The sequence below is a fragment of the Mytilus californianus genome, unplaced genomic scaffold (genome assembly GCF_021869535.1).
Source record: "Mytilus californianus isolate M0D057914Y unplaced genomic scaffold, xbMytCali1.0.p SCAF_3, whole genome shotgun sequence".
Lineage (NCBI taxonomy): Eukaryota > Metazoa > Mollusca > Bivalvia > Mytilida > Mytilidae > Mytilus > Mytilus californianus.
In genome coordinates this window covers 93,159,562-93,231,650 of record NW_026262679.1, presented here as the reverse complement: position 1 = coordinate 93,231,650, position 72,089 = coordinate 93,159,562, and the positions used below count along the sequence as shown (strand labels likewise).

The window sequence follows — 72,089 nt, the reverse complement described above, 5'->3', positions numbered from 1 at the left end:
GACTTTTTAGTGGCCATTAGAAATTAATCCACGCTCAGGAATTGGATGTGCCAATCTTCTGTGACCATTATATGATTTTTTTAGGACATCAGAATTATTCCGCGCTCAGGATGTTGGATGAGACAGTCTGCTATGACCATTTTATGACTTTTTAGTGGACATCAGAATTAATCCACGCTCCGGACGTTTGATGTGCCCATCTGCTATGACCATTATATGACCTTTTTAGTGGCCATCAGAATTAATCCACGCTCAGGACGTTGGATGTGCCAATCTGCTATGACCATTATATGACTTTTTAATGGCCATCAGAATTAATCCACGCCCAGGACGTTGGATGAGACAGTCTGCTATGACCATTTTATGACTTTTTAGTGGACATCAGAATTAATCCATGCTCCGGACGTTTGATGTGCCCATCTGCTATGACCATTATATGACCTTTTTAGTGGCCATCAGAATTAATCCACGCTCAGGACGTTGGATGTGCCAATCTTCTATGATCATTATATGACTTTTTAGTGGCCATCAGAATTAATCCACGCTCAGGACGTTGGATGTGCCAATCTTCTATGACCATTATATGACTTTTTAGAGGTCATCAGAATTCATCCACGCTCAGGACGTTGGATGTGCTAATCTGCTATGACCATTTTAAGACTTTTTAGTGGACATCAGAATTAATCCACGCTCCGGACGTTGGATGTGCCAATCTGCTATGACCATTATACGACTTTTTAGTAGCCATCAGAATTAATCCACGCTCAGGACGTTGGATGTGCTAATCTTTTATGACCATTATAGGACTTTTTAGTGGCCATCAGAATTAATCCACGCTCAGGACTTGGATGTGCCAATCTTCTGTGACCATTATATGACTTTTTTGTGGACATCAGAATTAATCCACTCTCAGGACGTTGGATGTGCCAATCTTCTATGACCATTATATGACTTTTTAGTGGCCATCAGAATTAATCCACGCTCAGCACGTTGGATGTGCCAATCTGTTATGACTATTTTATGACTTTTTAGTGGACATCAGAATTAATCGGTGCTCAGGACGTTGGATGTGCCAATCTTCTATGATCATGATATGACTTTTTAGTGGCCATCAGAATTAATCCACGCTCAGGAAGTTGGATGTGCTAATCTTCTATAACCATTATAGGACTTTTTAGTGGCCATTAGAATTAATCCACGCTCAGGACTTGGATGTGCCAATCTTCTGTGACCATTATATGACTTTTTAAGGACATCAGAATTAATCCAGGCTCAGGACGTTGGATGTGCCAATCTTCTATGACCATTATATGACTTTTTAATGGCCATCAGAATTAATCCACGCTCAGGACGTTGGATGAGACAGTCTGCTATGACCATTTTATGCCTTTTTAGTAGACATCAAAATTAATCCACGCTCCGGACGTTTGATGTGCCCATCTTCTATGACCATTATATGACCTTTTTAGTGGCCATCAGAATTAATCCACGCTCAGGACGTTGGATGTGCCAATCTTCTATGATCATTATATGACTTTTTAGTGGCCATCAGAATTAATCCACGCTCAGGACGTTGGATGTGCCAATCTTCTATGACCATTATATGACTTTTTAGAGGCCATCAGAATTAATCAACGCTCAGGACGTTGGATGTGCTAATCTGCTATGACCATTTTAAGACTTTTTAGTGGGCATCAGAATTAATCCATGCTCCGGACGTTGGATGTGCCAATCTGTTATGACCATTATATGACCTTTTTAGTGGCCATCATAATTAATCCACGCTCAGGACGTTGGATGTGCCAATCTTCTATGATCATTATATGACTTTTTAGTGGCCATCAGAATTAATCCACGCTCAGGAAGTTGGATGTGCTAATCTTCTATGACCATTATATGACTTTTTAGTGGACATCAGAATTAATCCACGCTCAGAACGTTGGATGTGCCAATCTGCTATGACCATTTTATGACTTTTTAGTGGACATCAGAATTAATCCACGCTCAGGACGTTTGATGTGCCATTCTACTATGACCATTATATGGATTGTTTGTGGCCATCATAATTAATCCACGCTCAGGACGTTGGATGTGCCAATCTTCTATAACCATTATATGACTTTTTAGTGGCCATCAGAATTAATCTACGCTGAGGACGTTGGAGTTGCCAATCTTTTATGACCATTATATGACTTTTTAGACGACATTAGAATTATTCCGCGCTCAAGACGATAGATGTGCCAAGTTTCTATGACCATTATATGACTTTTTTTGAAGACATCAGAATTAATCCACGCTCTGGACGTTGGATGTGCCAATCTTCTATGACCATTATATGACTTTTTAGTGGACATCAGAATTAATCCACGCTCAGAACGTTGGATGTGCCAATCTGCTATGACCATTTGATGACTTTTTAATGGCCATCAGAATTAATCCACGCCCAGGACGTTGGATGAGACAGTCTGCTATGACCATTTTATGACTTTTTAGTGGACATCAGAATTAATCCATGCTCCGGACGTTTGATGTGCCCATCTGCTATGACCATTATATGACCTTTTTAGTGGCCATCAGAATTAATCCACGCTCAGGACGTTGGATGTGCCAATCTTCTATGACCATTATATGACTTTTTAGAGGTCATCAGAATTCATCCACGCTCAGGACGTTGGATGTGCTAATCTGCTATGACCATTTTAAGACTTTTTAGTGGACATCAGAATTAATCCACGCTCCGGACGTTGGATGTGCCAATCTGCTATGACCATTATACGACTTTTTAGTAGCCATCAGAATTAATCTACGCTCAGGACGTTGGATGTGCTAATCTTCTATGACCATTATAGGACTTTTTAGTGGCCATCAGAATTAATCCACGCTCAGGACTTGGATGTGCCAATCTTCTGTGACCATTATATGACTTTTTTGTTGACATCAGAATTAATCCACTCTCAGGACGTTGGATGTGCCAATCTTCTATGACCATTATATGACTTTTTAGTGGCCATCAGAATTAATCCACGCTCAGCACGTTGGATGTGCCAATCTGCTATGACTATTTTTTGACTTTTTAGTGGACATCAGAATTAATCGGTGCTCAGGACGTTGGATGTGCCAATCTTCTATGATCATGATATGACTTTTTAGTAGCCATCAGAATTAATCCACGCTCAGGAAGTTGGATGTGCTAATCTTCTATAACCATTATATGACTTTTTAGTGGCCATTAGAATTAATCCACGCTCAGGACTTGGATGTGCCAATCTTCTGTGACCATTATATGACTTTTTTAGGACATCAGAATTAATCCAGGCTCAGGACGTTGGATGTGCCAATCTTCTATGACCATTATATGACTTTTTAATGGCCATCAGAATTAATCCACGCTCAGGACGTTGGATATACATACCTTTTATGAGCATATTAATACGACTTTTCGATAACAAAATAAATCAACGCTCAGGACATTGGATGTGTATACTTTCTATGACCATATCATGACCTACCAGTTGATAGCAGAATATTTTTGTACATTAATTAGGCCGTTAGTTTTCTCGTTTGAATTGTTTTACATTTGTGATTTCGGGGCCTTTTATAGCTGACTATGTGGTATGGGCTTTTTCTCGTTGTTTAAGGCTTTACGATGACCTATAGCTGTTAATTTCTATGTCATTTGGTGGAGAGTTGTTTCATTGGCAATCATATCACATCTTCCCTTTTATATTCACAGTATATGACTTGATAATCAATTTTTAAAGTACATCAGAATAAATCAACGCTCAGGACGTTGGAAAGGCGCACCTTTTATGGCCATAACAGGACTTTTCAGTGGACATAAGGAAATCAAAACTCAGGATGTTGAATATGCATCCCTGCTATGAACATTCTATTACTTAAAATTATAACAAAAAACAGTAGTCCTCTCAATAAATCCACGCTCAGGACGTTTGGATAGCATATATCTGATGAACATTTATGGAGTGTTTAGTGAAAATCACAATAAATCCATGCTGAAGACGTTGGGTGCTTACCTTCTATTAGCGGTATTGACCTTTCAGTCGAAATTATAAAAACAAATCAAGCTCAGGAATGTTTCAAATACTTGTAGAAAAAAAGTCATAATTCTGTCTACCCTGATTGATTTTTTGGGGATGAAAAATAGATCATCGAGCAGGTAGTTGTTTGTACATTGTATATGGTATATGAGGACATACTATAAGATTGTTCAGATATTTTTGCCAAAGGACGATTTCAAAATATACATTCAAAAATTATATTGAGATTTATAATTGTTTTAGAAGAAGAAGAAGATTTACAAAAGCTTGCATATTTATGCTGAAATCGCTGTCAAGTGTAAATACAGTATATGTTTGTTTTCTTTCTTTGTAATTTTGAATATAACATAACATCTTTTTCGATTACATTTTGGTTGCTGTCTCATGGAAACTTTATTTAGAGAGTTATTTTAAAATGTTATAAAACCTCATGTTACTTCAAACATGTTAAAATCTCTTGTTATAAACCGTCAACCTAAAGCTTATCTAAAGCGATATAACTATGACACATCTCAAATATATTATACAGACACAGTTATCTCTCCTTAGCGTCCTCTCCGTGGACTAACGTGCTCAGCGATGACGTCCCCAGCGATGATTAGCTGTTGACCCCTTATCGAATTTACCCCTACACATGTTCTACGGCTAATTTAGGGAGCTACCATGTGATTTTTATGGGGGGTGAGGGGTGGGGAGGGTTTCGGGGTGGGGTGGGGGGCTAGGATGAAATTTTTTTCCTGCATTTTTGTTTAGTTGTAATCTCTGTCCTGCCTTTTTGTTTTTCACTCAATTCGGTCCTGCCTTTTTTTTTTATTAGTTTATCCTGACTTTTTTTACATAAATTGTCAGTCTTCTTTTTTTTTTTGCAAAATTGCTCATCCTGCCTTTTTTTTTACTCAAAACTCCTGTCCTGCCTTTTTTTTTATTTAAATTTCATCCTAGCCCCCCTTCCATCTGATTGAAGTGATCATACACTACAAAGCCATTTATTATACACAAATTAGTGAGAAAGTTGAACAGAAATTTCCACCACTTTTTTGAGCTCCTTCCAACAGGATATTTTGACCGTAGTTGGTCGCAAATATCAACACCACGAAAGTTTGCCTGGTAATTGGTGATGATCCGTGGTCTTGTGATCTGTTTCACAGTACCATCTTTTTGTCTCCTTTCAGTAATGTCACTCTAAAACGATAAGTATACATCAATTAATACATCATGTGAGTACATGTTTTATGTGCTATAGGTATCTCATTTATACATGTATTTTATAAATTTGGATTTCAGTTGGCAGTTTAAACTTGTTTGCTATTAACCTTAAATTTAATTTTGTTTGAAGCTTGCAGCATCAAAAATGAGTATAACCTTTAACCTTTAAACTTTTGATACATTGCCCGGCCCACCTCCCCCTGGATCCGCATATATACTATGGAAGGTGAATGTACCTGTTCTATAGACTGATTTGTTGACAACAGGGAAACATGTTTTTATCCATCCACACAACTGCCACTAAGTTCCGACACTGTCGCCCAACATACTGTCCTTGCTCCAATCTGTTAGGAAGGTTCTTCAGCTTTTCTGGAAACTGCCTAGGATTCTTTCGTATGGTACCACACATGTAAATCCCTTTCTCTAAAAGGTTGACAGCAAGTGGAATGGATGTAAAAAAAACTATCATTGTAAACATGATGGAATTTTCCTTTCAGTTCTTCACTCAACTTTGTTATAACATGGTATGACAAACTTTTACCATTATTTGGATTAGAGCATTTTCCCAGGTAAACATCAAATTCATGGCAGTATCCTGAAAATTAAAAAAGTTGTAACATTACATTTGATGAAATTGCATAATATACATTTGTACATGTTCAAATGTATTATAAAAACAATCCAGCTGAACGTAAGTTTCAAGTAAATGTTTTGATTTATAAAGGATCAAGGATAAAACATTTTTAATTTAAACTGAATGAACCGTATTAAAACATAGTTGATTGATTGTTTGCTGCGTAATGTCCAGTCACCCATACAAATTCATGACATGAATAATCAGAGGAGTTAACATGATTTGAAAAGGTTTTATATCTAACATGTCTTATATATAACATGGTTGAGTGTAAATTGCATGTAAAAACCAAAACCTTTTATATATAATATAATATTTCAAATTATGTACATGTAAGTACCCGAGGTTATGTCACATCTCATCCACACCTTGATACCCCACTTCACTGGCTTTGATGGAACATACTGCTTTGCAGCAAATCTACCCTTGTATGGAATCATTGCCTCGTCAATGCTTTGGTTCTTCCGAGGTTTATTTGTTACACGACATCTTTCCAGAACAGATTATAATATAGGCCGAATTCTGGCAAGTTTGTCAGGTGAATTTGCTTGTGGTTCATTCACATGTAAATATTGTGTCAGCTTTTCATATCTTTTACACCTCCGTAAGCAAGGAATTTATTTGTCGACCATAAAAACTTGTAGTCAGGAACTTGTATAATCCCCATTAGAATTAGGATTCCCAGTAAAGATAAAACATACGCTTTTTACTTTTTGTAATAAAAATATTACTTTTAATATCACTTTTAAATATACATCATGTACATGTTGATAAAGTCTGTGCATACATATCTTGACATGTAAAAGTTCCCTGTCAAGTTTTATTATGTACCCTGCATGATTAGAGTACTAAACCTACTTCTACTTTTGAGAATCATAAAATACATGTAACAAACAAATACAATTTTAAAATGACAGACATGTATAAAGGCATGCACAAACAAATAAATATTGTAAATAAGAACATGTGGTATGAGTGCTAATGAGACAACTCTCAATCCAAGTCACAATGTATAAAAAAAGTTAATAATTATAGGTCAACGTACGGCCTTCAACACACAGTCTTGGCTCATACCAAACAGCAAGCTATAAAGGACCCCAAAATGACTATTGTGAAACTGTTCAAACAGGAAAAACAATGGTCTAATCTATATGCAACACGAGAAAGGAAAAACACCTATGAACCACATCAACAAACGACAACCACTGAACAACAGGCTTGTGACTTAGAACAGTGCATAAAAATGCATACTTGTACATGTATATATACCAGTTACCAGGGAGTTTACTATGCATTTCGATTTTAACTTTCTTAATCAACCAACCTTACAATCGTACACATATATAAACCATTAACAATATGAACAATGTAAAAAAAATAATAGTTACTCTCATTAGAAAATTGACTATTAGAACACACATGTCAATGAAACATAAATGGAAGAGGGACGAAAGATACCAGAGGGACAGTCAAACTCATAGATCGAAAACAAACTGACAACGCCATGGCCAAAAATAAAAAGATAAACAGACAAATAATAGAACAGATGACACAACATAGAAAACCAAAAACTAAGCAACACGAACCCCACCAAAAACTGGGGGGTGATCTCAGGTGCTCCGGAAGGGTAAGCAGATCCTGCTCCACATGTGGCACCCGCCGTGTTGCTTATGTTGTTACAAATCCGGTAAATAGTCTAATTCGGTAAGTCACATTCGTGAAAAGGGAAGGGTATTGTAGTTACGACATAAGGAACATATCCGATATCATCTGTGAAACGGTTATTCCATAACGGTCAACCAACTCGTGATGGCGTCCATAAAATTTACGAAGGGATGACTTCAACTTCACCATTTGGAACTCTTGGTTTAATAGCTTCCTTGTGAGCAGTAATCCTCTATCAAGGAAATCATGATAGGAAACACAAGCCCGGGAATATCGTATCAATTGGGAGATATATACTCCGTATGCAGGCGCTGCTGGAATGTTGCTACATAGAAATGGAAAGTTCACAATTGGGAAGCTAAAATCATCTCTTTTGTCGTAAAGTTTTGTTTTCAACCAACCCTCATTGTCAATTTCTAGATGTAAATCAAGATATGAGGCAGACTTAACTGTATCTGTTGTATCCTTTATCTCTAGTTCGATGGGATAGATTCGTTCAACATAGTCACCAAATTTTGTTATATTTAGTGAGAGAACATCATCTATATAGCGGAACGTAGAGTTAAAGGATATTGCTAACTTCTTATATTTCTTCCTAAGAAGTTCCTGTATGAAGTCAGCCTCATAATAATAAAGAAACAAGTCGGCAAGAAGAGGGGCACAATTGGTTCCTATTGGAATTCCGACAGTCTGTTGAAAAACACGTCCTCCAAACGTAACAAATATGTTGTCAATCAAGAAATCAAGCATCTTGATAATGTCAGTTTCAGAGAATTTTTTGTTTGAATCAGAGTGATTCTTTACAAAGTAGGATTTATCCCTCCCCAAGAATACTTGTGTACAGTGTAGAAAAGTCAAATGTTTTAATACTATTGCAAGATGAGATAGTCTTAGATTGTATGTACTCTAAAATATCTTTGGAATTTTTTAGTATCCACATCTGATTCACGCCACCTCTAGAATAGGCAGTTTCATAATAACTTTGGAGCCCGGCTTTGATTGCTGATAAAATAGATGTTAATAATTTAGAAAGAGGTTTCGTGGAGCACTTGGAAGACCCAGCAATATACTATACTGTTGTTTGTAAGGACACTTATGTAGTTTAGGTATCCAATACAGTGATGGAAGATCCATTTCTTCATCTTTGGTTGAAATTCCAAAGGAACATAGAACAGACCTATTATTATCCAGGATTTCCTCTTTGGTCAGTGTCGTGAGGGTATATGTTGAGTTTCCAAGTAAATTGTCAATACCTAATTCATTTATCAAGCAGTCTATGTAATGATATTTACACACAAAAACGATGTTGTTTGGGGCTTTATCTGCGGGGACAACAACATATTTGTCATGGAGGTAGGACAAGTGTTTTGCAACATTTGGGTGCAATCAGGAGGTTTAGACTTGAAGTCGTCAATGTTGAGATCCTGCAAAACGTGTTTGTAATTGAAAATTTTAGTTGCAATTGGTTTGGTATAGGTATAAGAAATTATTGGTACAGACTGATCTTTAAAATAAGGTGGTATTTTCGACTGAACTAATTTATGATGAAGGATATTGCCTAAGTTGACGCCATCGATCTTTGTTGGCAAAGGAAAGTTTAAGAAACGATCTTTTCTCTTTTTCATCTTTTCCAATGCGAACTGGTTTGAAAAGTCTGTGACTTGCAATATCCGAAATGATAGCTGTAAATTTGTATTGGTTTGAATGAGGGTTTGTAACAGTGGTTTCCAAACATAAATTAAACAGAGAATGAAGTTTTGAAAGGGGTAATGAATACAGTTTCGTGCGAATGTGATGAATGCCTAATGGCTTTTGTATAAATGGCAGCAAGTCATTAATAGAGACATCATGCAAAGTAGGTGATGTATATTGACGATGACCATGACAGCGTCTACGTCGAGGAGTAGAGTTGAAAATATTCATTACATTCACCGAGGTACAGGAAGGACTAGATAGAATACCTTTACCATCAATTTTGTCATTGCAACCATATGGTGTCGCAGTTCCCAATTGTCGAATCCAGTAGTCCTCTTTTTGTCTACGGAGAGGCGTTGCAAGTTGAGGATTGTTAGCCTTGTGGTATATTTTTTCGATTATACGAACTGTCATAGAAACGATGGAATGATCAGGCTGATTAAAATGCTGGTACAGAATGTCGTTTGCATTCAGGTTGATATCTGATCTATGGCCGCACATACGTTTGTTAAGCCTTCCTTTCGTTTCACCGACGTAAACCAATCCACAAAGGTTAAACTCTAATCCGTAGACGACATTTTTAGATATACAATTCAGATCATCGTAACTTCCAGTAAAGTAAGACTTTTTAGTTAAATTGCTAGTGAATTGAGCGTCTGTTATTAAAATTTCACAAGTTTTGCAGCCATTAGTTCCACATTTCGAAATGAGACAGTGTTGTTCAGAGTCATCAAAATCCAAAATGTCTATAAGGAGAACTGAACATGGCTGTGTATGTGATATTTGTCATGTCTGGAGATGAGGGGACACCTGCATTATCAGACGACACCGTGTCCATGGTGACGTCTATGAACCAACACAAAATAATACATGCATATTCTAATGAGAAGACTGACACACTGAATCAGATTTTAAACGTTTGCACCTGTCCTAAGTCAGGAACCTGTTGTTCAGTTGTTGTCGTTTGTTGATGTGGTTCATAAATGTTTCTCGTTTCTCGGTTTTTAATATATATTATATAATTAGACCGTTGGTTTTTCTGTTTGAATGGTTTTACAATAGTAATTTTTGGGGCCCTTTATAGCTTACTGTTCGTTGTGAGCCAAGGCTACGTGTTGAAGGCCGTACTTTGACCTATAATGGTTTACTTTTACAAATTGTGACTTGGATGGAGAATTGCACTCATTGGCACTCATACCACATCTTCTTATATCTATTGTCTACACATTAATAGTTTACGAGAGGTTATGAAGAAATAAAACATTTCACAAAGTATATTAATAACTGTAGTTTTACAGGCCTGAGTGACCAACACAATTATACGGATGTAATCATATGCTGCAAGCTTGTTAAAATGGCATATATATAATTAAAGTACTTTTATAGGCAAGTTATTTTAATAACTTATTTATGCAAACGACGAAAACCAAACATGTTTACTCTGAATAAGTAAAAATTTTGCAATTCACTTCATGTATGCATTGCCCCAATGGCGCAATAGAATGTAAAATACATAAGCTACTTGCTGATTTGTTCAAGTAAATGTTAAACTTCGGGTTGTTTGTTTTGGTTGAAGAAGGAAAGCATAAAGGCAAGTTATTTTAATAACTGATTTTATGCAAACGACGAAAACCATTTATTTGTTTTTAAATTTAGATTATTTCCTAACCTTTGAGGAACCCCTACATTACAATCTTTTGGCTAGATGACCATTAGTAGGTTTCTACACTATGTATCTTATTACATCTTCTTGCTGATCTCCAGATCGACAGCTTTGTTAACAAGTTTTTTTCTGGATGTTATAAATTTTCCCATCTTCCATCCCCTTTCAACACCTTAAACTTTTTATTATGATGTTTGTTAGACTTTTTAGTGGACATCAGAATTAATCGGTGCTCAGGACGTTGGATGTGCCAATCTTCTATGATCATGATATGACTTTTTAGTGGCCATCAGAATTAATCCACGCTCAGGACGTTGGATGTGCTAATCTTCTATAACCATTATAGGACTTTTTAGTGGCCATTAGAATTAATCCACGCTCAGGACGTTGGATGTGCCAATCTTCTGTGACCATTATATGACTTTTTTAGGACATCAGAATTAATACAGGCTCAGGACGTTGGATGTGCCAATCTTCTATGACCTTTATATGACTTTTTAATGGCCATCAGAATTAATCCACGCTCAGGACGTTGGATGAGACAGTCTGCTATGACCATTTTATGCCTTTTTAGTGGACATCAGAATTAATCCACGCTCCGGACGTTTGATGTGCCCATCTCCTATGACCATTATATGACCTTTTTAGTGGCCATCAGAATTAATCCACGCTCAGGACGTTGGATGTGCCAATCTTCTATGATCATTATATGACTTTTTAGTGGCCATCAGAATTAATCCACGCTCAGGACGTTGGATGTGCCAATCTTCTATGACCATTATATGACTTTTTAGAGGCCATCAGAATTAATCCACGCTCAGGACGTTGGATGTGCTAATCTGCTATGACCATTTTAAGACTTTTTAGTGGGCATCAGAATTAATCCATGCTCCTGACGTTGGATGTGCCAATCTGTTATGACCATTATATGACCTTTTTAGTGGCCATCATAATTAATCCACGCTCAGGACGTTGGATGTGCCAATCTTCTATGATCATTATATGACTTTTTAGCGGCCATCAGAATTAATCCACGCTCAGGACGTTGGATGTGCTAATCTTCTATGACCATTATAGGATTTTTTAGTGGCCATCATAACTAATCCACGCTCAGGACTTGGATGTGCCAATCTTCTGTGACCATTATATGACTTTTTTGTGGACATCAGAATTTATCCACGCTCAGGACGTTGGATGTGCCAATCTTCTATGACCATTATATGACTTTTTAGTGGCCATCAGAATTAATCCACGCTCAGAACGTTGGATGTGCCAATCTGGTATGACCATTATATGACTTTTTAATGGCAATCAGAATTAATCCACGCTCAGGACGTTGGATGTGCTAATCTGCTATGACCATTTTAAGACTTTTTAGTGGCCATCAGAATTAATCCATGCTCAGGACGTTGAATGTGCCCATCTGCTATGACCATTATATGACCTTTTTAGTGGCCATCATAATTAATCCACGCTCAGGACGTTGGATGTGCCAATCTTCTATGATCATTATATGACTTTTTAGTAGCCATCAGAATTAATCCACGCTCAGGACGTTGGATGTGCTAATCTTCTATCACCATTATAGGACTTTTTAGTGGCCATCAGAATTAATCCACGCTCAGGACTTGGATGTGCCAATCTTCTGTGACCATTATATGACTTTTTTGTGGACATCAGAATTTATCCACGCTCAGGACGTTGGATGTGCCAATCTTCTATGACCATTATATGACTTTTTAGTGGCCATCAGAATTAATCCACGCTCAGAACGTTGGATGTGCCAATCTGCTATGACCATTTTATGACTTTTTAGTGGACATCAGAATTAATCCACGCTCAGGACGTTGGATGTGCCAATCTGCTATGACCATTTTATGACTTTATAGTGGACATCTGAATTCATCCATGCTCAAGACGTTTGATGTGCCATTCTACTATGACCATTATATGGATTGTTTGTGGCCATCATAATTAATCCACGCTCAGGACGTTGGATGTGCCAATCTTCTATAACCATTATATGACTTTTTAGTGGCCATCAGAATTAATCTACGCTGAGGACGTTGGATGTGCCAATCTTTTATGACCATTATATGACTTTTTAGAGGCCATTAGAATTATTCCACGCTCAAGACGATGGATGTGCCAATTTTCTATGACCATTATAGGACTTTTTTTGAAGACATCAGAATTAATCCACGCTCTGGACGTTGGATGTGCCAATCTTCTATGACCATTATATGACTTTTTAGTGGCCATCAGAATTAATCTACGCTGAGGACGTTGGATATGCCAATCTTTTATGACCATTATATGACTTTGTAGAGGCCATCAGAATTATTCCGCGCTCAAGACGATAGATGTGCCAAATTTCTATGACCATTATATGACTTTTTTTGAAGACATCAGAATTAATCCACGCTCTGGACGTTGGATGTGCCAATCTTCTATGACCATTATATGACTTTTTAGTGGCCATTAGAATTAATCCACGCTCATGACGTTGGATGTGCCAATCTGCTACGACCATTTTATGACTTTTTAATGGACATCAGAATTAATCCACGCTCAGGACGTTGGATGTGCCAATCTGCTATGACCATTATATGACTTTTTAATGGCAATCAGAATTAATCCACGCTCAGGACGTTGGATGTGCTAATCTGCTATGACCATTTTAAGACTTTTTAGTGGCCATCAGAATTAATCCACGCTGAGGACGTTGAATGTGCCCATCTGCTATGACCATTATATGACCTTTTTAGTGGCCATCATAATTAATCCACGCTCAGGACGTTGGATGTGCCAATCTTCTATGATCATTATATGACTTTTTAGTGGCCATCAGAATTAATCCACGCTCAGGACGTTGGATGTGCTAATCTTCTATGACCATTATAGGACTTTTTAGTGGCCATCAGAATTAATCCACGCTCAGGACTTGGATGTGCCAATCTTCTGTGACCATTATATGACTTTTTTGTGGACATCAGAATTTATCCACGCTCGGGACGTTGGATGTGCCAATCTTCTATGACCATTATATGACTTTTTAGTGGCCATCAGAATTAATCCACGCTCAGAACGTTGGATGTGCCAATCTGCTATGACCATTTTATGACTTTTTAGTGGACATCAGAATTAATCCACGCTCAGGACGTTGGATGTGCCAATCTGCTTTGACCATTTTATGACTTTATAGTGGACATCTGAATTCATCCATGCTCAAAACGTTTGATATGCCATTCTACTATGACCATTATATGGATTGTTTGTGGCCATCATAATTAATCCACGCTCAGGACGTTGGATGTGCCAATCTTCTATAACCATTATATGACTTTTTAGTGGCCATCAGAATTAATCTACGCTGAGGACGTTGGATGTGCCAATCTTTTATGACCATTATATGACTTTTTAGAGGCCATCAGAATTATTCCGCGCTCAAGACGATAGATGTGCCAAGTTTCTAAGACCATTATATGACTTTTTTTGAAGACATCAGAATTAATCCACGCTCTGGACGTTGGATGTGCCAATCTTCTATGACAATTATATGACTTTTTAGTGGCCATTAGAATTAATCCACGCTCATGACGTTGAATGTGCCCATCTGCTATGACCATTATATGACCTTTTTAGTGGCCCTCATAATTAATCCACGCTCAGGACGTTGGATGTGCCAATCTTCTATGATCATTATATGACTTTTTAGTGGCCATCAGAATTAATCCACGCTAAGGACGTTGGATGTGCTAATCTTCTATGACCATTATAGGACTTTTTAGTGGCCATCAGAATTAATCCACGCTCAGGACTTGGATGTGCCAATCTTCTGTGACCATTATATGACTTTTTTGTGGACATCAGAATTTATCCACGCTCAGGACGTTGGATGTGCCAATCTTCTATGACCATCATATGACTTTTTAGTGGCCATCAGAATTAATCCACGCTCAGAACGTTGGATGTGCCAATCTGCTATGACCATTTTATGATTTTTTTGTGGACATCAGAATTAATCCACGCTCAGGACGTTGGATGTGCCAATCTGCTATGACCATTTTATGACTTTATAGTGGATATCTGAATTCATCCATGCTCAAGACGTTTGATGTGCCATTCTACTATGACCATTATATGGATTGTTTGTGGCCATCATAATTAATCCACGCTCAGGACGTTGGATGTGCCAATCTTCTATAACCATTATATGACTTTTTAGTGGCCATCAGAATTAATCTACGCTGAGGACGTTGGATGTGCCAATCTTGTATGACCATTATATGACTTTTTAGAGGCCATTAGAATTATTCCACGCTCAAGACGATGGATGTGCCAATTTTCTATGACCATTATATGACTTTTTTAAAGACATCAGAGTTAATCCACGCTCTGGACGTTGGATTTGCCAATCTTCTATGACCATTATATGACTTTTTAGTGGCCATCAGAAATTAATCCACGCTCATGACCTTGGATGTGCCAATCTGCTATGACCATTTTATGACTTTTTAGTGGACATCAGAATTAATCCACGCTCAGGACGTTGGATGTGCCAATCTGCTATGACCATTGTATGACTTTTTAGTGGCCATTAGAATTAATCCACGCTCAGGACGTTGGACAGCCAATCTTCTATGACCATTATATGACTTTTTAGTGGCCCTCAGAATTAATCCACGCTGAGGACGTTGGATGTGCCAATCTTCTATGACCATTATATGACTTTTTTGAGGGCATCAGAATTAATCCACGCTCAGGACGTTGGATGTGCCAATATTCTTTGACCATTATATGACATTTTAGTGGCCATTAGAATTAATCCACGCTCAGGACGTTGGGTGTGTCAATCTTCTATGACCATTATATGACTTTTTAGAGGCCATCAGAATTAATCCACGCTCATGACGTTGGATGTGCCAATCTGCTATGACCATTTTATGACTTTTTAGTGGACATCAGAATTAATCCACGCTCCGGACGTTGGATATACATACCTTTTATGAGCATATTAATACGACTTTTCGATAACAAAATAAATCAACGCTCAGGACATTGGATGTGTATACTTTCTATGACCATATCATGACCTACCAAATATTTTTGTACATTAATTAGGCCGTTAGTTTTCTCGTTTGAATTGTTTTACATTTGTGATTTCGGGGCCTTTTATAGCTGACTATGTGGTATGGGCTTTTTCTCATTGTTTAAGGCTTTACGATGACCTATAGCTGTTAATTTCTATGTCATTTGGTGGAGAGTTGTTTCATTGGCAATCATATCACATCTTCCCTTTTATATTCACAGTATATGACTTTATAATCAATTTTTAAAGTACATCAGAATAAATCAACGCTCAGGACGCTGGAAAGGCGCACCTTTTATGGCCATAACAGGACTTTTCAGTGGACATAAGGAAAATCAAAACTCAGGATGTTGAATATGCATCCCTGCTATGAACATTCTATTACTTAAAATTATAACAAAAAACAGTAGTCCTCTCAATAAATCCACGCTCAGGACGTTTGGATAGCATATATCTGATGAACATTTATGGAGTGTTTAGTGAAAATCACAATAAATCCATGCTGAAGACGTTGGGTGCTTACCTTCTATTAACGGTATTGACCTTTCAGTCGAAATTATAAAAACAAATCAAGCTCAGGAATGTTTCAAATACTTGTAGAAAAAAAGTCATAATTCTGTCTACCCTGATTGATTTTTGGGGATAAAAAATAGATCATCGAGCAGTTAGTTGTTTGTACATTGTATATGGTATATGAGGACATACTATAAGATTGTTCAGATATTTTTGCCAAAGGACGATTTCAAAATATACATTCAAAAATTATATTGAGATTTATAATTGTTTTAGAAGAAGAAGAAGATTTACAAAAGCTTGCATATTTATGCTGAAATCGCTGTCAAGTGTAAATACAGTATATGTTGACCCCTTATCGAATTTACCCCTACACATGTTCTACGGCTAATTTAGGGAGCTACCATGTGATTTTTATGGGGGGTGAGGGGTGGGGAGGGTTTCGGGGTGGGGTGGGGGGCTAGGATGAAATTTTTTTCCTGCATTTTTGTTTAGTTGTAATCTCTGTCCTGCATTTTTGTTTTTCACTCAATTCGGTCCTGCCTTTTTTTTTTATTAGTTTATCCTGACTTTTTTTACATAAATTGTCATCCTGCCTTTTTTTTTTGCAAAATTGCTCATCCTGCCTTTTGTTTTACTCAAAACTCCTGTCCTGCCTTTTTTTTATTTAAATATCATCCTAGCCCCCCTTCCATCTGATTGAAGTGATCATACACTACAAAGCCATTTATTATACACAAATTAGTGAGAAAGTTGAACAGAAATTTCCACCACTTTTTTGAGCTCCTTCCAACAGCATATTTTGACCGTAGTTGGTCGCAAATATCAACACCACGAAAGTTTGCCTGGTAATTGGTGATGATCCGTGGTCTTGTGATCTGTTTCACAGTACCATCTTTTTGTCTCCTTTCAGTAATGTCACTCTAAAACGATAAGTATACATCAATTAATACATCATGTGAGTACATGTTTTATGTGCTATAGGTATCTCATTTATACATGTATTTTATAAATTTGGATTTCAGTTGGCAGTTTAAACTTGTTTGCTATTAACCTTAAATTTAATTTTGTTTGAAGCTTGCAGCATCAAAAATGAGTATAACCTTTAACCTTTAAACTTTTGATACATTGTGAAATGGATGAAGAGTTGTCTCATTGTACTCATACCACATCTTATTTATTTAACAAAGTTTTCACAAAATAAGTGTTAATGTCATAACATTGTTTTGTGCTTTTTATAGCATGTCTAATTTTGGCTAGATTTAGTAAATACAATGTAAAAAGGGGAAAAGCTTCCTGTAAAATTCAATGTGTTTTATAATACTTAATTTTTAAGTGCACAAATACATGTACATATAATTAATACAGTGGCGGATCCAGAACTTTTCATAAAGGGGTGGGGCGCTGACTGACCTAAGGGGGCCCGCTCCAGTCATGCTTCAGTGATTCCCTATATAATCCACCAAATTTTTCCCACAAAAGATGGGTGGGGGGGGGGGGGGGCGGCCCGGCCCACCTCCCCCTGGATCCGCATATATACTATGGAAGGTGAATGTACCTGTTCTATAGACTGATTTGTTGACAACAGGGAAACATGTTTTTATCCATCCTAACAACTGCCACTAAGTTCCGACACTGTCGCCCAACATACTGTCCTTGCTCCAATCTGTTAGGAAGGTTCTTCAGCTTTTCTGGAAACTGCCTAGGATTCTTTCGTATGATACCACACATGTAAATCCCTTTCTCTAAAAGGTTGACAGCAAGTGAAATGGATGTAAAAAAAACTATCATAGTAAACATGATGGAATTTTCCTTTCAGTTCTTCACTCAACTTTGTTATAACATGGTATAACAAACTTTTACCATTATTTGGATTAGAGCATTTTCCCAGGTAAACATCAAATTCATGGCAGTATCCTGAAAATTAAAAAAGTTGTAACATAACATTTGATGAAATTACATAATATACATTTGTACATGTTCAAATGTATTATAAAAACAATCCAGCTGAACGTAAGTTTCAAGTAAATGTTTTGATTTATAAAGGATCAAGGATAAAACATTTTTAATTTAAACTGAATGAACCGTATTAAAACATAGTTGATTGATTGTTTGCTGCTTAATGTCCAGTCACCCATACAAATTCATGACATCAATAATCAGAGGAGTTAACATGAATTGAAAAGGTTTTATATCTAACATGTCTTATATATATAACATGGTTGAGTGTAAATTGCATGTAAAAACCAAAACCTTTTATATATAATATAATATTTCAAATTATGTACATGTAAGTACCTGAGGTTATGTCACATCTCATCCACACCTTGATACCCCACTTCACTGGCTTTGATGGAACATACTGCTTTGCAGCAAATCTACCCTTGTATGGAATCATTGCCTCGTCAATGCTTTGGTTCTTCCGAGGTTTATTTGTTACACGACATCTTTCCAGAACAGATTCTAATATAGGCCGAATTCTGGCAAGTTTGTCAGGTGAATTTGCTTCTGGTTCATTCACATGTAAATATTGTGTCAGCTTTTCATATCTTTTTACAGGCATGACATCTTTTACACCTCCGTAAGCAAGGAATTTATTTGTCGACCATAAAAACTTGTAGTCAGGAACTTGTATAATCCCCATTAGAATTAGGATTCCCAGTAAAGATAAAACATACGCTTTTTACTTTTTGTAATAAAAATATTACTTTTAATATCACTTTTAAATATACATCATGTACATGTTGATAAAGTCTGTGCATACATATCTTGACATGTAAAAGTTCCCTGTCAAGTTTTATTATGTACCCTGCATGATTAGAGTACTAAACCTACTTCTACTTTTGAGAATCATAAAATACATGTAACAAACAAACACAATTTTAAAATGACAGACATGTATAAAGGCATGCACAAACAAATAAATATTGTAAATAAGAACATGTGGTATGAGTGCTAATGAGACAACTCTCAATCCAAGTCACAATGTATAAAAAAAGTTAATAATTATAGGTCAACGTACGGCCTTCAACACAGAGTCTTGGCTCACACCAAACAGCAAGCTATAAAGGACCCCAAAATGACTATTGTGAAACTGTTCAAACAGGAAAAACAATGGTCTAATCTATATGCAACACGAGAAAGGAAAAACACCTATGAACCAAATCAACAAACGACAACCACTGAACAACAGGCTTGTGACTTAGAACAGTGCATAAAAATGCATACTTGTACATGTATATATACCAGTTGCCAGGGAGTTTACTATGCATTTCGATTTTAACTTTCTTAATCAACCAACCTTACAATCGTACACATATATAAACCATTAACAATATAAACAATGTAAAAAAATAATAGTTACTCTCATTAGAAAATTGACTATTAGAACACACATGTCAATGAAACATAAATGGAAGAGGGACGAAAGATACCAGAGGGACAGTCAAACTCATAGATCGAAAACAAACTGACAACGCCATGGCCAAAAATAAAAAGATAAACAGACAAATAATAGTACAGATGACACAACATAGAAAACCAAAAACTAAGCAACACGAACCCCACCAAAAACTGGGGGGTGATCTCAGGTGCTCCGGAAGGGTAAGCAGATCCTGCTCCACATGTGTTACCCGCCGTGTTGCTTATGTTGTTACAAATCCGGTAAATAGTCTAATTCGGTAAGTCACATTCGTGAAAAGGGAAGGGTATTGTAGTTATGACATAAGGAACATATCCGATATCATCTGTGAAACGGTTATTCCATAACGGTCAACCAACTCGTGATGGCGTCCGTAAAATTTACGAAGGGATGACTTCAACTTCACCATTTGGAACTCTTGGTTTAATAGCTTCCTTGTGAGCAGTAATCCTCTATCAAGGAAATCATGATAGGAAACACAAGCCCGGGAATATCGTATCAATTGGGAGATATATACTCCGTATGCAGGCGCTGCTGGAATGTTGCTACATAGAAATGGAAAGTTCACAATTGGGAAGCTGAAATCATCTCTTTTGTCGTAAAGTTTTGTTTTCAACCAACCCTCATTGTCAATTTCTAGATGTAAATCAAGATATGAGGCAGACTTAACTGTATCTGTTGTATCCTTTATCTCTAGTTCGATGGGATAGATTCGTTCAACATAGTCACCAAATTTTGTTATATTTAGTGAGAGAACATCATCTATATAGCGGAACGTAGAGTTAAAGGATATTGCTAACTTCTTATATTTCTTCCTAAGAAGTTCCTGTATGAAGTCAGCCTCATAATAATAAAGAAACAAGTCGGCAAGAAGAGGGGCACAATTGGTTCCCATTGGAATTCCGACAGTCTGTTGAAAAACATGTCCTCCAAACGTAACAAATATGTTGTCAATCAAGAAATCAAGCATCTTGATAATGTCAGTTTCAGAGAATTTTTTGTTTGAATCAGAGTGATTCTTTACAAAGTAGGATTTATCCCTCCCCAAGAATACTTGTGTACAGTGTAGAAAAGTCAAATGTTTTAATACTATTGCAAGATGAGATAGTCTAAGATTGTATGTACTCTAAAATATCTTTGGAATTTTTTAGTATCCACATCTGATTCACGCCACCTCTAGAATAGGCAGTTTCATAATAACTTTGGAGCCCGGCTTTGATTGCTGATAAAATAGATGTTAATAATTTAGAAAGAGGTTTCGTGGAGCACTTGGAAGACCCAGCAATATACTATACTGTTGTTTGTAAGGACACTTATGTAGTTTAGGTATCCAATACAGTGATGGAAGATCCATTTCTTCATCTTTGGTTGAAATTCCAAAGGAACATAGAACAGACCTATTATTATCCAGGATTTCGTCTTTGGTAAGTGTCGTGAGGGTATATGTTGAGTTTCCAAGTAAATTGTCAATACCTAATTCATTTATCAAGCAGTCTATGTAATGATATTTACACACAAAAACGATGTTGTTTGGGGCTTTATCTGCGGGGACAACAACATATTTGTCATGGAGGTAGGACAAGTGTTTTGCAACATTTGGGTGCAATCAGGAGGTTTAGACTTGAAGTCGTCAATGTTGAGATCCTGCAAAACGTGTTTGTAATTGAAAATTTTAGTTGCAATTGGTTTGGTATAGGTATAAGAAATTATTGGTACAGACTGATCTTTAAAATAAGGTGGTATTTTCGACTGAACTAATTTATGATGAAGGATATTGCCTAAGTTGACGCCATCGATCTTTGTTGGCAAAGGAAAGTTTAAGAAACGATCTTTTCTCTTTTTCATCTTTTCCAATGCGAACTGGTTTGAAAAGTCTGTGACTTGCAATATCCGAAATGATAGCTGTAAATTTGTATTGGTTTGAATGAGGGTTTGTAACAGTGGTTTCCAAACATAAATTAAACAGAGAATGAAGTTTTGAAAGGGGTAATGAATACAGTTTCGTGCGAATGTGATGAATGCCTAATGGCTTTTGTATAAATGGCAGCAAGTCATTAATAGAGACATCATGCAAAGTAGGTGATGTATATTGACGATGACCATGACAGCGTCTACGTCGAGGAGTAGAGTTGAAAATATTCATTACATTCACCGAGGTACAGGAAGGACTAGATAGAATACCTTTACCATCAATTTTGTCATTGCAACCATATGGTGTCGCAGTTCCCAATTGTCGAATCCAGTAGTCCTCTTTTTGTCTACGGAGAGGCGTTGCAAGTTGAGGATTGTTAGCCTTGTGGTATATTTTTTCGATTATACGAACTGTCATAGAAACGATGGAATGATCAGGCTGATTAAAATGCTGGTACAGAATGTCGTTTGCATTCAGGTTGATATCTGATCTATGGCCGCACATACGTTTGTTAAGCCTTCCTTTCGTTTCACCGACGTAAACCAATCCACAAAGGTTAAACTCTAATCCGTAGACGACATTTTAGATATACAATTCAGATCATCGTAACTTCCAGTAAAGTAAGACTTTTTAGTTAAATTGCTAGTGAATTGAGCGTCTGTTATTAAAATTTCACCAGTTTTGCAGCCATTAGTTCCACATTTCGAAATGAGACAGTGTTGTTCAGAGTCATCAAAATCCAAAATGTCTATAAGGAGAACTGAACATGGCTGTGTATGTGATATTTGTCATGTCTGGAGATGAGGGGACACCTGCATTATCAGACGACACCGTGTCCATGGTGACGTCTATGAACCAACACAAAATAATACATGCATATCCTAATGAGAAGACTGACACACTGAATCAGATTTTAAACGTTTGCACCTGTCCTAAGTCAGGAACCTGTTGTTCAGTTGTTGTCGTTTGTTGATGTGGTTCATAAATGTTTCTCGTTTCTCGGTTTTTTATATATATTATATAATTAGACCGTTGGTTTTTCTGTTTGAATGGTTTTACAATAGTAATTTTTGGGGCCCTTTATAGCTTACTGTTCGTTGTGAGCCAAGGCTACGTGTTGAAGGCCGTACTTTGACCTATAATGGTTTACTTTTACAAATTGTGACTTGGATGGAGAATTGCACTCATTGGCACTCATACCACATCTTCTTATATCTATTGTCTACACATTAATAGTTTACGAGAGGTTATGAAGAAATAAAACATTTCACAAAGTATATTAATAACTGTAGTTTTACAGGCCTGAGTGACCAACACAATTATACGGATGTAATCATATGCTGCAAGCTTGTTAAAATGGCATATATATAATTAAAGTACTTTTATAGGCAAGTTATTTTAATAACTTATTTATGCAAACGACGAAAACCAAACATGTTTACTCTGAATAAGTAAAAATTTTGCAATTCACTTCATGTATGCATTGCCCCAATGGCGCAATAGAATGTAAAATACATAAGCTACATGCTGATTTGTTCAAGTAAATGTTAAACTTCGGGTTGTTTGTTTTGGTTGAAGAAGGAAAGCATAAAGGCAAGTTATTTTAATAACTGATTTTATGCAAACGACGAAAACCATTTATTTGTTTCTAAATTTAGATTATTTCCTAACCTTTGAGGAACCCCTACATTACGATCTTTTGGCTAGATGACCATTAGTAGGTTTCTACACTATGTATCTTATTACATCTTCTTGCTGATCTCCAGATCGACAGCTTTGTTAACAAGTTTTTTTCTGGATGTTATAAATTTTCCCATCTTCCATCCCCTTTCAACACCTTAAGCTTTTTATTATGATGTTTGTTAGATGTTCATATACATCAATAATTTTAGTCCATTACAAATGTTATTTTGTAATTATTTCAGTCTAAGTTTGTGGACATCTACATTTTTGAATGCTTATATTATATGTGTTACATTTATTTTTAACATTTTTAACATTGCCATATAAGCAGGAGGTTTGGCTAGTCACAAAAACAGGTTCAACCCACAATTTTATTTCTTTGAATTTCCAGTACCAAGTCAGGAATATGCCATATGTTATCAAAAAGTCCGTTTCTATGTATGTTGGCGTTTGTTTTTGTAGCAGTTCAATGTTACTGTTGTTCCGTTGTTTTCCTTTTATAGTTGATGTGTTTCCCTCGGTTTTGGTTTGTGGCCCGAATTTTTCATTGAAATCGATTGATGACTATTGAACAGCGTTATACTACTGTTGCCTTTATTCATTTATTGCATGTGTTACACTTATCATTTTGATATCTTTATATGGCTTAGCTGACCCCTTCTTAGGCCAAGGTACTGTATTCTGTACTATTGTATTAACGTTTTATGTTTTGAGTTCTTTATTATCTTGTTGGACAAAAGTATATGTACGCAATCATAGGTTTCTGTTTGGTAATAAATTAATAAAAAGATCTTTTTTTTTGTTACTTCTTGTAATCCGTTTATTTGGCAATTGCCAATGGCAGTCAGCAGGTTTTAATAACATCAGTTGTTCGACCTGCTAGTCAAATGCGTTTTGTTAAAATATACTTTTTCACTCATTTGGTTTTTTGGAAAATGTTGTTTGTGCTGTATTTAGACCCCTCTACCAAGAAATTTGTTTTACATGCACACGTATAAAATTGCGGTTTTTATCTAACGAAATCATAGGTTTGAACGTTGTTTTCAATTTAGACTTGTTTATATTTTTTCGTTTGGGCTTGTATTATATTTTCCTTCGGGTTTATATGATCCGTTCATCCTATTTCGAATCTTTAAAATTCAAGAGTCTATCCTAAATTGAGGTAAATTATATGGTCTTCCAAATACCGTTTCGATCCCTAACATCACTAAAGAGACATTAACTGTCGAAATCCGGATATGGTGTACAAATTTATGCACCTCATGTTTGCGGTATACCATCTTCTCCGCAAGTTTATTGTTTTCGGTTTGGTATTAAATTAAAAATTAAAATCCATGTTACATCTCGTGATCAATTTATTTGGCAATCGTCAATGGCAGTCAGCAGGGTTTAGGAACATCAGTAGTTCGACCTGTTAGTCAAATACGATTTGCTGAAATATACTTTTCACTTTTTTGGTCTTTTGAAAAATGTTGTTTGTGCTGTATTTAGACCCCTCTACCACGAAATTTGTTTTACATGAACACGTATAAAAATTGCGGTTTTTATCCAACGCAAGCATAGGTTTGAACGTTGTTCTCAATTTAGACTTGTTTTATATTTTTTCGTTTGGGCTTGTATTATATTTTCCTTCGGGTTTATATGATCCGTTTATCCTATTTCGACTCTTTAAAATTCAAGAGTCTATCCTAAATTGAGGTAAACTATATGGTCTTCCAAATACCGTTTCGATCCTAACATCACTGAAGAGACATTAACTGTCGAAAATCCGGATATGGTGTACAAATTTATGCACCTCATGTTTGCGGTATACCATCTTCTCAACAAGTTTATTGTTTTCTGTTTGGTATTAAATTAATAATTAAGATCCATGTTACATCTCGTGATCAATTTATTTGGCAATCGCCAATGGCAGTCAGCAGGGTTTAAGAACATCAGTTGTTCGACCTGTTAGTCAAATGCGATTTGTTAAAATATACTTTTAATTTTTCTAGTCTTTGAAAAATGTTGTTTGTGCTGTATTTGGACCCTCTACCACGAAATTTGTTTTACATGCACATGTATAAAAATTGCGATTTTTATCCAACGCAATCATAGGTTTGAACGTTGTTTTCAATTAAGACTTGTTTGTATTTTTTCGTTTGGGCTTGTATTATATTTTCCTTCGGGTTAATATGATCCGTTCATCCTATTTCGACTCTTTAAAATTCAAGAGTCTATCCTAAATTGAGATAAATTATATGGCCTTCCAAATACCATTTCGATCCCTAACATCACTGAAGAGACAGTAATTGTCGAAATCCGGATATGGTGTACACATTTATGCACCTCATGTTTGCGGTATACCATCTTCTCCGCAAGTTTATTGTTTTCTGTTTGGTATTAAATTAATAATTAAGATCCATGTTACATATCGTGATCAATTTATTTGGCAATCGCCAATGGCAGTCAGCAGGGTTTAAGAACATCAGTTGTTCGACCTGTTAGTCAAATGCGATTTGTTAAAATATACTTTTAACATTTCTGGTCTTTGAAAAATGTTGTTTGTGCTGTATTTGGACCCTCTACCAAGAAATTTGTTTTACATGCACATGTATAAAAATTGCGGTTTTTATCCAACGCAATCATAGGTTTGAACGTTGTTTTCAATTTAGACTTGTTTGTATTTTTTCGTTTGGGCTTGTATTATATTTTCCTTCGGGTTAATATGATCCGTTCATCCTATTTCGACTCTTTAAAATTCAAGAGTCTATCCTAAATTGAGATAAATTATATGGCCTTCCAAATACCATTTCGATCCCTAACATCACTGAAGAGACAGTAATTGTCGAAATCCGGATATGGTGTACACATTTATGCACCTCATGTTTGCGGTATACCATCTTCTCCGCAAGTTTATTGTTTTCTGTTTGGTATTAAATTAATAATTAAGATCCATGTTACATCTTGTGATCAATTTATTTGGCAATCGTCAATGGCAGTCAGCAGAGTTTAGGAACATCAGTAGTTCGACCTGTTAGTCAAATACGATTTGTTAAAATATACTTTTCACTTTTTTGGTCTTTTGAAAAATGTTGTTTGTGCTGTATTTAGACCCCTCTACCACGAAATTTGTTTTACATGCACACGTATAAAAATTGCGGTTTTTATCCAACGCAATCATAGGTTTGAACGTTGTTTTCAATTTAGACTTGTTTGTATTTTTTCGTTTGGGCTTGTATTATATTTTCCTTCGGGTTAATATGATTCGTTCATCCTATTTCGACTCTTTAAAATTCAAGAGTCTATCCTAAATTGAGGTAAATTATATGGTCTTCCAAATACCGTTTCGATCCCTAACATCACTGAAGAGACATTAACTGTCGAAATCCGGATATGGTGTACAAATTTATGCACCTCATGTTTGCGGTATACCATCTTCTCCGCAAGTTTATTGTTTTCTGTTTGGTATTAAATTGATAATTAAGATCCATGTTACATATCGTGATCAATTTATTTGGCAATCGCCAATGGCAGTCAGCAGGGTTTAAGAACATCAGTTGTTCGACCTGTTAGTCAAATGCGATTTGTTAAAATATACTTTTAACTTTTCTGGTCTTTGAAAAATGTTGTTTGTGCTGTATTTGGACCCTCTACCAAGAAATTTGTTTTACACACACATGTATAAAAATTGCGGTTTTTATCCAACGCAATCATAGGTTTGAACGTTGTTTTCAATTTAGACTTGTTTGTATTTTTTCGTTTGGGCTTGTATTATATTTTCCTTCGGGTTAATATGATCCGTTCATCCTATTTCGACTCTTTAAAATTCAAGAGTCTATCCTAAATTGAGATAAATTATATGGCCTTCCAAATACCATTTCGATCCCTAACATCATTGAAGAGACAGTAATTGTTGAAATCCGGATATGGTGTACAAATTTATGCACCTCATGTTTGCGGTATACCATCTTCTCCGCAAGTTTATTGTTTTCTGTTTGGTATTAAATTAATAATTAAGATCCATGTTACATCTCGTGATCAATTTATTTGGCAATCGTCAATGGCAGTCAGCAGGGTTTAAGAACATCAGTAGTTCGACGTGTTAGTCAAATGCGATTTGTTAAAATATACTTTTCACTTTTTTCGTCTTTTGAAAAATGTAGTTTGTGCTGTATTTAGACCCCTCTACCAAGAAATTTGTTTTACATGCACACGTATAAAAATTGCGGTTTTTATCCAACGCAATCATAGGTTTGAACGTTGTTTTCAATTAAGACTTGTTTTATATTTTTTCGTTTGGGCTTGTATTATATTTTCCTTCGGGTTTATATGATCCGTTCATCCTATTTCGACTCTTTAAAATTCAAGAGTCTATCCTAAATTGAGGTAAATTATATGGCCTTCCAAATACCGTTTCGATCCCTAAAATTACTGAAGAGACATTAATTGTCGAAATCCGGATATGGTGTACAAATTTATGCACCTCGTGTTTGCGGTATACCATCTTCTCCGCAAGTTTATTGTTTTCTGTTTGGTATTAAATTAATAATTAAGATCCATGTTACATCTCGTGATCAATTTATTTGGCAATCGTCAATGGCAGTCAGCAGGGTTTAAGAACATCAGTAGTTCGACCTGTTAGTCAAATGCGATTTGTTAAAATATACTTTTCACTTTTTCGGTCTTTTGAAAAATGTTGTTTGTGCTGTATTTAGACCCCTCTACCAAGAAATTTGTTTTACATGCACACGTATAAAAATTGCGGTTTTTATACAACGCAATCATAGGTTTGAACGTTGTTTTCAATTTAGACTTGTTTTATATTTTTTCGTTTGGGCTTGTATTATATTTTCCTTCGGGTTTATATGATCCGTTCATCCTATTTCGACTCTTTAAAATTCAAGAGTCTATCCTAAATTGAGGTAAATTATATGGCCTTCCAAATATCGTTTTGATCCCTAACATCACTGAAGAGACATTAATTGTCGAAATCCGGATATGGTGTACAAATTTATGCACCTCATGTTTGCGGTATACCATCTTCTCCGCAAGTTTATTGTTTTCTGTTTGGTATTAAATTAATAATTAAGATCCATGATACATCTCGTGATCAATTTATTTGGCAATCGTCAATGGCAGTCAGCAGGGTTTAAGAACATCAGTTGTTCGACCTGTAAGTCAAATGCGATCTGTTAAAATATACTTTTAACTTTTTGGGTCTTTGAAAAATGTTGTTTGTGCTGTATTTAGACCCCTCTACCAAGAAATTTGTTTTACATGCACACGTATAAAAAGTGCGGTTTTAATCCAATGCAATCATAGGTTTGAACGTTGTTTTCAATTTAGACTGGTTTATATGTATATACTAATTATGCTATATATGTAAAAATAAAATAACAAGAAAATATGATCTTTATCAAAATCAATAAAACATCTACAGGCATCAAAGCCTTTAAGCGTCTTACGTCATCTTTGTTTGATAGAGTTACAATCTGATGTTTGTGTTCAAAGCTAAACAAATACAATGCACATTTTAAAATAAATCAATTAAATCAGGTTAAGAAATAAAAGGTTTTCTAATCGGATTGTGCTCTCATTGGATAAAAATCAATATGCAAGAGCACCAACAGACAAACTTATGACAGATGAATTAAGATATGTTAGCGCTATACGATTGGGCAGAGGGTATATCACTGTTTAAAATTTGAAAGGTGAAATCATTTTGTTTGAAGTAATCTATCTATTTCAATATCAAAGAAAAAAATCAAGATACCAAGCAGAATTCATATCTTTCATATTTGTTTTTCGTAAATTGTTTTGTTATAAATTAGGCCGTTATTTTTCTAAATCGAATTTTTCTTATTTTTAATGTCGGGGCTTTTTACAGCCGAATATACGTTACGGTTGCCTATAATTACTTACATCCACTTCATTTGAACTTTGGTGAATAGTTGTCTCATTGGCAATCATACCAAATTTTTATATTCATAGTTTATGTAGTATTCTTAATATGAAGTTTACTGTGATATATGAGATTCAAGCACTCAGTGAAATGTGGGTTACATGAGTGAAATGATATCATCAATATATTTAAAAGTGAAATAAAGAATTTTGCAAGATACCTTTTCCTGATGTCTTTGAGATGATTCTGTCGGGATTCTACAAAAAACAAATCTACAGTAGTGATGCACAATGAATACCGTCTTCTGCCTCCCAAAATAATAAAACATCAAAATTAATTAAAAAAATGTGTCAGTCAACATGTCGAGCATTTTGATGATATCATCTGAGATGTACTTGTTGTTGGAATCAGTGTGATTCTTCACATAGTATTTCTAGACCGTTGAAATGAAAATAACACTTTGTACATGTTATGTGTCGGATGCACTTTTCTGTATTTACCATCAACAGGAACGCTCAAAGCCAAATATTTGAAAGCCAAGGATGATAAATTCCGAAACCAGTGAAGAGCTACATGACCAAAAGGGACCTAGAAATAATTCTATTTTGCTAAGGAGTAGAGACCTTAGTTTCTTATTCATTTATGAACGAATAATTTAAGAAATGTTTGATTTAAAGCATGTCGGTACCGAAGCACTGACTGCTGAATAGGAAATTTGTATCTAAGATTCCCATTTTTGTAGACAGTCAAATGAGAAGATGTAGTCGATCATTCAATCAAGCTACCTTTTATTGTGCAAAATGAACGGTAGTTAGAATTTTAGAAAGATGATTAGTTGATCGAACATTTAGGCGACCAGGCTATACATTGTTTTTTGGAAGATTGTTGGGAAGTTGATGTAACCAATGTAAAGATTCGAGATTGTCATAGTCCACTTTAACGTAAATACCATAGGGGAGCAGAACGGGTGTTTTATTTTATTAAATCTCCTCATTTTTGAATGATGATGGGATATATGACGAATTCCCAGATCTGCTGTTAAAGCAAGAATTTTAGAAAGACATTTCAAATGTTGATTTTTGCTAAAAGAAATGTTTGAGGCTGCTTGAACAACAATATAGATGTCGTGAAGACATAAAAACGCTTCCAAAACCTCAAGCCTCTTGAAAGTGTTAATAACCCGTATACTACATCGTATCATTTTAATGAGCGTTTGAATTCATGATAGAACCGGTTAAGTCCATTCAGATAAAGTGTCAAGTGTTTGAACACTATGTCATTCTTAACCCATGTTCTAACATTTTCAACTGCATCTATCAGTAACAAGAAGTTCGGATACCCGTAAATGTACTGGGGTTTTCAATGTTCGGTTATCTTCAAAATAATATTTCACGGCTCATTCAAGTGGCGCAGAGCGTAATTCAAATGTAAGTTAAACATATTTTACATACATTTTATCTTTATATTATCATTTCAAAATTACTGTAGTTTACATTTTCCTTGTTTATTTCCCATTTTAATCAAAATATCAATACATTCCTGACATAAGCCTTTTATTGTATCACAGAGATAAAACAAACTGTTACCAGAAAAATATTTGATTTTGTATGCAACGATTATTAAGCTATCTTAGATGTGTCAAGCACACAAATTCCAATAGTAAAACAGACAATCTATATAATTGATGGAGAAAATAGAGGCCATCTCAAGAAGAATGGGATATGCCTAACATCATAGAAAATGTGCCATTCTGGATTTTGGTGGCAATGTCATATAAAACTGATTAATATAACATTAAATTTAAATTTATAAGATTAAGTCTGAAATTTATAGCTAGCTGTAAGGAAAGGCTTTGTTTCCTTATTTTTTTGCAAAACCTATAGTTAAGACCATAGGGATGAAGATTAAGGGTTATGTACATGTTTGATTGGTTAAAATTGTAGTGAAATAAGTAGATCACTTAAATAACTCTTTACAATGGTCTGAAATAAAGTATAAAGTTATACTTTTTATATATCTGACCACATATATATTTTTTAAAACTCATGCTACGAGCTATGTACATAGTCTTTAAACGTAGATTTAAAAATCTTCTTGATTCAATTTATTGTATCTCTTTTTTGAAATAAGAGTTAAACATGTATAAGTTAACTTGTGAAGTGTAAGGCGATTTATGAAAACTACTTATAGAGGTGTGCTATTGGCTTAGAATGAACAATAGAAAGGAAAAACCTATATTCTGCATACATTAATAATGTGTTTGTTAAGTAACGGATAGGGACAGTAACTGTAATATTTTAGTAACACGAATGGTGTTTTTAGAATTAAGATTTTAGTAAATACCACAATGCATAGCCTCTAGTGGTACTCCAGATATTGATGGGAGGAATAAAGAAAAAAAAGAATGGCAAGCCGTAAATAATGGACTGTACATTTTAAACACAATCAACAAATCAATGTATTTACAATGCAGTAAATCAAATTAATTATGAGATCATTAAAGTCAAATGATACTACAAACTTTATAGAAAGTTAATAAAAAAAATTGTATACTTGAATGGCTAAAATCTATAGAAATGCACTGCTATTAAATTATTGTCTTCCAGTACTCCAATTAGCCTATTTTTCCGTATGCAGTGACTTATCTATAAAACCTTTCGTTAGAACTTCGGAAATCACACAGCGCAAATGCGAAGGAAAAACCGTGATGAAAGGAAAGATAAATAAACGCAGGAAAAAGAGAATTTACCGATTCTGGAATGAAAAAAAATATACACCAAATCATTATCAACTGTTATGACAAAGTTTAATTAATAAATAATTTAACATGGAAAATATGGAACAATACAAATATATATCGTTCTATCGTCTCAATTATTTTTCACGTGTTCCATGATTCTGTGTTGATTGTTTTTCAATATATTGCCGATCGCTACCTATATAAGTATAAGTGTGAGAGAAAGAGATAGAATCCTCAGTCACATTAAAACATATACCATGCCCAAAGAAGACAGATGACAAGACAAATAAAAAAACGATAATGAAATACTACACAAAAATCAAACTAAAGATTCACTTACTCGAAGCCAATCAAAGAGCGGGGGATAAGTTCAAGTGCTCCGGAAGTATAAGCAGTTGCTGTTCCACCTGTAGTACATGTCTATCCAAATAAAGATATGCTGAGAAGTTGCTTTTAGTTATATTAGCAAAAAGAGGACAGGATTAAGGTCATCTAACACGGATATGGCAACATGGTTAACCAATTCATAATTGCGTCCACAAGAGCCATTTTCGTTTTGATCAGCTGTCAATTTAACTTGTTTTTGTCTATGACGTAATATATCAAAACCATCACTTATACTGTGTGCTGCCTTTTGGGTATTTTCGGTTTGCTCCGGGTCTTCCCTAAGAAAACATGTCACGTCCTTCATTTTGCTAGCAACTTTTGAATTTACTTTACACTGCTCTTCATTGGCAAGCTGTGTTTCGGATAATTGTCGTTGGTTTTCATTCGTCGACTTTTGAAAAGCGTCAAAACTGCTTTTAGATATTCTGTCCATATGTTGTACAATATCATTCTGTGCCGTTGTATCACTTGTGTAGCTTCCTGCACACGTTCTTTTATCAAAGAATCTAGCTGTGCCGGGTCCAACATTTTGACTGTACGGTTAACTGATTATTATAAAAAAAAGTTGATCACCACTATGGTATATATTATGTTGATATGTATTTCTAACAATTTGTGAGACACTTACACTGTCGGAAACATGATATAGGTATTATCGCTAGAATGGACGATTATGGTTTGTTCTTATTTCATCATTAAAACATTATTACTTGGGTTATTTTTGTATGTTAAAATGGCTCTTCTTTCTTCGTGTTTTCTAAAAGTTTACCCCAAAAATTCTACACTTTTCTATTTTATATTGTTATAATAATATAACAGGTGAAACTCGGATATATTATTAATGTGTTTTATATTTTAGCTTAGTTTTGCCGTTGCAATTTCAGGGGATATAAAATCTAAATTACAAAGATTACAAAGCGTTCGCGCTACGGGTCCTTGCAAAGGTTGCTTGAAAGCAAAATCGAGTACGCACAATATTGTTTGCTATAAATACGAAAAATCTCCACGTGAAATTAAATCTAATTTGCAGCTAAAAATCCTCCAAATACTTTTGACTATAATGATTCATAAAACAAACATTGACATTAAATGCAAAACATCAATTATCTTCAACCGTAGTACCACAGTAGGTATAGTGTCCGGCTGGGATCGTGTTTTTTCGAGTGATTTGATCGGGTATTTTCGAGTGTGACCACGTTTTTTCGAGTGAATATGATCAAAAATGTAAACAAACAGACTTCTTTTTTGTAAGACGTGAAATAGATGCTAAAACTTAAAATACAAGATCATACAAGGTAGGTTAGTTTTGGTGATAAAAAGAAATCATCACCCCTACATTATTATGTGTTTTAAATGTATAATTTAGCTTTACAATGCTTTTATTCCAAAATATAGAATACAGCTGTTTTTATACAAGTACCAATGCAAATAGCAAAGGAAATGTATATTTGGAATCTATATATCCTTAGATATACAAACATTTTATAAAAAATCTTGTTATTGCATTGAGAAGGACATTTTTACAATAAATTCATTTCCTTTTCGCGGTCCGCGTTTTAACTATGTCGATTTCTTTGAAAAATCAGAGATACTGATTGGGATTTAAACGACTATAAAGCTTCAAGCGTTGGTGTAAATTGCAGGATAAAACAATATATGTACATTGTCGGACCGCGAAAAGGACCCCAAAATGAACTGTTACGCAAAAAGAAATATCCACATTTCCGCTTGCTCAACATGGTAGCGGAGTAACAGGAGACTTTATTTGTACAACTACAAATAAAGCAAATATTAATTTGTGTCCTTGTTATTTGTACAAAGAGGGGCGAAAGATACCAGAGGGACACTCAAACTCATATGTCGAAAATAAACAGACAACGCCATGGCTAAAAAAAAGAAAAAGACCAATAGACAAACAATAATACACAAAACACAACATAGAATACTGAAGACTGAGCAACACGAACCCCACCAAAAACTGGGGTTGATCTCAAGTGCTCCGGAAGGGTAAGCAGATTCTGCTCCACATGTGGCATCCGTCGTGTTGCTCAAGTTATTACAAACCCGGTAATAAATCAAATTCTGTAGGTCACCTTCGGGAAAAGGGTACGGGATTGTAGTTACGACATGAGGAACATATCCGTTATCATCTGTGAAACGGATATTCCATAACGGTCAACCAACTCGCGATGTTGTCCGTAAATAATTGGCTGATTGCGGAATAAAGTGATTTGTGTATATTGTTCCCAGCTGTAATCTCAACAAAATTATCCTCAACTGAAGATTTTTCCTGAAATTTGTTCAATAAATTAATTTATTGTTTTCTTTTTTTGTATGTTGTGTGTATAAAATATTTCGTCTAATTTATCATTCTAGAAATTAAAAATGAAATAGGAATTATAATTTGTTATTATAGAAATAATACTGTGAACCAACAAGATTTTGTTAGGCGAGATAACTCGACCTTTAACCACGATGATGAGTTTATTTATACTAGCAAATCATCAATTTCTTTATTGAATAGGGTATGTCAAGGACCAATAAAATAATGTTAAATTGAACGTGCAAGTTGGTGAGTAATTTCCGTTGACTTTTCCGCTCGGAGATGATAACACTGCCGACCACTGTTGCATACATACTGTTTGATACACAGACATATGAATTTTTCTGCACATTTATTGAGTGACTGTCTTTCATGTTTCTACATCCCAGATATATATAATACACTCTTTTAACATACATTGTCGGATTGAATTTAAAAATTCATTCATACACATCGAATTGGCGAATTGGTATGAATATGTGTATATCAATTTATACGGAAGAAATGGGAGTTACCTTTGTTAAACGGATTTTCAGGTAAGTGAACAAAAATCTCTTATTTATGAATATATAGTACGGAAGAGTATTTTTTTCAAAGAATATCAATAAAAATTGTATATGCAATTTACTTTTCATACTATATAAAGGTGTGGTAATTGTATTATGATCAGTTAGTGCTTGACTTAAGCGTACCTTTTCTATAAATAGTACAAGGAAAAACCTATATGATTTTTAAAATAACAAACTGTTTATATTTTGATCTGTATTGATGTCTTCTGGTATCGACTGAAGAAGATACAGACCTTCTAAAATTCAAACTGACCACACGCACGATACACGCACGCACGATACACGCACGCACGATACACGCACGGTGAATGCACGATACACGCACGGTGAATGCACGATACACGGTACACGCACGATGAGCGATGAGCGTTACACGGAGGATTAACGAAAAATGAATGATGAATGATGAACGCACGATACACGCACGATGCACGATGAATGATGAACACACGATACACGCACGATACACGCACGGTGAATGATTCATTGACGAATGAACGATAAGCGCTTAATACACGGTTCTCAAAGCCATTTTATTTGGAATTGCATTTAAAATTGATGTATGATAATGAAAATCTATAAGGGTATACAAATTTTAGATATCTCGCTTTCTGTGTTGATTGGTCGACAGTTTTACTAAACACTCCATGTATTAAATAAATTAATTGTAGTATAGTATTTCCAATATCAATGAGTGTTGTCAAATTATAAAACTCATCGATTTTATAATTCTACTTAATATAAATAATTTATAAATTGCTACGTTTTAAAGAGTGGCGATTCCAGCCATTTTTAAAAAGAGGGTTCTCAACCCAGGATAAAAGGGTGGTTTTAACCATATGTCCCCATTCAAATGCATTGACCCCCCCCCCCCCCCCCTTCTTTTTATCTGCCTAAATTTGTAACCTTAACTAATTAATTATCATATGTTTACGTTCCGAAATTTAGGAAATATTTGTATGTTTCGAAGTTTAGTATGATGTCCATTATCACTGAACTAAAATTCATTTTTGTTTAGGGACCAGCTGAAAAACGCCTTCGGTGCGGGATTTTCTACCCATTGGTGGCCTTCGACTGTTTTCTGCCTGTACGTCTTAACACTGCTAAGGACTTATAATATGCCACTAAGGACTAGAAAGGACGTGTTACTTGTACCCTGTTTTCTTACTATGGTAGAGATAGATAGATTTTTATTACATAAATTCCAATTTTTAAAGAAAAAGAATCACCATTAAATGAGTAGTTGAACAATATTTGGAACGTGCCGGTTTTTCCTTGATATTGCCGAAAATCAGTGATCCGACTGACACGAGCGAACTTACATAACAACTGATTAAACAATCATAATCTCTTTTTTTTTCACTTAAGTTACAATGTTCTTTATATTATCGAATACGAATACTTTATTTCTCATAAAACTACAATTACATAGTTATAGAGAACATACATGAATATAACTATAAAGTACAATTTTTGCATGCATGTGCGAACAATACAATAAAATTAACTTGGAGGACTGACTTTGACATTTATAACTTTGATAAATTTACATAGTTTTTCTAATATTACAATATTTGATGAATTAAACAGTTGATCAAATTTATAGATATTAGGGTTTGACAAACAGTATTTCGGTAAAAATTTCTTTCTTTCCAAATTAAATGTCCCACAATTCATGATGTAATGATACTCGTCACCAATGTCGTTTGAGTCACAGAGACGGCAGATTCTGTCTTCTCTCAGTATACCCTGCCACCTTCCAGACTCAATCGGCAAGTGGTGACTTCCACATCTATATTTGAAAATGTATGAATAAATTTGTAAGGCAAAGAAGAAAAATATTTTTCAAATTGAAAATTCTTTTTATAAATACGATAACATATAGTTTTAGGCGAGTCTGCAACAAAAGCAAAGCATTCTTGTTGGAACTGGTCTTTGAGTTTTTGCTCAATACATTTTGTCACCCATTTATCAACAAACTGTGCATTCCATATATTGGACATATCACAATTATCAAAAATATTTTTAACATATGATATCCACTTAGTTTCTATTCCGTTATCATTATAATATAAAAATACAAGTTTGTATAATATAACACAAATTTTACTTTCTTTTCCATTAAGAAGTCTACTCCAGAAATTAACCATTCGCAATTTTACAGACACGGAAATGGGGTATCTGCCAAGCTCTGCATACACAATGAAATTTGGAGTAGACTGTTTTAAATGTAAAATCATTTTACAAAATTGTAAATGTACACGTTCAAGTATATCTATATTTTCAAAACCCCATATTTCTGATCCATATAACAGTATTGGTAAAACCATTTTGTCAAATAAATCAAGTTGACATTCTATTGACAAATTGTTTTGTCTCCCTTTTTTTAAAACACTATACATAGCTTTTGTGGCTTGCTCTTTTAAATATTTTTTATCAGAATCGTATGAGTTAATTTAGAGCAAAATATATAATTTGTCAGAAAAATCTGATTCGTACAAATTAATTAGAAATAGCTAAGAAAATGAAATTTACCAAATAATGAGAAAATTTAAACATTTGTAATACCAAATACTTCATAATATACTTCTGAAACGACTTTTCGTCCTGAATATGCATGAAATTTTTGCCACTGGACGTCCAAACAACCACTGAATAATAAATCAATCAAATTTTGCTCTCAGTAAAAATGAATTAAACAATATAAGCCACAATTGTATCCATCACTTGGTGTCTGTTGTTTGTTTGTACAGTAAACATACTGAATCTTTTTATATTCCTTATACAATTTCAAGTATGTAATAAAATTCATACATATTTTCAAACATCCTGGCACTTCAAATTTCTAGGAGGTGAGATTCTCGGGGTTTTACCTGAAACTCTTTGGGAAATGCAATTTTTAATTCCAATTCCAATTCCAAACTGTAAAAGATATCCCAAGGTTTTTTAAAATGCATTTCTAATTTGATAAGGAGATTTGAAAAAAAACGATCTCAATGGTAGTTGAAATTATTCAGTGCAATCATTTTGTGTCCGCCGTTGTCTTTCATACATATCAACTGGTGTATCCACTGTTTGCTATTCGTTACTTTATGGCAGTCAGGCCTCGCGATCGGTCTCCAAATTTAAGCCCCCACTTAGGTAAATTAATGATCATTTATAGGGGGGGGGGGGGGGGGGGGCTTTTTTCTCGGGACAAACATTATTTTCCTTCCTTAAAAACAACTTAACAATTTTTTATATTTTTCATTTAATCATAAACCGATGAATATTAAATGATTTTTAAAAAATAAAAAAAATATTTTTATTCTAATATATCTAAATATCTGGGTTATTTTCTTATACAAATAATTATTTTTTCATTTTTTTAAGGAAAAAGTGTTATCAGTTATGGCCCCCTCATTTTAGACATGACATTTTGCTTGATACTGTATGAAGATTATTCGTTGCAACTTTTATGAAGGAATTACCGACTTTTTTTAACTAGATAAATATACAACAAAAATACCGTTTTTTCTTCTTGTATCAATTTCTTTTCACAAAAATTAAATATTAACAAAGAATTGTTACACAAATGTAGAGCCCGATTTTATAACGAAGATATTCCTAATCTCTTTACCGAAATCCGCATATCTTTATCTTTTGAAACAAAAAAGTTAAGGATGTCTGTTCAAAGGACAAAAATGTCCAAGAAACCGAAATGTTATAAGTAAATGTCGAATAATTCAAACCCATTTGTCTTTTAAATTTAGCACATGAAGATAAAATTTTTATTACATATACAAATTGATTTTGTAAAAATTAGCTTGTATATATGTGAACTTTTGTAAAAAAAAATCACTGTGGTTCTAAAATTGTATCACATGCCCATAATTGTCCTAAAGCTAAATGTCATCGTCAGATTATGAGGGTCTGAATAGGGATTCATTATTTCTGTATTCTATCGTTTTAGGCAATTTTTTCTAATCGTTATACCTTTTGTCGATTATTCTTCATTCCATATATTCTAGTACCTCATCATTTTCTTTTCTATATATTTGTCTGGTTATTTTTTGTATTCTTTATGTTTTGGTCAATAATTTTCTATTCTATAAACCCCCATCCACACCCTCATGTATAATGGAAGACGATAAACATTTTAGTATACATACCACCCGTTGTCACTTTCACCTGACATACAAACCACAAATTGTTATTTTTACCTGGACACGGGACTTATATAATTACGTAATAATAACGGATATAGTAAATTCAGTAGAATATAACCTGTATCAACGCACTGGCTTGTTAAATGAATATTGATCTGACAACTGTTTATCATATTTTTAGTTATTTTAAAATTAAGAATGGAAATGATGAATATGTCAAAGAGACAACAACCCGAAAAGAGCAGATGACCGCCGAAAGCCACCATATTTTATAAGGTTTTAGTTTCTAATGAGACAGTAACCATCGTATTTTCAGAAAATCTCTAAACGGATAATGAGAGTTTAGCGACCTTGACTGGCTATACAGCCCAAGCACGGTCGGTCTCTTAAAGTTGCCGAATTTAAGAGCCTATATCAAGAGATAGGCTTTACCTAGCTTTAGGTGTTTAAAAAATATCCATTTAAGAACCAAATGTGGCTTCTTTATATTTATACCAAAATTGAGTTCAAGGCAGTATTTTGTCGAAGAGAACAATTATACAAAGTGCAACATGCGAGAAGAGGTTTCATTTCCCTTATTTATTTTTTATTGAAGTGAGTAATCTTTTGAGATTACTTCACGGAAATATATTTTAAATGAAAAGGTGCAACTGGATGCATCCCTAAAACACAAATTTAAATATATATATATTACCTGAAGATCTGTAAAAGCAGTGAAAGCGCTAGTAAAAGTGATGAATTGAAACCGTTATTATCTTTTATTAATTGTCTTATATGTTACCAGCATACGGATTCTACTTAATTTATATATATATATATGCTGTATTTAGACCCCTCTAACAAGAAATTTGTTTTGCATGCACACGTATAAAAATTGCGGTTTTTATCCAACGCAATCATAGGTTTGAACGTTGTTTTCAATTTAGACTTGTTTATATTTTTTCGTTTGGGCTTGTATTATATTTGCCTTCGGGTTTATATGATCCGTTCATCCTATTTTGACTCCTCAAAATTCAAGAGTCTATCCTAAATTGAGGTAAATTATGTGGCCTTCCACATAATTTTTATTCGATTCCTAACATCACTGAAGAGACATTAATTGTCGAAATCCGGATATGGTGTACAAAAATTTTTTGCACCTTCGTTTGCGGTATACCATCTTTGCCGTAAGTTTATTGTTTTCTGTTTGGTATTAAATTTATAGTTAAGATCCATTTATTACACCTTGTGATCCGTTTATTTGGCAATCGCCAATGGCAGTCAGCAGGGTTTAAGAACATTTGTTGTTCGACCTGTTAGTCAAATGCGTTTTGTTAAAATATACTTTTTCACTTTTTTGGTCTTTTGGAAAATGTTGTTTGTGCTGTATTTAGACCCCTCTAACAAGAAATTTGTTTTGCATGCACACGTATAAAAATTGCGGTTTTTATCCAACGCAATCATAGGTTTGAACGTTGTTTTCAATTTAGACTTGTTTATATTTTTTCGTTTGGGCTTGTATTATATTTTCCTTCGGGTTTATATGATCCGTTCATCCTATTTTGACTCCTCAAAATTCAAGAGTCTATCCTAAATTGAGGTAAATTATGTGGCCTTCCAATAACCGTTTCGATTCCTAACATCACTGAAGAGACATTAATTGTCGAAATCCGGATATGGTGTACAAAAATTTTTTGCACCTTCGTTTGCGGTATACCATCTTTGCCGCAAGTTTATTGTTTTCTGTTTGGTATTAAATTTATAGTTAAGATCCATTTATTACACCTTGTGATCCGTTTATTTGGCAATCGCCAATGGCAGTCAGCAGGGTTTAAGAACATTTGTTGTTCGACCTGTTAGTCAAATGCGTTTTGTTAAAATATGCTTTTTCACTTTTTTGGTCTTTTGGAAAATGTTGTTTGGGCTGTATGAAGACCCCTCTAACAAGAAATTTGTTTTGCATGCACACGTATAAAAATTGCGGTTTTTATCCAACGCAATCATAGGTTTGAACGTTGTTTTCAATTTAGACTTGTATATATATAAAGTTAAGATCCATTTATTACACCTTGTGCTCCGTTTATTATTGATGCGCAATGATTAGAAACACGGTATTGGCAGTATTTGGCCACAGCTTTATTATAAAATTATAAACACATATAACTAGGTAAACAGTTAAGATATATATATGTAAAGTAAATAGATATTTCGATGAACGTAGTCACCTTTCATATTGGCAAACTACGACACGATAACTAGATAACTAAATAGATAAATAATTAAGATATATATATAGTAAATAGATAATTAATTAAACGTAGTCACCTTTCATATTGGCAGACTACAAAAAGATAACTAGATAGATAGATAGATAACTAGATAACTAATTATTTACAATAAATAAAGCATCCAATTAAATGAATCCTGGGAAACAGAAATTCGTAAATTTTTGTGTGGTGGTCCTGGGATACAGAGACCCACAATATCAAATGTTTTGGATGCTAAATGAAATATGACGCCAAATGACGCATATTTAAAGGAAACGCAGCGAAATGTGCCCATGACTAAATATCACTACGGAATGTTCATGTAAACCGGCACGTACAAAAATTGTTATTACATGATACATGTACGAACGAAGTCACAGATTACTGTAGATGTAAATGTCTAAGAATAAATAGTCTTAAAACACAACACACGTTGAGATGGCATAGCTATACTAGCAAACAACGGACAAGTACACTGTAGATAATAATCTGATGTTCCACATATACTGCTTAGTTGACGGTTCATCCGAACTGTTGTACAAGAATCATCCTGAAAAATATAGTAAAGACACAGCAAAAATATGTTCATAATATATTATGCTAGGCAGTATAAGACATAGTGGTGGGTGGGTGGGTCTTTAAATCACCAAATAATATTCCGTCTGTTTCTTTCAAATGTCGGAATGAAAAGATCGCGTGCGCAGTCATATTGCGCATTGACAAACATACATCTGATAGCCTACATTTAATAGAGATGAAACAGCTAATAACACAAGTAATCTATGCTTACACTAATAACCGAATTTATGCTGAATCATAAATTCTATTATTATTGATGCGCAATGATTAGAAACACGGTATTGGCAGTATTTGGCCACAGCTTTATTATAAAATTATAAACACATATAACTAGGTAAACAGTTAAGATATATATTTAAAACACATGTACTATATATAACTATCTATAATGATTATAATAACATCTAGAATGATGATAATAACATCTAGAATGATGATAATAACATCTAGAATGATGATAATAACATCTAGAATGATAGTAATAACCTGAGGTAGATAATAAGACAGCTAACAAATTGTTGCGATTGCATATATAATGATGCTTACAGTTAAGGTTATGGTGATGCATACATGAAGAGATAAAAAATAATTATGTTGAACATGCGTAACCTTCAATTAGCATTAAGCTGTGACCGCCGGAGTGAAATGTGCAGATCGGTGTCAAGCGTTGAAATGAAATGGAATAAAACGTGTATATCTCTATGTAACAGTACATAATAAAAAAATTAATGGCTCAATTCTTATACATAAACACCGATCGCTACCTCCGGATAGTAAAAGTATTATAACATGGAAAAATAAGCAAAATAAGCAATAAATTGAAATTAATTTGTTATAAAACACTGATATTCTATTAAATATCCCACAATTGTTGCGGGAGACTAACTCTAATTATACCACCTGAGTTCCAATTGTAGAAAAGTGGTACCAAAACCTGCACAATGTGGATCCTATATCTTTTTAATCACCAAAATAATTTTCTTTAAATCTTTAAATCACCAAATAATATTCCGTCTGTTTCTTTCAAATGTCGGAATGAAAAGATCGCGTGCGCAGTCATATTGCGCATTGACAAACATACATCTGATAGCCTACATTTAATAGAGATGAAACAGCTAATAACACAAGTAATCTATGCTTACACTAATAACCGAATTTATGCTGAATCATAAATTCTATTATTTGGCAATCGCCAATGGCAGTCAGCAGGATTTAAGAACATTTGTTGTTCGACCTGGTAGTCAAATGCGTTTTGTTAAAATATACTTTTTCACTTTTTTGATCTTTTGGAAAATGTTGTTTGTGCTGTATTTAGACCCCTCTAACAAGAAATTTGTTTTGCATGCACACGTATAAAAATTGCGGTTTTTATCCAACGCAATCATAGGTTTGAACGTTGTTTTCGGTTAAGACTTGTATATATATATATATATATAGAAGTCTATAAAAAGGACCAACCAGCAAATTTACTATGTACCGGATCGTCTAGAATAGACGATACTGTGCAGATAAGGAAAAAATTATATAAGTCTAGAGATTTGCACAACGATACTAATATAAGATGGTATTATACGAAGATGTTGTTAATAAATCGTGTTGACAAATATTTCGGCTTAACAAATAGCCTTCTTCGGTGTCAATTATTTTAACAATACTGTTAAAGTATTGTTAAAATAATTGACACCGAAGAAGGCTATTTGTTAAGCCGAAATATTTGTCAACACGATTTATTAACAACATCTTCGTATAATACCATCTTATATTAGTATCGTTGTGCAAATCTCTAGACTTATATATATATATATATATATATATAATTTAAATTTGTTTGTTATATATATATATATATAAAATGACAGATATTCGTCAATCAGACAGCAATCCAACATAAACACGAGTAAGTTACCCGACATCTAGAATAAGAGGTTTAAGCATACCCCGCGCTGGTCAACTTTCTGAGTTGTGGGTAAAATTCAATATACATGTAGGACTGTGAAACGGGAAATATACGAAAGATTTGTTTTTACGTACGATGAAGTGTCATTCCCTCAATACATACGGGTCCACCGTGAAACTATTCTTATGATTATATAACGGTAAATGATGATCTCATTAGAGGAACAAATTAAGTAAAGATACATGTTGAAGCAAGAATAATTTCCACATGCAAAGCATCAAATAGGACGATCTCTAAATTAGTACGCGGCAACTTTAACTATTACATTCATAGACAATAACACTAGTAAATGCTTTATATACTGACATTGAAACAAATATACTGCTCATAATAATTGCACATCTGTAGACTTTAATCTAGGTATCCCGCGTTATATAAACCATCGCAAACCATCGAACAGCTCATCGCACTTCGGCGCAGACCAGCGCACTTCACGCGTGGCCATCAAACTTTATGATCTCCATTGCACCTCCGAGTCATACACACATATATATTCCGATTTTCTATTAATGGTTTTTATTATTTTAATTCCCGTAGGTATTGCCCAAAGAAATAGGGTTTATTTAAGGGTTTACACATCTTCATAGCTAAAATATTTTGATACTTATATCACGAACAGATAGATATCTATGACAAACATTTCTTAATTGTCAGTATATAAATTTAGATTTTTTTTTTAAGAAACGAGGTTTCAGCTACAGCAGACTAAATTGGCTTTTGATGGATTGAAGGCTTATGTAAAAATAAGAAAATGTGGTATAATTGCTAGTGAATCAACTATTCAAGAAAGTTCAAATCAAGAGGAATGCTAGCAGTTATATCTATACGACCTTCAATAATGAAAAAATACGGGAACTGTAAAGTCGATTATCAAAGGCCCCGCCCCGACATGAAAAAAAATATGAAACAATTCAATTGAGCAAACTAACGGCCTTCTTTATTTCAAAGCTACATGTATCTTGCCACAAAAAAAGCCCAAATACATGTATATAACAGAATTGATGTTACGAAAACCACTGAACTACGTGCTTTTGACTTTGGACAGAGACATAAATACACAGAATGTTGTGAATGTGTATAGGCCCTTTATTGGTCATATAGCTCTACACTCCTATCTATTTTATACATTCTTTGCCTTTGGCTTTCAAATATTTAGCATTGAGCGTTCCTAGTGAAAGTAAATCCAGAAAAGCGTTATAGATGCATGAAATTTATAAAGTGTTGTTTTGTGAGGGGATCAAAACGTAGGAATCGATGTTAATGTATGTTTTATATGTGCAATAATATAGGCCTTCTAACTTTAGTGAAACTCTGCAGTTGTTCAGTGACTGATCCAGGGGGAGGGTTCAGGGGGTTGGAACGATCAATGCATTTGAATGGGGACATATAGTTGGAACCCCCCCCCCCCCCCCACCTCCCTTTGCCCTGGGTTGGGAACCCCCTTTTTAAAATCGCTGGATCCGCCCCTGTTGTTTCATGTATTTGATATGCAAATTATCACAAAACTAAAAGGATAAGATGGATGAATTAATAGTTGATCGTTTAACGTCCAGTGGCATATATTATAGATTCATTATTAGGGGGAGTAGATATAATGATGAACATTGGCAATCATACCACAACTTCTTTTTTGTAAGAACGTACATGTGTAGATTTTCGTCTTTTACTGTAAACGACAGTGTCCCCGGGAGTCAAAGCCGAATTCAAACTTGTGTAAATTTCTGAAACATACATTTCATTATTTTACCCAATGTAAAGCAAAACAAATAATACCGTTTTGATCTATAAAACCAAGGCAACCCTTTATACTAGTCAAAAGTTGCTGGATCGTGATAGATGCATACGAAACTTCAATTAATTGTTTGTATTTTTCAATCTTTTATATCCGATAAAGATGAACACAAAATTTATCGGATAAAAACTACCATTTTTTCTATAAGATAAAATTTATCCTTATTGGAGTCAAATTTGTCATATGGATTCATAAAGGACAAAAAAATGTCCTCAGTAACGGAACAAAAAATACCCCCATGGTAAAATAATCCGTCATTCTTTTATACAAAGTACTATTGTGAATTATTTTTTCGGACATTAATCTTTTAGACATACATTAAAAACGGTGTCCTTGATATGCAACCATGAACACAATGAAAAGTGAATCTGTGAAAGTGTTCCATGTTTATTCCATTTAAATAAAGACTTGTTATGATAATACAATATATTTAACAATTTTATCAAAAAATTTAAATAAAAAAGATTTATTTATCTTAAACTCGTAAACACAATTTCAAGTTTAAAAAGTTCCTCAATTTAAAATCCTTCTTAAGGAATACGGGATATATTTGCGTGATCTTATACTTGTTTAATTAAAAAAATGCCTTCAAATACATATAATGTTTATTTGTATTCAATTTTCCACAAAACATATTTAGCTTATTTTAAATGAAAATAAAGAACAGAGAATAAAAACACTGTTGAAGAGAAAATACATATTCGTGTTAAATTCGCCTCAGTTTAATTTGTTAATTCAAGTTTGACATCTAAAATCTTAATCCGCAATCCACATTTACCCGACAATCTTGTATATTGTATTTTCTCAATGGAATAACCTTACGTGCACGTGACCATCAGAAACGAAGACAAAAATTATATTTGTAATGGTATTTATCAAAACTTAAATGTTTGAATATTTAGTAGAATATGAATTTGCCAAATAAGCGAAGAATTATAATCTTGCATTGTTCAACATTGGAGAAATGACTCAAGTTCAACATTAATCATGTTAATACTGATTCAATATTTTATTATAGTCTCACCACATACAAACATAAAATGAGAATCACAGAAATAAACATAAAAAATTAAAACATTTGCATTGTATGTACCAATCTTAAAAAGAATAATGAGAGACTTTTAAGACACAATATATTTACTCATTTACATTTAAAATTTACAGTGTCCACCTGTACTATATGAAAATAAAACATTTTTTCTTTGAGAACTAGGAAATAAAATGCCGTTTCTTTTCAATGAAATATTGTTGATGTTTTTGGCAACTATAGCAGCAACATTGCCGTTATTAAATAAAAATATAAATTTTTCGCTATCTGATAATTAAAGGTTAAAATGTTCATTAAAATGTTTAGCTTAATGTATCATAATTTGTCTTAAATCTACATATAATGGGCATTTAAAAATGACATGAAGTTCATCTTCAATAGTAGAGCTACAACACATGTCATCTCGTAGACTTCTTTTCTTTCATACTTTCCAGTTTCTATTTTTAGTAGAGCTACCCCACATCTAAATTTTGCAAAAGCACTGTTGTTTTTATAATTGGCGGAATATTTTTTAACAAATAACAGTTGGCCAACAGTATATTTTTAAGCCCATTTCGCTCAGTTGAATAGAAATTCCAATTTCAACTGTTCTGTCGTAGAAATGTCATAATGTTATTGTTTGTACGTAGAACATGTATCATTATATTAAAATGTGTCAGTCCCAGCCAAGATTTACTGAATAACCACGAAATATTTACAGATGATAAATAAATTTTACACAAAAATTCATGAATCTGTATGAACGTTATGTACGATGAAGTTAATTAAGTGTTCACAAGAAAGTAAGTATGAATGTAAATTTTATTTAAAGTCGGAACATATATATACACTTTAACCGTGAGATAAAATATAAGCTTTGATGAGCTCTATAACCGACTATCATATAAAAACCGCAATGAATGAACGTTACCCGATTAGAGATGAACGTTTGACAAATGCACGTTATCTGATGTACACAGTTATACACGATTGACGAACGCACGATACACGGTTAAGAATGAATGATTGATGAACGCACGATACACGCACGATACACGCACCATACACGATTAAGAATACACGATGCACGCACGTTACACGGAAATTACACGGAACGATGAATGATGAGCGCACGATTGGTACACGCACGATACACGCACGCAACACGCACGATACACGATGAACGCACGGAATAATGGTCAGTTTGAATTTTAGAAGGTCTGTATATATCAAGATAATACTTTAGTTGCTTCAAACCTAATTAAATGTAATCTCAGCTGTATGTACCAAAAGGTGAAATGTAACAGAGCTATTTCTGTATTACTCAACCATGTTATATATATTTTTATAAAAAAACTTTATTATAATAACAGATCATACTTTCTCTATTTGTATACATCATTACATTATTAAGTGTTACTACACTTAGACGGGGATTGATTATAAAAACTTGTACATAATAAAACAAATACAGACAGGAAACAATTATATTGTTTCCAAAATTGTTTATACGTGTATATCAATTTTGAAAATCGTTATAATATGTTAATTACTCTTTCAGCTTACCATTTTCATATCTTTTTTAATTTTCATATTTTTTAAAAAGATACAATCATTAACATTGTTTTCGTTTATCATGTTCCTATTGTTTTTTAAGATTTCCATGTATTCTTCTCTGTTCTGTTGTGATCCTTGTAATGATGTTATTTTGGTGGTTTTTTTTATCATCATTATGAACATTCTGAACAGTTTTTTTTGGTTTTGTTCTTCATTACTTGATTTACTCGTTTATTATTTCAACATCATTGTTACAATCATCAGCTTGTATATTTGTCATTATTAATGGTTCTTTGCTATTTGTGTGTTCATTATTTGATTCATTTTCAGAGAAGTAAATTTTACAATCCAGTCATTCGGACAATTTGGCATAATATACACTTTTAATAAACATTTATGGAATATTTCTTCATTGTGACTAGTAAAATTATTGTTGCAATTGTAATTTTGCTAACTTTTGGTTAACCAAGATGAAAGATTTTGTCATAATATGTTCACCTAATATTCTACTAATAACTAGTCTGTTCGCCAGTTTGTGAGTTTAGCACCCATTCTCATCCCTTTTCCTAAAAAGACTCCGGATGTTGCATCATGCTAAATTAAAATTTGTATATTTAAATGTGTAGTAAAATACATATTGCTCTGCTTATGATGAACATTCTTGGTAAAATCTTTATTGTGATGTCAAGAAAAAACTTCAAGAAATTTATTGAATGAAATCATGTTTGTGCACCAAACCTGTTTGATACTAACTTTGCCTTAAGTAGCTGCAAGCCAGATCAATGCAAGTATAAGTTGTTAAGATATATATACATTCTTTTAAGTCAGGATTTGAAATATAAATGTATCATAAAAACCACTGCACCACCTATTCTAAGTGTAGCTTACAATTTAAAATCAAGAGTAAAGATCAGAGGGAATCGGTTAGCGGACATATATTTATTTTAATCATTGCAATTTTATTTGTTTTTGTATTTCCTATTTGTTTTATATCATTTACACTGGCACCACGATTTGTATATTTACAAGCCGTGTGCAGTTTACTATCCATATCAGTAAACTGAAAAATCCTAATATATAAGTCGCCATTTTGAATTCCCCCTTAAGGCTTCCTTGAATACAAAATGTCACGGCGAAGCAACGTGACTGGTAAACGTGTCGTTTTGCAGGAACCTAGACAAAATGGGGGATAAATTAGCCATTACCTGAATGGAACGATAGCTTTACATTTATTTGACAAACTGGTTGACAGGAACAGAGAAGTCCTGGTTGTAATTAAATTGACATCAAACATTCATAAAGATAAATAACATAATCAATCTGACGCTATTTATCCTCAATTAGTAATTCACATTTTTAAATTGGCGAAAACTGTTTTTTGAACTTTTTGCATACCATTGTGAACTTCTATTATTTTTTCCTATTATCAATCCAATTGTTTCCAAGGTAATTAAAATTATATATCAACTAATATGGACATACTTGGACAACATTCTGGTGGTGATCGAGTCGATAAAATTCAATAAAACTTAAATCAATTGTTTTCAATTTATATAATTAACCTCTAAAAAGAACCAAGTTTAGTTACGTGAGCGTCAGATATTTTTGAGTAAGGAAATCAGAGCATTCAGAGTACTATAAGAAAGGCTTTATAAATCGATTATAAACAAGCAGTTATGCTAAAGGACCTGTCTGACTTCGTGATATTATAGCTTTCATACACATGATATGGACAACTATAGTAGTTGATTTGAAAACACAGGCTATGGACATGTAGAAAAGAGGGTATAATTCTTTGACCCTAGAAATGCTCAATTAAAGTCCACCTACACCGGTCATGCCGGTGTCAACCTACATTGAAATTGATACAAATACGGTAACATAAATAATTTTTGATATATGCAAATTAATCATTAGCAATGCAGTGATACCGTCTGAAATCAAGCGTTTTAAATTCTTTTAGAGCAGACCTTGAAGATGATATCCTTTATCATTCATGTTTAAAGCCATGCATGAATAATGACATTATAAACATGTGTCAGTGTGTATGCATTATTTGTTCAAAGTTTTCAAACTTCACATTTTGATGCTTACTATTTTCTACGTATATTTGTTTGTATTTATGAATATGAAAAATGTAATGCAGAAATAAATTTCAAAAAGTGTTATTTTTCAGGCTATTGTACAGCAATCAGATAAAAACGTTAAATGAAAATTTATTCAAAGGTTTGACTTCTCAAGACTTGTAAGTAAATTAAATTGAAAAAAAAGAACCCTTTCAATCATGTTTTGCTGTGTGCTGTCGCATTAAATCTCATTTCTGATTGAATATATATTTTACCTAAAATCACATTCTGTGATGGTAATTTCTTTAGTCCTTTAATATTTAATTTTGAAAACTTTTTGCAATTTACCTAGAAATATGTGTATTTCATTTATAATTTAATTTCGTCATCCATTTAAGTCATATCATTACTTAAAAATAAATAAATAAATAAATGTTCTTAGAATTTTTCGAATGAATAGATAAGATAATTTTAAGTCATCTGAATTAAGTCAATACACATATTTAATTGTACCTTATATGACAAATTAGCTAGAAGGACCTGGCTTTTATCAAATTGAGATCAAGTCTTTAAAAAAAAGAATAATATTATCAATCTGCCGATATACACCCTCGATATGTATTTAACTTTTTTAAACAACAACAAAAAATGTGAATTTGAACTACTAGTATTTGAACGCAACTATCCCGTCGAAATTGAAATAAATGATACCACAGATACAGTTAAGTCTGCCACTCATCTTCATTTACAACCAGGGTTTCCGCTGGCGGTCGACATTTTCGCATTTTGCGAAAAAATAAAAGTTCTGGCAATTAAAAATCGTTATTGGCGAAAGAAATATAACGGTTCAACTTCGCCCTTCTTGTTTACTTTCTTCGGGTTTCTCTGGCTTTTTCCCTGATCAGACATAATAATGACGAGTTCAAGGTGTATTCCCAGTATTGTCTGATCAGGGAAAAAGCCAGAGAAACCCGAAGAAAGTAAACAAGAAGGGCGAAGTTGAACCGTTATATTTCTTTCGCCAACAACGATTTTTAATTGCCAGAACTTTTATTTTTTCGCAAAATGCGAAAATGTCGACCGCCATGGAAACCCTGGTTGTAAATGAAGATGAGTGGCAGATTTAATTGTATCTGTGGTATCATTTATTTCAATTTCGACGGGATAGTTGCGTTCAAATACTAGTAGTTCAAATTCACATTTTTTGTTGTTGTTTAAAAAAGTTAAATACATATCGAGGGTGTATATCGGCAGATTGATAATATTATTCTTTTTTTTTAAAGACTTGATCTCAATTTGATAAAAACCAGGTCCTTCTAGCTAATTTGTCATATAAGGTACAATGAAATATGTGTATTGACTTAATTCAGATGACTTAAAGTTATCTTATCTATTCATTCGAAAAATTCTAAGAACATTTATTCATTTATTTATTTTTAAGTAATGATATGACTTAAATGGATGACGAAATTAAATTATAAATGAAATACACATATTTCTAGGTAAATTGCAAAAAGTTTTCAAAATTAAATATTAAAGGACTAAAGAAATCAGACAATACTGGGAATACACCTTGAACTCGTTACGATTTTGATAGTACAATCAATAATCAGCTGATTGCATTTTATAGCTATCGACAACAAAGGATTATAATTAATAAAGGTGTTGATTGTATTGTTTCATGAAATGGTGTGGTTAAATGGCCTCTTATGTCAATTGAAGGATTTTTTACAACTTTGATTGAAATAATTGTTTTGAAGTCGTTTTAGCGACGCAAGTGTTTGAAGCATATTTTACGTCTCTTCTTTTTCTTTTGACGATGGTTTGAAAAAAAACGGTTGTTATGACGAAAAATGTTCAAAAGTGAGAAAAATCGGACTTTCAATTTTATCCTATAACTTTTGATAGAAATAATTGTTTTGAAGTGGGTAATTTACAATCGTTTTAGCGACGCACGTGTTTGAGGCATAGTTTTACGTCCATACTTTTCTTTATTGATATTCTGGAAAAGAAAATATTCAAAAGTAAGAAAAATCTCTGACTAGTCTTTATCCTTCAATTAGACGGGAAGTATCCGATAAACTTATTGAAGATGAATCCTGTGTTCCCCGGCAGAAGTAAAAAATTATGATTTCATGATCTATATTGCAATTTTACGGTATCTTTTAAAAAGAAATGTTTCTTATTATTGAGAGTGCATTCATTACAAAGTAGATAACAAAATAGATTTTAAGAATTATAATAGACATAGTTAGTTATCTCGTTTGAATTGTTTTATATTTGTCATTTTGGGGCCTTTTATAGATGACTATGCGGTGTGGGTTTTGCTCATTGTTGAAGGCTGTATTGTGACCTATAGTTGGTAGCTTCTATGTCATTTGGTCTCTTGTGAAGAGTTGTCTCATTGGCAATCATACAACATCTTCTTATTTTCATATAACAATGTGACAAACTGATTTTTTTTGTTAGATAGAAGGAAAACTTTCAACGAAAAATATGTTTATGTTAGTTGGCGAAAAAAAATTGAAAGTGGCAAAAAATATATTGTTTTGGCGAATGAGGTGGCGAAAAAGAAAATTGACCCAGGGGAAACCCTGTTTACAACTATAAATTGGAAGTTGAGGTCGGTTTAAGACACAACTTTAGGACAACAGAGATGATTTTATACTCCGAATTGTGAACTTTCCATTTCATATATCTCCTTTTTGATACAATATTTTAGAGCTTGCGTTTCCCATAGCTTGTTTTATTTTTTTGACTGATTTTTTTGACTGATCGTTGCTGCTTACAAAGAAGCTATTGAACCAACTATTCAAAGTGATAAAGTTGACGTCATCCCTTCGTAGGTTTTACGGACGCCATCACAAGTTGACGAACCGGTACCGATATGGTACATCTGTGACACAGATGACAGGAATATGTCCTTATTGTCGTAACCACTATCTTATACTCTTTTTTTCCTGGATTGTGACATTACCGAATGAAACATTACCGAATTTGAACTCACCATGAGCATCCCCCGTGCTGCATGTGGAACAAGATCTCCGTACTCTACTTGTCCACCTGAGATCATCCCCGAGTTTAAGAGTTGCACAGTCTTTAGTTTTGTATATAGTGTTGTATAGACTGTTGTTTGTATTTTCGTCGGTGTTCGGTGTTTTGTTGTCTTAGCCAGGTCTCTTAGACTTATGAGTTTAGAATGTTCCTTTGGTATCTTCCTCCTTTTTTCATGTTCCATTGTGAACTACTAGTATGTTTCCTATTTGTAGGTAAATCAACTTGTTTCCAAGGTTATATACATTATGTTTCAACTAATATCGATATATTTCTAAAAAAAATTTTTCAATTAAAACTCAAATGATAGAAGATACCGAAGGAATTCAAATTCTTAAAAAAGTCGAAAACAAACTCCATTGCAAATTAAAAAAAGAAAACATTTTCGCAAAACTGTCGAAAACAAGCGTTTAAAAAAAATATTTCAAAGAAGACCTATGCGATGGTAACCTATAACGTAAATCATTACAGTTATGCATGAGTACCAGTGTTCATTCAAATAGCTACCTCAATTTCATGAATATCATAAATGAAATGCAGAAATAAATTTCAAAAATGATATTTTTTCAGGAACTTGTACATAAATCTGATCACCAATCTAGATGCGAATTTATTCCACGGGTCGACGGCTCTTGGAATCTTGTAAGAAAATTGGTTCTGCTAAAAATAATTTTCGCCATTTGTTGCTGCTGTACTGTCACATTATATATCAATTCTCCTTCTATTCAAAAATCATGTAAAATTGCGTTCATTTTGTAAGGGTATACCTTCTACTTGCTTAGTCCAATTTTTGAAATATCCTTTTGGCGTGGCTCGGTATTTATACATCCCGCCATTGTGATATTGTGCTCTGGTAAATATGTGCATACTTGTCTTTCATTTTTGCTGATGTGCTTTGTCTATAGAGTGTCTTTATGCCATTTTGTTTTTCTATGTCGACATAGTTGTTTGCTTTTATATAATTATTAAGATTGTAACACAATGTTGACTGCTGTACCCAAAATTTTTGACATTTTTACCTATTATGTCTGTTTGTTTTGCTCACAGATTGTTGTCATTAAATGGAAATCAATGCGTTTGTCATACAAGTGAGAGGTTTATCTCGCTATAAAATCAGGTTTAATTCACCATTTTCTGCATAAGAAAATGTCTGATTTCTATCGTGCTGTCTTTTTGGATTTTGAAAAATATTTTTCAATTTTTGTAGAAACATATGCATTTCGTTAAGAATATAATTTCGTCATCCATTTAAGGTGTTTCTTTAAAAAGAAATAGAAATATGGGGGTATAGAATCTTTTGAATGAAACAATGTGATAACTTTAGGAATCCGAATAAAGTGAATATAAATGTTTCATTGTATATTCCTATGGCAAACTAGTTAATAAAAGTAGGGTAAACATTGTTCTCATTAAGTTGAGACCAAATCTTAATACCGTAGTAAATTTTCATACTATTTCTATGCTAATTGTTAGCTTCTAGTATTTTTTTTTCTATTTCTAAATCAATTAACTTGTTTCTAAAGTTATTTGAATGATGTATGAACTAATATCAATATGTGTCAATACCACTCAGCTGGTGACAGAATCTAGACGTTTTCAGATCTAAAATCATTTTTGTTTTCCAATTAAAGCTATTAAAAGTACCCAATTTCGCAAAGTAAGGTCTATATACTCATGATTAAGGAAGGAAATCTTTTGTATAACAATAACAAATGCCTTGGTAAACGATTAAGATGAAAATGCTGCACTACTTAATGAAATTTTATGGCTTTTATATGGGCCACTAAAGTTACAGAGTTGATAACATTGTTTATTGGCATGAAGGTATTATTCGTTGATTTCAGAAGAAGCCAATTAAATCTTTCTGGTATCGACCTAATTTTGCATGCTTGCTCAAAACTCCATCCATTTAACTCATTCTTAACTAGCTTTGGACATGTGAAATATGTGGGGTATAAATATATGATGTCAAAAGAGCCCAAGTTAAGTCTAACTACAATGGCATTGACATAGTTGTCTTAAATATCATCATTTAGATAATTGTATTTTATTACATTCATCATTAATAAATCGCTTAAACTGTCTGTCTGAGATCAAGATTTTTGTCGAGCCTGCGACTTTTGTCGCAGAAAGCTCGCCATAGGGAAAGTGATCCGGCGGCGGCGGCGGCGTAAGCTAACTTCTTAAAAGCTTTATATTTTAGAAGGTGGAAGACCTGGATGCTTCATACTTTGTATATGGATGCCTCATGTTACGAAGTTTCCGTCAGTCACATGTCCAAAGTCCTTGACCTCATTTTCATGGTTCAGTGACTACTTGAAAAAAAAATTAAGTTTTTTTGTAATGTTAAATTCTCTCTTATTATAAGTAATAGGATAATTATATTTGGTATGTGCATACCTTGCGAGGTCCTCATGCCCGTCAGACAGTTTTCACTTGACCTCGACCTCATTTCATGGATCAGTGAACAAGGTAAAGTTTTGGTGGTCAAGTCCATATCTCAGATACTATAAGCAATAGGTCTAGTATATTCGGTGTATGGAAGGACTGTAAGGTGTACATGTCCAACTGGCAGGTGTCATCTGACCTTGACCTCATTTTCATGGTTCAGTGGTTATTGTTAAGTTTTTGTATTTTGGTATGTTTTTATTATACTGTATGCAATAGGTATACTATATTTGGTGTATGGAATGATTGTAAGGTGTACATGTCTAGCTGGCAGGTGTCATCTGACCTTGACCTCATTTTCATGGTTCAGTGGTCAAAGTTAAGTTTTTGAGTTTTGGTCTTTTTTTCTAATACTATATGCAATAGTTCAACTATATTTGGTGTATGGAAATATTTTATGATCTATATGTCAGTCACGCAGGTTTTATTTGACCTTGACCTCATTTTCAAGGTTCATTGCTCAGTGTTAATTTTTTGTGTTTTTGTCTGTTTTTCTTAAACTATAAGCAATAGGTCAACTATATTTGTTGTATGGAAGAATTGTTAGCTGTACATGCCTGCCTAGCATGGTTCATCTGACCTTGACCTCATTTTAATGGTTCATTGGTCAATGTTTAGTTTACTTGGTTAATGTTAAGTTTATGTGACAGTTGTAATAAAGTTTTATATTTAGGACTATCAACATAATATCATTGATTAGTAAAGAAGGCGAGACATTTCAGCGTGTGCACTCTTGTTTAAGTTTTAGAGCAGAGTTTGCAGATTTACTGTAAAATTCATGTTCATCGATATGACTCAAATTCTCATATTTGATTTATAACATACTAAAATGTAGTTCAAAAGAACAATCAACAGTGTATGAACTCTTTATAATGTATTAGAATTCCTTGCCTTTATTTAGACTAGACGGCATATTATTAGCCATCACGATAACCTCCGAAGAATGCGATGGCTCATGACTCGATTCAAATGCAAAAACAATACGTACAATCGTAAAATGTAGATTTTTCTTGGTCTATTTGATGTTTGAATCAATAAAATAAATAAGTATTTTTTACCTGTATAAGAATGTCTTATCAGTCAACTAAGTTGTTCTTTCCGGTGGTTTCCTTGTTTCGCTTTTCAAGGTCCTTTTTGGTAATATAGCTCTTCAACTGTTTAGGTACTTATACATCCTTGGCTTTCAAATATTCGGCTTTTCGTGTTCCTAATGAAGGTAAATCTAGAAAAGTGCTTCGGACGCATGAAATTTATAACGTGTTGTTTTCATTTTTTTCAATGTTGGTGTTCTTTTCTTTTTATGATTGAACATGATTTGCACATGCATAACCCAGCTATAGCGTATGGTTCTACTGAATGTTGCACGAGTACAGTTTCAAATGAGGTTGCAAGCAAATAGCGATATTTTTTTACATAATGGAACCAAAATTAACGCTTTTTTCCGAAACATTGCTTCAAAAATCCACTTTTATAAATTTTGAAACAAAAACAAAAATCTAATTTTACTTTTCTATCTAAATCGTAGCTAATTGCCATAAATAATCATTTTAGCCATACATAAGTAAAAACTATTTATTGTATTAACATTTGTCAGTAGGTATACAATATTTTACCTCGCTTTTAGTTGCTTACTATTTTCTACGTAAACCGGTTTTGTAATGGACTATCGCAAATGTAAAGAAGAAAATTATTTCAAAAATGATATTTTTCAGGACCTTAAACAGCAATCAAATTACCACAAATGACCAAGCTAGATGGGAATTTATTTCAAGGCTTGACTGCTCTTCAACACTTGTAAGTAATTTGATTCTGATTTAAAAAAATCAACTACTATGCGTTGCAGGTTTGCCGTCTCATTACGTCTTGCATCCCTTTGTCTTTTGTTCGTTTATAGATTTTTGCCATGCTTTTGTCAGTTCGTCATCGACTTATGAGTTATGATCATTCTTTTGGTTTCTCCTTTGATATCTCCCGCTTCTTTTTCACGTAAAATAACATTCTTTGAATGTAATTTCTTTAGCTCTTTCTTTTCTGATTTTTAATAACGTTTCTCAATATTCCTAGAAATATATGTATTTTGTTTTAATATAATTTCGTCGTACGTTATGTGTGCAATTTGTAAGAAGTAAAAAGAAAGCTTGGTTGAATGATGTTAATTGATAAAAAAGAAAAATGAAGATCATCTAGAATTTGGTCAATACTGATGTTTCACTATCATTATATGACCAAATTGCTAACAGGAAACAGGAAAGATATAATTTTAATAAAGTAGACATTAAATATTCCTACAGAACAATAACATATATGTTTCAATATTCAAATTTATCAATATCCTTTGCGATAAAACTGGTTCGAAACCCCAATTGATGACTCATATTTTTGTTGTTCACAATTATATAGTTGCCTTTAACTAGTGTGCATGTTTTCTTTATCTTTTTCTTTTCCGTTCTCATTTATTCTTAAGTTTTTATGAAAAGGAAATAAAAATGAGAGTTGAAAAACATTTTTGGGAATGTTATTTTTACTGTTCAGTTGATAAAAGGAGCTTTAAGGCAAGATGCAAAAGAGGATACATAAGTGTTTTGATTAAAAAACTTTAGGCCATCTGAATTTTGTCTACGAGGGGCGAAAGATACCAAAGGGATATTCAAACTCACAAGTCGAAAATAAACTGACAACATCATGGCAAAAAAAAAGAAAAACGATTATAAGACAACAGTATACAAAACACAACATAGAAAACTAAATACTAAACAACACAAAAAACCTCCAAAAACCGAGGATGATCTCAGGTACTTTGGAAGGATAAGCAGATCCTGCTCTACATGTGGCACCTGTCGCGTTGCGATGTAAGTTCAAACCCGGTGATAAGTCAAATTTGGGAGGTCACATTCCAGGAAAAGTGGACGGGATTGTGGTTATGACAATGTGAACATATCAATGTAAGATATTCACTGTACTTTTTGTATGACAAATAAATTAACAGGAGCAGAGAGGACCTGGTTATTATAAAATTGAATTCAACCACCAGTGATATCGAGATAGTGCTAGTAAATGGAAATAACACTTGATTCATGTCGTGCGTCTGAAACGCCTTTCTGGATTTACCTTCACCAGGAACGCTTTAACACATATACGTGAAAACCAAGAATACATAAGATTTAATAAAGCACTACATTTCAATCATTTGTTTTTTTCAGGGAACTGGACGGCAATCAGATTACCACATTAGAATCGAATTTATTCTAAGGCATACGGCTCCTGAAATCTTGTAAGTTAACTTATTTAGGAAACAATAATTTGGCAACATATGCTGCTGGTGTGCTGTTGCATTATATCTCAAATTTACGTTCTTCATATTTCAAAAACAGTAAAATTACATTTTGTGAATGTTATTCCTATAGTTTTTTTTCATTTCTCATCTTGAAAAACTTTCGCAATTTTCCTAGAAGTATGAATATTTCGTTTTATATAATATTGCCATTTGTTTCAAGTGTGCCATTTCGAAAAAAAAAATAGGTTCCTTTTAATCTCGTAAGATCATTGATAATAAACTTGTGATCATATGAATTTTGTCGATGGAGGTGAAAAGTAGGAAAACCATAATCAATCTGACGCTTGCTACTCTAACAAGGAAACGGAAAAATCACAATAATTTTTGTAACTTTGCAAATCATATTAGAAATATCAGTTACTATTTGCACAGATTTTCAATCTGTAATTGTAAAATATTGGTTGAGCAATACGACAAGGTGCCATAAGAGCCTTATTTTTTACTAAAATTTGAATTTTTGGTTGAAGATTTCCATTTATGTCTCTTCTAAAGTTAAGGTAATAAAAAATGAATAAAGGTAGCTTTTAATCTATGTGGCACGGAAAAAACCCTTCTACGCGTTCTCGTGAACAATTATCATTGATTTGGGTAATTTTTCATATAGTTATAGGTTACAATTGAGAACATATGAGTACAGTGGAATAATTTACTACAATATTTGTCAATATGAACAATTCCTTTAATATAAATATGTGTATGGTACTTGCATGTACTCAATATTGCGAACTCTTAAATATGTGTCGAAATAGGCAACTTTTGTCATTTTTTGGTAGAACCGACAAATCTCCATGAATTTTCACACTTTTTCAAATATCTTACAGTTAAAACTATACACATACCAAAATCACATGACATTGTGTGTTGCATATGTTTCCAAGCCAAGTAGGCCCATAGCGCATCTCTTCCTCTGTTTAACTGCCAAATCGTCGTTGTAACTGATTTATATGTTGTATAATACCTGCTCAATATTTCCAACTTTTAGATATGTGTCGAAAAAGGCAGTTTTTTTTTTCATTTTTTGAGGTAAAAAAGTTTAAATTAAGCTAGCTTTTAACCGACAAATCTGCATTAGTATTCATACCTTTTCAAATATCTTACAGTAAAAAACTATGAATACATGCATTGTATTTCTATTGTATCAGGGAATACCTTTATCTACAAGACATAATCAGATGGTTCGTTTACCGAAACATTCTTTTAACAAAAAAGTTTGTTTTATGTAAAAGGGCAAAAGTTTACATCAAAATACATGATACATAATTTCCCAAACAGTAGAGTCCAACTATAATCTTCAAATTGCATTTACATCTAAGAGTGTAAAAAATAATGATTTCGTTGTGTACGGGAAATATAGTATATGCTTTAATAGTGCCTTTCTACTTACGCAAAAAAAACTACGCAAATAATGGTTTTTACATTACACTTGCGAAACGATTCAACCGATAAAAAAGCCACCGAAAACATGTATTTCAAGTTAGGCACATTTACTAATGCACCAACCATTCAGCTTTTATGGGGCATGTGTTTTATTAAATAAATTGAATTTCATGAAACAAAATGCTTTCAGGTGTGAGATAAAATAAATTGTTTGCTTCTGTTAAAAAGAAGAGTAAAAACATTAATATGACTTGAGTTTTGAAAAAAAGGTTTCTTGTTCCTGCTTGTTATCTTGTTATTAACGAAATTGTAAGTTTTTAAGTGTCTGTTTGAATGTCAAGTTGACTTTACTGAATTAATATTGATGACATCAAAAATAAAATCTAAGGTATTTATACAAAGCAGAAATGTTGTATACAAAAGAAACTAGTGTATTGATTTTTCTTTAACAGGAAAAACAGAGTCAGCAGTACCGATGTCACTTAGAACTTATAGAAAAGTGTGTCTTAGACCAAAAGTTGATTGCGGGGCGTTTTTAAGAGTAAACACATAACAATATAAAGCTATTAATACATGTCATCCTTTTAATTTCCCTTGTAAATATATATGTGTCATATATACTAGTATGTGCACGATTGTAGATATTTTAGAAATAAAATGTACTGTATCATTAATCTGTGTTCTAGACTATATCTTTTTGGACTACAAAAGTTTTCGAAAACAATTGATTTTGTGGTTTCAGACAAAACTGGGGTTTTTGTATTTTAAAATTCTAAATGTTTTGTAAATATTGGAATTATAATGTCGGTCCGTTATAATTTATTTGAATACTATAGGCTACAAATAATTTTCTGAGTCTATTGTACATTCATACGCTGTATTAAATCTGTAGTGTTATAATTTTATTTGTTCAGTATGTTTTCACTTACGCCTTCACTTGTATAATATTTATTTCACAGTTTCAGGACTGCCTGTTCAGTGTTATTTCAAGACATTTTTGTCAGTACCACTTCAGTGCTAATATTCTTTAGTACTTTGTTTAGAACGGAACTTTTCAGTCCGCTTTAGAACTGATTTAGCACCATCAAAAATTCTTATTTTAAGTGTAATCTATACAACCAAATTAATTTCAGAAACAACAAAACTTTAAGTGTAATGCATGATGATTTCTTTATTTATATGCAGTTCAATATGCCCCACATGGTTGCAAAATTTCCAATAATATAAAAATAAGCAGATGTGGTATTATTGCCATGAGACAAGTGGATGTAAGCAATCATAGGCAACAATACGGCCTTTAATAATGAGAAAACCCCATAACGTATAGTCGGCTTTAAAAGGCCCGGACATGAATAATATGAAACAATTCATTTGAGAAAACTTTTGATTTAATTCATAATAAAAAAAAAATAAACGAAGAACAAATATGAGAGACATGATCCAACGACAACCACTGAACTACAGGCTCCTGACTTGGGACAGGCACATATAGAATGTGGCAGGGTTAAACATGCTTAAAGGCGCTTTACCTCCTCTAACCTGGGACAGTGGTGTTACAGTTCAACATAAGATCAAACTTTAAAAATCAGTTCAAAAGGGCTTAGCTCATTAGATCGATACAAAGCAGAAGACCGGACGTGGCAGTGTATTTATACATCCTTAAAAAACAAAAAAGACACAAAGTAGAGGTCTGAGAGTACTCACAGTTACTGACAGCTAGTACAAAGCCAATAACAACTAATAAAAAAAATGTAGCTAAGACTTAAATATCAAAAAGTACACATCTAACATCACATGGATTTATTGTTAAGACGTCATCAACTGTCAGAGAAAAACATGACCTTTTGCAATGCCAAAATATAGGCATCGCCAGATTGTAGTACCGTGAATGTGCATATGTGTTTAACAATAATATCTAGAGTGGTTTTTCACTTACTGATGACAAAATCAATATTTATACCAATAAAAACAATATTCAAAAATCTTATTACAGTGTTGATTTAGTAACCTCTCAGAATAAGTTTATGTAAAGGATTCATAAGTTTACAGGTACAGCCAAATTTGCAAACCAAATCTTTGAATCTATGGAAGAATTTAATAACGGTTTTAAGTAATTTGTGATAACGAAATCCCTGACTTAATAATTTACCAGTAATACATAGACTTCTTCTCACCCTAAATAAACTCTACTATATGGTAGCAATCCCTTCAATGGGAAATAAAAAGAAGAAAGCAGATTTCTATATTCTGTAATGAGTATTCCAAGAATGTATACGGACGGTCTTTCTATACCAACCGTGCTCTATTTGATATATTATTACCTGAAGTAAAAGATAAAAAAAAAAGCCTAAGAATGAACATGAATTTGGGGAATGTTCTCAAGTTTTCATGTTTTTTTTTTATTCACTTTTATGGTCACTGTTTGCTTTTTTCTTTAAATGGAAACAAATGTTGCAACAAATAGTGTTTGGGATGTAGCCAATATTCAAGAGAAAGAGAACAATGGTCCATTTTTTGTGTATAAAAAGATGTTAAAAAATCATTATCGGAACGTAAGTCACAATTTGTAATAATATGATGGTTTCCAGTAGGCCAATACATGTTTTTTTATCGACCTATAATTGCTTTTTCGGTTGTATATTTTCATTTGGTCGATATAAACTTATATTGGCCTCTTTTAAAAGCTACACACAATAGCTAAGGATATCCAAACTCGAAGACAACCTGACAACTCCATGACAAAAACGAAAAACGATGAAGAGACAAACATCAATGTACAAAACACAACCAAGAAACTAAAGACTGAGCAACACGAACCCCACATAAAAGCCGGGATTGATTCCAGGTGCTCTGGAAGATTATGAAGATCCTGCGACCCATGTGGCACCTGTCGTATTGCTCATGAAAATACAAATTCAAGGGAAAGTCTCATTCGAGGGAAAGATGACGGGGTTGTGGTTTTGGCAATAAGAACATACCCGTCGTAATCTGTGAATATTTTATGACCATAATACTGTCAACTCGTTATGGCGTCCTTGGAAGTTACGGGGTATGAATTTTACTTTACCACTTGGAACCGTTTGTTTAATTGCTTCTTAGTAAGCAGCAACCCTCTATCAAGGAAATCATGATAGGAAACTCATGCGCTTGAATTTCGTATCAGCTGGGAGATATATACTCCATATGCAACGGGCAAAGATAGAATGGTTAAAAGCCTTGGACAGAAAAGTTCGCAACTGGACTATCATTTCACGCTTGAATGACTTTGGATAATTTATATGTCACAGGTCATTGAATCTTACACAGAAAAGAACCTCCAAGAAAATTTGAGTCACATTAATTTATTTCATCTATTTTTCAGACAATGGATTTGAATCAGTTCATGGCTCAATAGTATAGGATTCTAGTGAAAAAGAAGGCCAGAAAAAAATAAAAACTTTAGTAGCGGACCGGAGGTCCTCATATCAGTGCACAAGTTGTTCGTTTAAAACCAAATTGCCAAGTAGTTTGTATAGCACAACAAGATCCAAAATAATCATTTACAAAATTATGACCTGTGTGAATCGAAGTTCCAAGATAAATTGCTATTCAATGAGCATATAAAATATAAACTGTAGAGGGCCTGTTCTGTTATCATAATTCTAAACGCGTTAAAAGAACAGGTATGGCATACCGTATGAAAAAAGCAACAGGAGTTTTAAGCATTCAAAACAACATAGAGTGCCAAAATGAAAACAACAAACATCAGTTTTATTTGTGAAAAATGTTATTTGCAACTACAAATTGCCTTAAAGAGTCACAAACTAAGGGGAAATAGAATTACCCATTCATTAATGTCAAGATGTTGGGAAATAAAGGCAACAGTAGTATACCGCTATTCGAAATTCATAAATCGATTGAGAAAAAAACAAATCCGGATTACAAACTAAAACTGAGGGAAACACATCAAATATAAGAGGAAAACAACGACACAACAGAAACTCAACACTAAAATGCAACACACACAGAAACGAACTATAATATAACAATGGCCATGTTCCTGACTTGGTACAGGACATTTTAAGAAAAAATGGTGGGTTGAACCTGGTTTTGTGGCTAGCCAAACCTCCCGCTTTTATGGCAATGTTAAATATAACATTAAAATGACAAGATTACATGACAGAACTACCATACACATAAATGGGAGAACATACAGGACAGAGACACACACAAATAATAGCTATCAAAAGGTACCAGGCTTATAATTTAATACACCAGACGCGCGTTCCGTCTACATAAGACCCATCAGTATAACGTATAGATGGTCAGCAAGTTGAATAAATAAATAGAAATGTTATATGATATAAAATATATAATAAACATTTGTCATTTTAATTGTCTACGTTTGCATATCGTCAATATAAATTCCAGCACGAATATGTGTTAATATGTTTAACTCATGTTGTGTGTAGCGCTTTCCTCGTACACATGTAGTTCCCTTTGACGGCTCTCCGAGACAGCTTATGATTCCTTTCTTTCTTTTTTGATCAGCTTGTTTTATTTCTGACTGCTATAAGACATGATCTCTATGTGTAAAGAAGAAAAACGAGTTCATAAACTGCAGGGGCAGATCCTACCATTTTTAAAACAGGGGGGGGGGGGGTTCCGAACCCAGGATAAAGGGGGGTTCCAACTATATGTCCCCATTCAAATGCATTGATCGTAAAACAATAGGGGGGGTTCCAACCCCCGGAACAACCTCCTCCCCCCCCCCCCCCCCCCCTGGATCCGCCACTTTATCATCAAATGATTATTGTCAGTTGTTGCATAATCAATTATCACATAAATTCACAATGAAGATTCATCACATCTCCAAAATTCCAACATTGAAAATAATCGCATCGCGTTTATGGCTGAAATAGATTGCTTTCAATAATCGATATTTTAGATTATGTTGTTTTAATGACACATTTTTGGACCGTATTCCTGTAATTGTGCATTTAAAAGTCATATTCTAATTAAATTATGTCACAGTTACCTTCATATCAATATTTTGGTATTTTCAAAACGTATGCAAACAAAGTTTTGCCCATCATCCTTTATTGTACAATTATAGTTTAAATAGTCGCGCATGACAGTGAGAATAAACTATCTGGGTCCGCACTTTGTATACAGTGATAATGTCTATAGTGTGTTCAATTGCTGCGTTTGATATTGAATTATTCAATGTCTCAGGAAAGTCAGTTTGAAATACAGGTGATATATTATTGTAAATTAATTAAGCCAGTTCATCAAAGATTTTTGTCTTTCAAAAGTTCTGTTTAAATCCTGGTACAAACTTTAAATATCTGCATATTAAATAATCACTTAACACTGTGGATATCAATTGAAACTGATAACTATGATTTTAACATTTATTTTAAGTAATCTGATTATTTCACAATTGTCTCTTACAGAGATATATAATTAAGACGTTTTTCGACGAGTACATTGAATTTCTCGTTTTTAAATTTTTACTGCAGGTGTAATGACTTTATGGATTTAGATCTACTCGAATTTATTTTGACATATGAACTTGACAGTAGGATAACTGAAATTAAAACATCTACTGCTTTGTCATATATAAAAGTGAACAAAGCAGCAACCTTAAATAATATCTCTAATACTGTGTTAGAATATGGTCAAACATCTTTACTACCATGTTTCTTCAAAACTTTTAATCTTTGTCTTTCTTTCGAAAAATATCCATCCTGGAAAACAGTTTATTTATACCCAACTCCTAAAGGAAATGGTGCAGGTGGTGCTAATAATTATGGAGGAATCACAATTACTAATTTATTGGGGAAGGAAGCTCTGTAATAAGATACTGGACATCCGTCTTTGCAAAGACTTGGAAAATATCATATCATTAATGATAGCCAAATCTGTTTTCAACAAAAAAAAAAAACAACTATCTGACCATAATCTTCTTCTTCTTCTTCTGGTATACAGTTATAGCTTCATTTATATTGAAGATTACGAACTGGTGCATGCGCGGAGTATATGATTAAAATTATATATGAAGAAAAATTTATCTTTAAATTTGTAGAATACTTGGTGATATTTACATGAAACAAAGACAACAGTGATTAAAAATATGTACATTGGTATTTATAGAATTAATTTATGTTGTGGAGAACAGTTGGTGTCAACTGATCTTTATAGGTTTCAATTGTTTGACATGCTACTACAACTTGTGGTAACATATTCCATTGGATGATTGTTTGCGGAAAAAATGACCATTTGTAACTGTCTTTAGAGGTGGATATTTGCCGAAATGTTTGGGTATGTAATTTTCTTGTTCTAGTATCTGATGGTATAAGGACTAGTGATGAAATTGCGATGAGTCCATGTATGACTTTGTAGAACATAATTAGTCTGGTTTTGAGGCGACGTTCAGTGAGTGAGGGCCATTGTAGTTCGTTTAACATGGATGTAACACTACTGGTGTTGTGGTAGTTGTTACATACATAACGGGCCGCACGCCTCTGTACCATTTCTAGCTTATCTTTATATTCTGCTGTGTGTGGATCCCATAAACTACAGGCATATTCAAGTTTTGATCTCACTATGGATTGGTATGCACGGGATTTGATATTGGTGTTTGATACTTTTAAGTTTCTCCTCAGAAAGCCAAGAGATTTATTTGCATTTGATATGATGTTGTCGTAGTGATTGTTCCATTTTAAGTTAGACTTTAAGGTTACGCCGATATATTTTGCTGATGTTACTGGTTCTAAAATATGGTTATGCAGAATGTAATCGTGTTTGAATGGTTTCTTTTTCTGTGTGATGGTTAAAATTGTGCATTTTCCTGGATAGAAGGCCATGAGCCAATCATCCTCCCATTTAGCTGCTGCATTAAGATCTGTTTGTAGTTTTGTGCAGTCTAGTTGACATGTAATTTCTCGGTATATTATACTATCATCAGCGAAGAGTCTATATTTGCTGTGTTCAAGGTATTCTGGAAAATCATTAATGTAAATTAAAAAGAGTATAGGCCCAAGGACAGTTCCTTGGGACACATCTGATGTAACTGGTGCTGTATTTGATGTTATTCCATCTATAACCACTGTTTGTGTACGGTCTGATAAGAAAGCCTGAATCCATTTTAGAGTGTTATCTTGAATGTCATAGTATTTAAGTTTGTAGAGTAGACGTTTGTGGGGTACTTTATCGAAGGCTTTGGCAAAATCCATAATAATGAGGTCTGTTTGTATATTTTTGCTGTTGTTGTTATGAAGTTCTTGTATAAATTGAATGAGTTGTAATTCACATGATCTCGATTTTCGGAAACCATATTAGAGGTCGTAGAGTATGTTTAAATGCTGGTGCAACAATTGCATGTTTCCAGTCTTTTGGTGTTTTTCCTGATTCCAGAGATTTGGTAAATATGGTGGTAAGGATAGGTGCAATTTGTGCTTTTAGTTCTTTTAAAACCCGTCCACTGATATTATCTGGACCACTTGCTTTGTGTGGATTTAGTTTATGTAACAACTTTTCGACACCTGGTGATGTGATTTTTATTTCTTGCATTTTTGTGTTTGGGTTTGGACCCTTATCAGGAATATTAGTTGGTGGTTCGTTAGTAAATACTGACTGAAATTGTTGATTAAGAATGTCTGCTTTTTCAGTAGTGTCTGTTACAAATATGCCTTCTTTTTTCAGAGGCGCAATTCCTGTATTATCGTTTCTGGTGCTTTTGATGAACTGAAATAGCTTTTTTGGTTTTGTGTTTGTGGACTGATGTTGGTCCGGTTCATTGATTGGTAAATCACAAATAATTTGTTCTATGTAGTTCCAGTATGCCTTCCTTTGCTCGTTTTGGACTGTTTGTTTTAGTTTCTTGTATTTCGAAGGGTTCCATTTCTGTTTTTATAACACTTATTTTTCTTGTTGATGAGTTTCCTTAGGTTGTTGTTTATCCAAGGTAGTCTATACTTGTATGTGAGCATTTTGTGAGGTACATTTGACTCTATTGATTTGAGAAGATCGATTTTGAAGGTGTTCCATAGTGTATCTGCATCACTCAAGTCATACAAGTTATTGATGGTGTTAAGTGTTGTAGTAAGGTCATTTTTTATGATGTTCCCGTTTGCCTCTTTGTATTTAAGTATTTTTCTTGGTGTTTCTCTTACTCTTTTAAGCCAGGTGTCCATTTCTACATAAACTATATCGTGATCTGCCGAGCCAATAGGTGGTAGTGTGTTAAGTTTATTATTGCTAATTGGATTGTTTACTAGAATTAGATCTAATATTCTATCTTTACGTGTTGGCTTGTCTGTGGCTTGGTGCAAGTTGTGATTTGATATTATGTCTAGTAAAAGCTGATGTTGTTTAGCATCTGGTTTGCCTAAGATGAACGCTGGTATTGACCAGTCTATGTGTCCAAGATTAAAGTCCCCTCCTAACCATATATTTGTGGTTGTTGTATTATCTAGTATATTCAAGAAGATGTTAAGTTGTTCCAAAAATGTACCTTTGTCTGATGGGTGTCTATAGTAGCTACCAACACAGATCTTTTCTGTGCCAGAGATGTTTATTTCTGCCCATACTATCTCACAATCTGTTTTAAGTTCTACAATTTCAGAACTAATAAACTCTTTGGTGATAGCTATTAAAACACCACCATGGCTTTGGTTTTTGTTGTTTGTTGGTCTATCATTTCTGTATACATTGTACAGGTTGCTTGGAAAAAAGTCAGTTGATGGTATTGACTTGTGTAGCCATGTTTCTGTACCTATGAAACCTAATCATGTTCATTCTTATGACCATTATAGATTTTAACAGAAAATAAGCTAGATGATGCTTTGTAGATTTTCTGAAGGCTTTCGATAATGTCATTCACCCATTTATAATACTCCAGATTATCAAATATAGGTGCGGGTTCAAACTTTGACAATATCATTAGGGGCATATGCCCAGAGTAAAACTTGTAATAGATTGAAGGAAAGAGTGACAGACATTTCGATAACTAAGGTAGGAGTGATATAGGGAGACAATTTAAGCCCTAATTTATTTACAATGTTCATAAATGACCTTCCTGATTGTCTCACTAATTCCCCTGATACAGTCGTTCTTAATTCATAATCAGTCCATTGTTTATTGTGTGCAATTGATATTGTGTTTTTTTCAAGCTCAGCAAAAGGACTTCATAGTAAATTTTATCCATTAAGTACTTATTGTAAAGATAAGTGTTTGAATGTTTTCCAAAAAAAAATAATAAGGTGCTTGTATTTAACAAGGCAGGAAGGCATATCAAACGTAAAGTTTATTTTAATGACATGTTTATTGATTGTGCTTAACATGATAAATATTTAAGGAATAACTTTTAGTGCATCTGGATCTTTTTCTTTCGCTCAGAGAGGGAATTGTGTAATAAGTCATTAAAAGCATACATCAAGCTACGTAATGACGTTTTGTCTCGGAATCCAAATATTTTGCAAATTTCATCTTTTCCATTTCTAAAGGAGACATATTTGGAGTCAAAATTACCGATTGTTTATTAATTTGATGATGTTGGTTTAAATGTTTAAGTCCGTTGTGATGTATGTCTGTGATGATAGTTTGGGCTGATGGATCCCCATTATTGTCACATTAACTTATTATGTCTGTTTGGGTTTCTCAACCAATATTGTCAATATAAAGGAACTATAAACAGCTGTTATACACGTGGGAGGTTAAGCTAGCTATAAAACCGTTCAGTTGGTTGATAATGTCTCGCGTTTGACTTTGTCAAATTTTATGGTCTTCCCCCTTTTTAAATTTACTTTAGAGTTCGGTATTTTTGTTATACTTTTTGAGGGTTAGACAACAGTAAATAACCAATCCGCTATTGTGTGATACCTAACTCGATAAAACTTATAAACGTATTTTATAGGAGTAACACGACGGGTGTCGCATGTAAGGCAGGTTCTGCTTACTTTTTTCGAGCACCCGATATCCCCCCCTGTGTTTAGTGGGGTACATGTTGCTCGGTCTTCAGTTTTCTATGTTGTGTTTTGTCTACTTTTGTTTTTCGTTTTTATAAAAGAGTTATGCCTCTTTGAACTATTAATTATATTGCAAATTGCATTATAATTGCTCTCAAGCCTTCATTTCTCTAAGATATTTGTAAAACAACAGGATAGATAAAATACGTGTATCGCGGGGGACATTGGAACTCTGATCTTATCTTACTTTTTTCTTCTCCTTGATGTTCGTTTATTTCTTTTAACAGTTTCACACTGAACTTGGATCGGGATCGAAACAGTAAATGTCCTCGAAATTCTTCAGATTTTTTAACATCTTGTGAAGCTAGAATTCGTTTAACACTAACTTGTATGATTGCATTTTTCTTTTGATGATTATTAACTTTCAATAAAAAATATTGACATATCAGCCCCATCCAAATGAATGAATTGTTATTTAAAAAAAAAGGTCACTTTGAAGCAATTCTACATATGTCTAATCAACTGTTTCGGTTCTTACACATCATTGGCTTTCAAATATTCGGCTTTGCGCGTTCCTGATGAAGGTGAATCCAAAAAGCGCTCCGGACATATGAAATTTATAAAGTGTTGTTTTCGTCAAAGAAGGTAACACTTTCATCTGAAATTTCTCCAGTTTCATGTATACATTTTTAATCATCTTGTCGGTGGATAATAGTTCATTATTTGCGGAAAATGGATAGAATCAAAGATGTGTGAAGCAGTTTTAGCCTCGTTTCAAAAAAGTTCACATTTCCCAATAGGTCTGTGGAATTTCTGATATGTGTATCATAGTTCTGACCATATATGCTTCATTTAGGATTGATATTTCAACGATTTTATTATAAACTGAATGAATTGTTCTTCGTTTAAGTGCCTGCCGTCCTCTACCATGGACCACACGTGTGTGTCCTCATGTCCCCATAATGATTTCTGGAATGCCGGTAAAACACACAAAAGTGACATTTTTGTGCTGAAATCTCATATAACTAGCCTACCGTTTGACCAGAAACGTTTTCTAGTTACTGCCTGCCTGGAAATAACTTTATCATGTCCACGTGTCCAAATGAAAC

The 72,089-nt window shown here is 33.7% G+C and overlaps 1 long non-coding RNA gene across 1 annotated transcript; it reads left to right on the top strand.

Annotated features, from left to right (window-relative positions):
* Window positions 1-50,930: 50,930 nt before the first annotated feature.
* Window positions 50,931-61,865, top strand: LOC127735467 (uncharacterized). Its single transcript, XR_007998428.1, has 4 exons — window positions 50,931-50,996; window positions 58,032-58,113; window positions 59,520-59,590; window positions 61,483-61,865. It is a non-coding gene; the product is annotated as an uncharacterized LOC127735467 (long non-coding RNA).
* The last annotated feature ends 10,224 nt before the right edge of the window (window positions 61,866-72,089 follow it).